This window comes from Salvia hispanica, chromosome 5 (assembly GCF_029641045.1).
Source record: "Salvia hispanica isolate PSC_SH4W2 chromosome 5, Shi_PSC_v1, whole genome shotgun sequence".
Lineage (NCBI taxonomy): Eukaryota > Viridiplantae > Streptophyta > Magnoliopsida > Lamiales > Lamiaceae > Salvia > Salvia hispanica.
The window spans coordinates 6,046,722-6,107,396 of NC_142696.1; the positions used below are offsets into that span (position 1 = coordinate 6,046,722).

The window sequence follows — 60,675 nt, forward strand, 5'->3', positions numbered from 1 at the left end:
CGGGGAGGAGTGCCGGAAGGCGTGGGAACGCATCAGGGCTGCAGTTGGCCGATTTTCGGGCTGTACGCCAACGCCCTCCGGATGCAGACTAGTGGGCAGACTGAGGAGGACTGCCGGAGGATAACGGAGAGTCTGTTTCCCAAGCTGGGGGTTTATAAGGAGTTCACCTACTGGAACTGCTATCTGGTGCTGAAGGACTCCGAGAAGTTCCGGGTGGGGGTCGCAGCTGGGTGGCCGAAGAAGCAGAAGCTGAACTATTCCGGCGATTACAGCGGCAGCAGCGGCGGTTCCCACGACCTCCCCCCGGATGCTGAGGAGTTTCCGTCCCCTCCATCGTTTGCTCGCCGCACTCGCCCGATTGGCCAAAAGCGGGCGCAACGGGCAGCGAGACGATCCTCCCCCCTATCGCCCTAGGAGGTCCAGTCGGCAACCCCCCCACCCGCGCTCACCTTCTTCTTGCGTCAAAAAACGCGGGAGCGGATGTACACGGTCTTCCAAGATTGGAAGGCCGCCACTGATCCCACGGAGAAGAGGTTTCTTCACTCGATGCCCGAGAGCATGCGGGTAGATTTGGATGCCGCAAGGGCATAGTTGGGGGGATCAGACGTGGAGGTCTCGGGTGGCGGCGGCGACGACGAGGAGTAGAGAGAGGCGTGACTCGTGTGTGGAAGCCATTTTATTTTGTATTGATTATGTAATTTTTTTTCTTTAATGTAATTTTTTTTAATCAATGTACCTTTTTTTTATTTAAATGATATTAATGAATTTTCCCGTATGTGTCTCGTAAATTTTAATTCTGTAATTTGTCATGAATTTAATTCCGTAAATTGAATTATTTTTATTGCGGCTAGACTGTGGCTAGCCTTAGGCTAGCCTATTTGCTTAAAATGATGATGTGGCAGGTGGAATTTATTGCTGATGACGTGGCAGGGAGAGAGAGTGACTACCTTGTGGCTGACCTAAAGCTATTGGAGATACTCTTATAAAGATCTCTCTTTCTGTCCTTAAACTTCATGATATTATTTGTCAATTTCAAAATTTATGGCAACAATCCAATTTTTTAAAAGTTCTACTCCCTCCGTCCCGCTTAAGATGACACGTTTTCCTTTTTAGTTTGTCTCAACTAAGATGACACATTTCCTTTTTTGGTAACTTTCTCTCTCCAATTAATACACTCAACCACTTTTTCTTACTCTTATTAAAATATTCATCTTTCTTTATCTCTCTACTTTAATACTTACACTCACCTTCTCTCTCTCCAATTAAACACTTTAACCAATAACTCCTAAAACCCCGTGCCGGCTAAGCAATGTGTCATCTTAGCCGGGACGGAGGGAGTAGTATATATTAGGTCCCTAATATGAAACGTTGGAATCCACATCAATAAGTGATTCATTTTTTTCGTTTTATTTGAAAAGTCAATTCTAAAAAAAAAAAAAGCCTGCTATACTAATTTAAAAGAAATAAAGAATAAAAAAGGTAAAAGAAGACCTAAAAATGTTGACTTGTTATAAAATCCCTCCGCATAATAAGTGACGCCGCAACCCTACTTCAAACAAAAACCCTAATTCGATCGCCTCCCTTCTTTTAAGTATTCTACTCTTCTCCCTTCTTCTTGCATCGCCGCTGCACACACTCACCCACAACAACACTTTTGGTTTCCTATGATTTTACAGTTTATGGTTGATTTGAAGGCCAATGGTTTCCTTTGATTTTATAGTGTTTGAATATTGATTTGAAGGGCAATGATGAATTGTGATAGGTCTCGTTCGTCGTAATGGCATATTGCTTATTGCTTGCCTTGCCGACCATACTGCTATATCACCACCCATAAACTGAGTCCTTCCATTTCTATTTTTCATTTTCGCCCAATTTTTGTTCAGATCTTCATGATTATTCGCATTGTCTGTGTTAATATTTCTGAAATAAATAGTTTTAGAAAGTTTGAAGGTGCCGATGATGAATTTTAGTGGAACTTATTAATGAGTATTCATTGATTACGAACACCCTACTGCCTTCCTTCTGAGGCTTGTTTCGCCCAATTCTAGTTTTTTGAATTTAGTTTTCATAAACTTTTCTCTTGTACTGATTGGTCAAGTGATGATTAAATGCATAGTTCAAATGACTAATTCGTGATTATAAAACTCTTTTAGTCTTTCGCTCCTATCTGATGACCTTTAATCAATTTCCTAATTCTATCTATTGGCCTGTGATTAAATTCTTATAAAGACAAGCATATGCCCGAACATCACATGTAGACATTCTAATCTTCTCAATGAGGCCACAATTTTACCAAATTTTCAATAATTTTAGAAGCATTTGAGTGGAAATTCAGGCAACCTACTTCTGTCTTAAACAATAATGAGAAGTAAGGTGTTGATCTGCTCGCATAAGGACCTTTTGCTCTTCAGACTTGCTGATTTATTCTTTGAAGCTGGTCTAGTAAGCTCAAGAACATTTCTTTTTTCATTAAACCCTCCCTTTCTTTGCTGGCTTCGCTATCTGGTTGTTGGATTTGATCTCAATATCTAATCAACTCGTTCCCTAGAAGCAATATTTGTTGTGTTGCCCTGTTTTCTTTACTCTTACTGCTTATTGGGTTGTGGTTGGAGATCAATGGGACAGCTATATTTCCTATTTTCAATTGAATTTTGGTAAAATTATAAATGGCGATGATGAGCACTTATACAGTTACACAGACCTGTAATGATTGCGGATATGATCGCGATTATTGAACATCTAAGGGACTGAGCCATTAGTTTATTTTTTTTTTCATTTTTCATTTTTCATTTTTGTGCTTTACTTGATTTTGTGTTTTGTCGCACTTATGTGCGTCATTTTTCACCATGTAAAGCTACAAAAATAAGTTCTCCTCGCTATCCGGTGATTCTTTTTATAGTTCATTTGGACGTTGGTGAACTACATTACTAAATTACTAGTAGTACTATGTAGTAGTACTAATACTTTTGTACAATGATTTAAATTGCAATCTTAATTGGATTATATCTCCGAATATTATTAAATGGCTAATCCATTAAATTAGAGAAGCACAATAACTACCAAATGAATTACATGAGTCTAGTATATGAAAATAAAGACAAATAAAACTATAGAATTATTGTAGACACCTTAGAATTTCACAAATGCATTTAGCTACCTATATCATATCTAAAGTACAAAATACAGTGAATATAAAATATGAAATCAAACAACTAAATTGTTGGATGATGGAATCTTGGTTGTGATCTCATTCTTTACTTTGTGGAATGAGTGGGAACTCTCTCTAAATTTGTCATTTTCACTGTATAGTGTTTTTCTCTAATGTAAAATACAGATAAATCTCAATGTTGTGTTTAGTGAACTCGACCGAGTGGAATTAAAGACAAATTACTATTGGTTTGGTAGAAATCTTTGGGCTACTGTTGCATCAAACCCAATCGGGTGGATCAAGGGCTTAAACTCATTCGATTGAGTAAGACTCTCTAGAGTTCGATCTTATCCATCCGACCTGGTGGAATTAAAATGCCACTCCTATGAGGTTGGGTAGGAGCCCTTTGTGAGGACCAAAACATCCTTGTCCATCTTCTTAGACAGTGGAATGTGGGTCATACTTTTACATACTCGTTTGATAAAAAAGATGAGATACGAGAAGATGTGTAAAATAAGATAAGAAATACGGGCTTCATGTCAAGATATGCAAAGATATGATACTTTTTTTTGTTATTGTTTGATAGAACAAAAATTATCTAAATGTATATTAAATAACATGGTTTAACTTGACAAATTGGTGGGTTACATAAACATGATTAAAGTTATAATTTTGGTAAGATTGGGTAGGGCTCTTGTCTTATATTGGGCTTTGAGTTAAGCTTAACTATGATATGAAACAATTAGAAATGTCCATATATATTTCTTTATCTTGGTATTACTAACTTACCAAACACGCCCATAATAAAATGTGAGTATAAAAAGGTTAGTGGAATGTGAGGCTTATAACCATTTATAGAATATTTTAATTGAGACTCATAAAGTGCGACACCCAAATATGATAAACTGAGATTCCTAAAGTGGCAAACCCAAATATGATAAACACAACTCCTATTCGGTCTGGTAGGAGCCCATTGAGTTGATGTAAGATAATACTCCCTCCGTCCCAAGATAAGTGACTTACTTCTTTTGGGCACGGGATTTAAGGAATGATATTTAAATAAGTTAAAGTGGAGAGAGTAAAGTATAAGAGAGAGAAAAGTAGAGGAGAGAAGAGAAAATAAAGTAGGTGGAGAATAAAGTAAGAAAGATGACTTTTTGCTAAAAATAGAAATAGGTCACTTATAGTGGGACACCCTAAAAAGGAATACGAGTCACTTATTTTGGGACGGAGTGAGTACTGCTATATTGTACCAAATTGAAAATGGTATTGTCTTTTGTTTTTGAAGCAATGATGTTTTGAAAGAAGAAAATGATGTTGGATTGAAAATTACATTAGTTTGCATATGTCTTTTTTATATCATTTTTTTCTATCATTTTACAAGAATTTGTTGTTTTTAAATCGCGTAGGTTGAATTATCATTGCAGCACAAATCCAACACTAAAATCTTGCGTTTTTATTCGGTCGACCCAATATGAACCAAAGCCTATTAACTTTGTGCGTATTCGTGTTATATCAAAATTTCTAGTCATACCATTAATGATACGATACAATTTAAGTTGACACCACACAATAATTACCTGAATCTAATATTATACGTAATGCGAATCTTAAAATTAGCGTAAGACTTGTTCTTGTTAAAACACAAAACAATTAAAATAACTAAAATTACATAAAATATAAAACAACAATGACCCTTCTTTCTGCAATGGTTGGTTTGGTCCTAGTGGGAGCCATATCAATTAAACTCAATTTGCTTTTAATTTTTAATATTATTGTTTTTTTTATTTTATTTTTAATTACTAAAATATCAAAATATATTATATGAAACACCACGGATTTTTAAAAACAACTACATAACTTAATAATAATAAAAAAAACTACATCATACTTAGCTAAAAAAAGACTACATTACTAAACTAAATTGCTAAATAAAAAAAAACCCTAAATTACTAAATATGTTGAACTCACAACCTCTATAATTTTTCAAAGCACATTTACCATTAGGATAAACATAGATTGTGTATTGAACTCAAACAAATTTTTACAAAGCAACAAAAAACTCTCTTTTAAGTGTAAAACTAATTGTCCCACATCGAAATCACAAAGAAATTTGGAGTTGAGAACCTATCTATAAAACTACCATTTATCCCACATCGAAGTCATAATGAAAGTTGAAATTGAAAACCTATCTATAAAAAGTTTACTCAAGCAATGCAAAACTTGCTCATTTAGTGTGAATGTTTATATTCTACAAATATATTCTTTCACTAATTCACTTATCCGTTTTTAGTTTGGATCATTGTGAAATTATAGTTTTTTATTTCAAGTTTAAAAAATAATTTTTTAATTTAAAAATCATTTTTTTAGAATTAAAAATGGTTTTTATAATTAAAAATTGATTTTTTTATAATTATTTTGAGATCGCATCCTCGATCGATCGGGCGCGAGATCGGGATGATAGAATTTTCGGTGACTGAATTTTCGGTCGCCCGGCTCGGACTCGGGCTCTTGTAGTGGATGCTGACGACACCCGAGCCTGATCTCGGGCAATCGGACATCCACTGTGGATGCTCTAAGAATATCGTAATATAAAATAATTAACTTTGTGATGTTTATTATGGATGAATGATAGATGTTATAACTTATTAATTTTTTTTCTAAAAATTTATATTAGTTTTTTTTTTTATCTTAAACTCGAACTATAAGTTTGTATTTCTAAAAGTTTATAGTTAATTTTCTTAAAGAAATAATAAAATAAAAATTCACAACCAGGACTGGATATCAGAGTCGAATATCTAGTTATCCGAAATCATTTTCGGATCGAATATCGGATACTAGATTTTGAGAAATTCGAAAAAGAGGTATCCGCCTATTTGATAGGCACTCCTTCGTAGGTTGAGGTTCTATTTATACCAAGTCACCTCTTGTTCTAGAATTTTTTATTAGAATTGTTTTAATTTAGTTCTAGATTATTCTATAATAAAACAGGAATTGTATCACATGTTCTTAATAATTTAGAAATTTTGGCCTTCTATTTATTAATATTTAAATAATAACCATTATTTTAATAGCCTTTTTTATTATCCCCATATGTGGCATTTCTTTTATACATTTAATTTGTAATTTAATTACGTAATAAATCGACTTTGAAACCATATGATCATTTATTCAAAAGATTTAGTTAGTATTTTGAGAAAAGTCGGCCCAGTAATATGGGCCCAATTCTCCTAACTAAAGTATATAGGGTTTATTTCGTCTCCCAACTCTGATTCTCTATCCCTCTCTGCCATGGAAGTACAAGCTCCACCGCCGACGTGCTGGAGCAATATCCTCAAGCAGCAACCCCCGCCGCAACCACAACAAAAGCAGCAACCAAATGAATTTATCGCTCAAAAATTGGTGGGGAGCTGCTCTTCAACAAAAGGAATCGCGGTGGCGGTTGTTGACGCCAACGCCATAATCCAGGGAGGAGAGAAGCTCCTCCACTCCGCCGACCGCTTCGTCTCCGTCGCCGAGGTCATCACCGAAATTCGCGATCCCGCCTCTCGCCACGCCCTGCACTTTCTGCCCTTCACTGTTGATACTCTGGAACCTTCACCTGATGCTCTTAAGAAAGGTGATTTTTTCTTCATGTATTGCAGTATTGTTGTCGTTCGTAGATCCTTTTTATTGTTTCCTCAATAATTGTTATTTATGTATAAATTTACAATGTTTTCTATCGTATTTGTGGTTAATTTGTGCGCATAATTTAGTTGAGCTTTTTAGATCCTGCAGATTAAATTATATCTGCTTCAGTTTTGTGTTAGTTTTTGGAGGTTCGATTATAAATCATAATTTTTGGAGGTTCGATTATAAAGCAAGTTTCAATTTTAAAAGGTTTCTTTACATTACAAAAAAGCACATAACTAGGAGATTGGAATATTGCTGCTGCTACTGCTGCTGTTAGTGGATTTGGTAATATTAAGCTCAATCACATGTATTAAAACTTATATGGGAGAAGCTTTTAATGTAAAGTAGTTTTCTTACACAATTTGTCATTTTACAGTGGCCAGCTTTGCTAGGGCTACGGGTGATTTGCAAACACTTTCGGATGTGGACTTGAAGCTCATAGCCTTGACCTACACATTGGAGGCCCAAATCCATGGGACTCAGCATCTCAGAGACAACCCGCCTGCCATTCACGCAGTTAATGTTAAAAGGCTTCCAGAAAAGGACTTGCCTGGATGGGGTTCTAATGTCCCTAATCTTGAGGAATGGGAAGCACTAGATCATGCTGAAGACAATGGATCACATGCTGATTCTAGAATTTTGCCCCTCAAAGATTTGAGCCTTGGTGTTATTCCAGAAGGTCAAATTGGTATGGAGGATGCTTCTAGTCACGATGGTAGGTCGTGTGCGGGAAACCAGGAGGATGGTGATGCTGGTTTTGAGAAACCAAAGAGATACTATCCGATGAAGAAGAGCGAGGTTAAAATTGATGGGAAAAAGATGGTGGCTGGTGGTATTGATGCATCGCTAGGTCAGTCTGAGGAAAACTCCGATGATTGGCGACCTGCCGTTAGTCGAAGTACCCATAGAAGATTTCTCAGGAGAAAAGCTAGACGTGACATGAGTGATGCTTCATCCGTACAACAAGACACACCCAGTAATCCAGATACTGAAAACATTGATGATGACGCATGTCCAGAGCTTGTTGTGGATGAAAATTATGAGCAAACGGTTAATGGTTTCTGTAAGGATGTTAACGGAAATGCAGATATCTCTGAAGGTATGAATAAGATGAAACTGGATGAAGAATGCTTGATGTCTTCTCAAAATGGCGAGAGGGTTAATCTTCCTTCTCAGAGAGATGAATTCGGTGGGGTAGAGGCAATAGATTATTCTGGTGACACACTGCAGGAGGACCTTGTTGAGAGCACTGAACAGCTCGGGAACTTAGAGATTACAAGTCAGACAAATGAAGATGCTGATACATGGCATACAGATGATATAAGTAGCGAACAGAGCTGGACTCTTAGATCCTTATCCGAGTCTAGTGTCGCTTGCATAACTGCTGATTATGCAATGCAAAATGTGCTTCTTCAGATGGGTTTAAGACTTCTGGCCCCTGGAGGAATGCAGATTCGCGAGCTTCACAGGTATGATTATGGATAGCTCTAGATTTGTCTGAATAGATTTAGAAAATAAGTATTCACGTAAATATATGGTAACAATTCTGAAGCTGGAGAAAACAGAATAAATGGGATCACTGAATATATTCCAAACATCACATTTTGGGATAGATGTATAATTCATTATATTTATGATATGAATGTCAACCTGATATTCTTTCTCTTTCTCTAGGTGGGTGCTTAAATGCCATGCTTGTTCTAAGGTGACCACAGAAATCGGTAAGATTTTCTGTCCCACATGTGGGAATGGTGGCACATTACGAAAGGTTGCTGTTACGGTTAGTGACAATGGTATTATATTGGCCACACGTCGACCACGCGTATCCTTACGTGGAACAAAGGTAACAGTAACTTCTTTTAACAACCATCCTGTCTGCACTTTGTTCTTAATACTGATAGTAGCAATATGACATTAGAAAGTTCTTTTCCAAGGCCCTCTAAATATCAAAGCCTTTGCAGGTTGGTGTTTCTGAATAAATATTTTTGTCTTGACAAAATAATAAGTAATGAATTTCTATAGGGGACTTGAAACAGATTTGGGTCCCTTTACTATTTGTTTCACCCCTTTTTTTTCTTCTGTTAATTGGGTTTAGGAACTCCACTTTTGATAAAAGCAAAGTACTATTTCAAATTGTGTCCTTTCTTGCTTTTGGAGCAATAGAAGGACCTAACTTGACATGTATGAGTTAACAAAGATTCAGTTTTGATAAAATAACAAACTAAAGTAGTGACCCAATTTAGAAAACTTAAAAAGTACAAAATATGGAATTTTTACTTTCGGTAATCTTATTCTCTATCTTTGAATAGTCTCTTCTATACAATGAAGGCTGCTCGTATCTGATATTTAGACTGATGAGAGTTTGGTTTCTTAAGATGTGCTATGTAATTTCTTGTTTGTTGGTTCTGCGCTTTGTTTATCAGCATACTGTGAGATTCTGAATTGATTATGTTTACAGATGTGATCCAAGCATTTGCAGAAATTTGACCAAACTTTTTTATGTGATATCCCTTTTCAGTATTCACTGCCTCTACCTCAAGGTGGTAGAGATGCAATTACAAAGAACCCTATATTACGTGAGGATCAGCTTCCGCAGAAATTTCTGTATCCAAAGACAAAGAAGAAGAATAAGCAGGTTCATTGTTTAATCTATTTCATCATTTACATTATAGTATTTCTTGTTTTTGATTGTAAGATGTTGGCTCAATCCATTACTTGAACGTGATGCTGTGCAGGATGATGATTTCTTTATACCAGATGACATTTTCCTCCACCACAATGATAAGAAAGCTCCACTCCAGCCTCCGGTTAGGAAAGCACTTGCTGTCTTCAGCGGCAAGAGGAATCCCAACGACATCCGTTATGCCCCTCGAAAATGCTAAGCACCATACTTCCATATCTACTTTAGCTTTAATGCATCAATTTTGTTGTGGCTAATGTACGAGACAAGATGAGTAGTGATTTTTTTCCCCTTTTCCCTTTTCTGTTGTGATGTAATCAAGTTTTGCTCCGATAGGTTTTTGGATACTTCAAATGAGTCATGGTTCATTGTGTTAATCGAACTATATTTATTTTTGAAGTTTCACAAAACCAAACTAAACATGATCATTTGTAGACATTGGATGGTTCATTGTGTTAATCGAACTATATCTATTTTTGAAGTTTCACAAAACCAAACTAAACATGATCATTTGTAGACATTGGATGGTTTGGTTCATTTATTTAAAGTATAGTATTTAGTATTAATTATCTCATCAAATAAGGTAAAAAAAGATGATTTAGTTCATTCATTGAAAGTCTAAAGTATGCTTATCGATTATCTCTTCAAATAAGGTAACGGACAATCTTAAAGAAGAATTACAATTTGACAAGATCGGATGAAATTGAAAAACAGACAATCATTGTTTGTCTTAACATGTTAGACTATAACCAAAGTATCAAAACTAAATCTCCTGTCTTACAATGGCCTCAACAATACAACGAATGAGAGCTTCTAACCACCATGATGTCGCCGTAACCTACGGTTACACCACCCGTGCATGATCCTGCGACAAGTGGGACCTACTACTGCATATCACACACAGGACACCGACCAGTGTCACGTAATGGTATCAATCAGCAAAGGTTAAACATTCAAGTATCAGGGTACTGTATCTTTTGACATGTACAGTATGAGGCCGGAGGAGCCTATCACGAGGCAAGCGTGAGCTCGGCCCAAGCTACGGATGACTTTATTTCCGCTGATATGGATGTGTCGATCCCGTTCTCCAACATCAAGCACAACTCGCTCACAGTCTTCCTCCGGTTCGATTTAGGATGAATGCACAGGCTCACCGCCTCGTATATCACTTTGAGGTCCTCATATCGGAAATGCTTCAGCTCGCGATCAACTACGTATGCCATCATATCCGGGAATTCCAAAAACTCTATCGCCTGCAGTTTAAAGTGATAGACCCTGTGTTCATATATACTTTGATGGTTACCGAGTAGAAAAGTTGGACATGATCACTCACCCAATCGAATAAGCAGCCTTTCTCGTTGCAATATGGAGGCCTTCCACTCACGATTTCGAGTAAGAGAACCCCAAACGCGTAGATGTTGCCCTGTACATCTACATGACGACCCTCTAAAGAGCTCGGGTGGATGCCAACCGCACCTTCATTGCTTATCGTGCCTGAGCTCTTCTCTGACCTGGAGATAATTGTTTTCCAGCATTCAAAATCAACGAGCTGCACAAGTTGAGAGAAATGCAATCACCACAACTTAACGATTTATACAGTACAATGCGGGTAGGTAAGTAGGCGGGCTTCGTAGCCTCACCTTAGGGGTGAAGTCATCAGTCAGATAGACAGAACTGGAATTCAACTCCAAGATAGTAAACGGAGGATCAAGCTGCGTGTGGAGATATTTCAGCCCCTGAGCAATGCCAATGATAATTTTCATTCGCCTTGTCCAAGAAAACTGGCTTCCTTCTCCATCTGCAGAAAGTTATGAAGTAGGTTCATTTAAGTTATTCTATTGCTGGACGACGTTTACCAATTTCAAGATAGAGAGAAGGAACGAACATACAGTAAAGGTGTTCGTGAAGTGTCCCGTTAGAGGCATACTCGAATACCAGCATCCTCGTAAATGGGCTGCTTACTCTGCAATAGCCAAGCAGTTTTCCAGTGTTTTGATGATTTAATCTTGCTAAATCAGCCACCTGGTCCACAAACACAGTTTGTAGTCGATCAATATCAAGATTATCGGATATGCCCGTTGAAGCGCCATGAAATCATTTTATTTTTCAAGAAAGACAATACCTCATTTTGAAAATAAAGCTCCAGATAGCCTGTCCATTGATCTTCTTTTATACAGAAAGATATTACTGCAATCTCAAGGCCACCTTTCATAGTTCCTTTGTATACCACACTATCTGGAGACGAACCGATGATGTTGCTGAAATCCTCACAGGCTAACTCAAGTTCTTCTCGGCTATATCTCACAACCTCCCTTGCTGCTTCAGAATCTGCACGATCAATTGAATTAATCTACAATGTTTTCATAATTATAAATTGAGTAAGAAACTCTCCACATTCAGACAGACCTGTATACATGGTCATGCAATCTTTTGTTGAAGACTTCTTCCACGGAATGATGATTGAAGGTCTTCTTCTCTTCCACATTTGCACAACAGTAAAAATAGCAACAACAAAGAGCAAACCAATCAAGAGCCCTGTCATTATTTCAAGAACCAAGATCCACACTGGTTTTGAGTTTTTCGATTGATGTCTTGACGACCTAACTTCAGTAGCATTGTACTTCGTGTTCATTCCTGCGTGGGTTTTATTTGGTGAAGCAGCATGTGCACCTGTAATGGAAGTTTAAAGTTCGATCGTTACTTAAATTCAAAGGCTTTCACATGATTAAAACAAGTCTCCATCCACAAAAAGGCAAAAACTCCCATTAAATACTCACATTTCAAAAGTCATTGTACATACATATCATCACGACTTTAATCGAACTGAATAAATTTGATAGTTTAAATCATGAAGCGGTGACATTTACCACATTGTGTAGCAGGGCGCTGTTTAGTATCTTTATCTTGAAGGCAATTTCCCAGAAAACTTGATCTATTATAAAAAACCAAGAACATTAAAAACGAAAAATAATGGCAAAGGAATACATACAATGAAAAATATATGGTAATGTACATCAAGTACCTAGGTAGGTAGTCCAAGCAATTGGGTACATTTCCAACCAAAAAGTTGTGTGCTAAGTCGATCACTTTCAATTGGGAGGCTCCGCAGAACCCCAGTTTGCTGGCATTCGAAGCATACCTAAAAGAAGCCAGTGAGAAACGACTTTATGATATCGTTCTTGGAACAAAACATGCACTCGTAGTCTAGTAAATGCAGTGCAGGCGCTAAGAAATTTGCCAACGAACATGTTACTTGATTTCCAATGCAAACATCTGCAGATATACTCCAATGTCAAGTAGTAGTTCTTAATGGAGAAACTGATAACCTAGCAAACGTATTGCTTGCTCTTGGTTCAACAAAAACCACTAATCAAATCATATAGATGAGTCATGTTACTGAGCAGATAATCATATGAAAAACAAGACCAGTGACTGATCGGGATGAAGCACAAGATAGCACTACATTTGAGTATAGATAACGCTCCGTACTTACATTCCATGCTTGATGGCCGAAAACTGAGAGCTATTTGCAGCAGGGATAGTTCCTATAAACTTGTTTCTATCAAGCCGAAGTTCCTCAAGGTACCTCAGCATACCAAGTTCATACGGCAATTTTCCAGTCAACACATTGGACTGAAGGTTTCTGCAACACAGAGAGGGGAAATACAGGAAAGCGTATAAACCAACAAAGATCATACAAAATCAATAATGCAACTTCATATCCAACTCTAATTCCCCACAGACATTTTTTGGATGCTGGTTAAGTTTCCAATCTCGTGCGGAATTGAACCTGTGAGCTGGTTTGACCCCAAATCCAATACCTTGAGGTTCGTCAACAAGCCAATCTCCTGAGGTATTATACCAATCAACAAATTCCCATGCAAAATTCTGTTTAAACCAGGAGGGAGACTTAATCAACATGTTGCCATGCCACAGTGATAAACTTACAGGAAAACTAGTAACAGGATGGAAAGCTCACAACTCTTGCAGGGCAGAGAGCTTGTAAAACTCTGGTGCCAAAAACCCTTTCACAGATGCCTCAGATATATTACTGCACAAATTCAATCATAAACCAATACCATTGAATTTCCATTTTACAGGCAATGTAGCATATCCAAGCATCATAGGTTTAACAGTATGCATATCGAAGTCGAAACCATACATCTTTACAACATGGTCTCCTGCTATCGAGCAATATACGCCGTCCCAATTACAAGGGTCTAAAACCAGAGGACTCCAATTTAACAACACCAGCAAAGGGTCTTCAAAAATAGCTCTCTTGAAAGCAGTTAGAGCTTCAACTATAGCAAAATCAAGAAATTTTGTCAGAGAAATCATGCATGTAAAGATTAAAACACTTAATATATTGCAAGATAAATTCCAATATCCCGACAAATTGTATGCAACACTTCTTGAAGAGTAATATTAAATCACAAATCTAGATCTGTGAAGTCTTGGAAGCTAGAAAGTTTACCCTCATATATGGGAACTGCGAAGCAATCTGCGAATAAGAGTCCTAATCCAAGCAAAAGAGCTTGAATTGATGGTAAAGATATCATCTTTCTACCAAGCATTGCACTCCAAAGTCAAGAACTTGACGAACCCATCTGTAAAAAATTTCAAGAAACCCAAAAAGAAAGCAAGAAATAAGGATAAGGAGAAGAAGAAACAGATTGGGTTTATAAAAGAAGAGAAAGAGGAATATGAAGAATGAGAAACAAACGCGGAACAAGAAAGACAAGATTCTATGGTTTTTTTGCGCTGAAAATGCGAGTAAAAGAAAGTAAGCTTGATAGAAAATCTTGAATCAAAATCAGTAACTACCAATGAAAGCAAAGGCTACTGGAAAATGAGAATGAAGTTCGACAAGTGAGGAAGACTTGGATTCAAAGAGAGATGTTTGGTAAGTGAGAGAGAAAGAAAATGGATGATTGAACGGAAAATCAAAATCGATTCCACACGGCTGGAGAATGTTTTAAGTGATTTTGGGGAAAAATATTAAAATGGTAGCATGAAATTGTGAGGATCAAGAACACCATTTGCTCTCACTCTCGTACCTCTTTTCTCTTATCGTCCATGCAACTTTTATAAGTGAAGATCCGTTAACTAAATTTGTCCCATTACAAAATTCAACTACAGTGGATATTTTGGTAATTTCATATAGTCAGATGAATTAAGCAGATAATTTAATTAGAAAAATAGTTAGTGACAGTGATTTTTTTCCTAAACAAAGCAGTGGTGGGTGAATATACTTTTAAGGTAGGAAAAAAAATACTAGTGTATTCAAACAGCAGTTAACAACATAATTAGTTGTTAATTAGGTGCAGAAAAACTTAGGAGCCCCTTTGCTAAGCTAGCTTCAATTTTCAGTCCTCACCAAAAAATAAGTATATTAACATTTTCGATTTCAATCAAATTTGTACAAAGATTTGAGGTAAAATTCGTATGTACCTAAAAGAAAATCACAACATGATACAATATTAATGAAATGAATACGCAATCGTGTTATTATTGAAGTGAAAGTCGACTAGAATATGACAATTAATTTTGAGTTTGGTTTAGCCCACATAATCATAGCTCTTGACTGAATCTTCTAACTTATCAGTTTTTCAGATGTTGAATGAAAAACTTCATTGATAAATTGCAATTTTCAGGTTTCAGTTTCTTGTCTCAGCACTTCCTGTAATTATTTGCCTTGTGATTTATCTCAACTCGTTTTCTTTCTAAAAGAAGTTTGTATGTTGCAAAATAACCCAATCAATGTAAGAACAATTTATATGATGCAATTGCATTATATGATATTCATAAACAAATACTTCCAGTCTCTACCTATATGAGTACAAAGCAAAGTATGTTTACAAAGCCAGCAAAAAGTAACCCAGAAAAAGAAAGAAAAAAAGAATCAGCTACTGAGGATTTTGTATTACATTACATTCAATGAAGTGAAGAAACAACCTTATATATAGATATAGATAATATTAGGAAAATTATATAACAATTTACAAAGAAATATTCTTTAAAATACTCAGCAAAAACTGTCAATGTGAAGCTACCCAAGTGCCACAGTTAACATACCTACATACTGTGCCAAACAAGTTTAGGCAGCGCTATGGTGATTTTTCTTGTTCTTGAGGTTGCGTACTTTCATTACGAGTTGTTGTCGTTCGCCTTCAACTTCTGCAAACTTGAGGCTTATTTCTGAATACCTCTCCTGCATCTCATTCAGTTCTGCCTCCATCAACCTGTTCCTCTCTTTCAATAGTTCCATCTCATTTGTTAATTCATTACGATGCCTTGAACATTCTTGTGCATCTTGTGGATTGTCGTTGTGGCTGCAAATGTCAAAGCATTTGGTTTAAAATGCAATCAGTTTTACCATCACCATTTGCATTCAAGCAGAGTAGTATATCATTAATATGATATGCATTGGTGCTGCTACATACCCATTGAGATTGGTTGAAACTTCATCACTCTTTGTTGCTTCTTCAATTGATCTGACATGTGGATCCTGCTCATCTGAAATCGTAGCTATCTGCAACTCAGGAGGATATGTTTAGACCCCTATGAAATAAATTATTGTAGGACATACAATTCAAACTGCAGAAATATTTTATCATGATGAAGAAGAGAGCTCAGAATATTTTATTAGTAGAATGATCTTTTTTCTCCTAAATTTCATCATGGTTACGGGCCCTCTATTCATAACTTCAGAATAGCTATACTATAAGGAGTTATGGATCTCTAACGTTTGCTATAAGCTTAATCCGATTAAAGCAAACACTGCAAAATTTACAAACCTTTTCAAGTCCATTCTCATATTGAATGGTGGTTTGGTTGAGTACTTCCATTCTTCGTTCTAACTCTTCGGTTTTATGATGAAGTTCCTTTTCCTTCTCAAGAAATGAATTATTTGATATTTCCAGAGCACTTTCCTTTAACTTGATCTGACCCTGAGATCATGAATTTGGAATCAAAATCTGACATATGATAACAACACAGAAATGTATGCCCATTATAATTGAACTACGACTACTTATTAAAGAAATTTAAGTAAAAGAATTGATGCTCCAAAGACCATTAACCTGCAACATTAGCATCACAAAAACTTAAGAAGCACCATTTGTTTTACTATAAGTGGTTGAGGATGTGTTACACTACAACATAAATAATACTACGATACTCAATAAGGATTTACCTCAAGTAACTTAATTCTCTCTTTAAGATCTGCAACTTCTATGGAGCCACAAATAACAGGCTTCAGAGTTTCCGAAGTTGCTTTGATTACATCCTTCATCGTCTTCTCCATACTTCTGAGGGCATCTTCATTCTTCTTCAATTCCTCTTTTAACTGAGAAACTTTTTTCCTCAACTTCTCATTTTCCAATTCATACTGTGATAGGGAATGCTTTATTTCGTCGTACTGTGAGTGAAGGGACTCTAGCTCTGACTGCAAAGTCCCAACAATCAATTCTTTTTCTTCCAGAAGACATCTCATTTTATTCAGTTCCTTCTGTGAGTCCTCAGCATCATTTTTCAACGATGCAATCCTGTTTTCTAGAACAATTCTTTCTTCATTCCCTTGCAACACAAGCGAGTCCATTACCTTGATGGAGTTCCTAATTTGTTCCAACTCATGCAAGAGTATCTCCTTACACCCTAAGTCCTCTGAAAATGTTTTATTCATACTCCCGCATGTGCTAATCTCTTCCTTGAGCTTTAAAACTTCGACTGAAAGGAGCCTCTGGGATTCTTCAGTCTGCTTTTTCTGATATTCAAGCTGCGATGTTTTATCATCGATTTCTGACTGCATCTTTTCTATTTGATTAGTCATAGATTTAACTTGATTGGTAAGCTGACACAAACTATCCTCATAACTACTCTTGACTGATTGATGCTCTTCAAAAGTTTTCTTGATGGCTTCTTCTAAATGAAATTTCTCTAGACGAAGCTTGTTTCCTTCGGCTAGAGCTTTGGCAGCCAGTTTTTCATTGGATTCAAACGTAGTCGCCATCTGCACCGAAAGCCTTCTAAATTCCTCCTGAATCCTTTTTGCTGTGCTAGCATTTTGCAACCGTGTCTTTCTCAATATATCTTCAGCTCTTATAGCTCTTTGCTCCTGCTCCACTTTTGAGCTCATAAGAGCTTCCAGATCAGCTTCAAATCCATGTAATTGATTTTCAAGGTCTTCTTCCAAGCTCTTGACATGAGTTTCTAGTTCATTGATTTTGACAAATGCATCTGCCGATTCTTTTGACTGCCTTCTGAGTTCATTCTCTAGGTTTTCTATCTGAGTTTCAAGTTCATGAGTAGTAGCATAAGAGGATGAACATTCATACTGCATTTTCAGTTGCTCCTGAAGCTCGCTCTGCTCTAGCTTATATGACATTTCATGGTTCTCTTGCTTCATGATTTCATAATCAAGTGCAAGCTGCTCCATTTGCATCTCTAGCTCATCTTTATCTCGCTTGTAGATTTCTATTTCACTACACATGTCCATGATTTGTTGTTCTAGAACATATGCTTGCTTGGTGTCATCATGCTCCTTCACGAGCTCCTCAAGAGCTTTCTGTTCTTCATCATCATTGTCATTGTGTAATCGATGTTTGCCTGCTCTGTAAGACTTTTCTTCCACGTCTTTAGTCGATGATCCACTTGAGAGGTTCAATGCATCTCCGTCTTTCTGCTCCAACATCTCCTCAAGGTCCTTCACTGCAAGCAATAGTTCAGAGTTTGATTCCTGCGTCTTTTGAAGTTGAACTCTGAGATTGGCATTTAGTTCTTTAGCATGTTTCAACTCTTGCCTCAGTTCTTCAACGATCGCATAAGGCTCCCCTCCCTCATCTAGAGAATTTGTTCTACTTCTTGCTTCGTCTATTCGTATCCTTGAAGCTTTGAGCATATCACACTCTCCCTTCAGAGCATCTCTTTCTTCTTTCAAGCAAGCAAGCTCTCTAAAAAGATCTTGCCCCCTTTTGCTCTCCTTCACAATCTGCTTACGAAGTGCCTGAAGTTCTAACTCAGAGATCTCTGCTTGTCTGGATAAAGCAGCAACTTCAGATTTGAGCTTCTCAACCACAATACCCGAGGATTCATCCGAATTCTGCCTTAGAAAGGTGTCTCTAGGTGTTCCAGATGAGTCGTCTGTACTAACTTCAAGTGCAGAATTGCCTGACCAATCCAATTGTGACCTTTCACGCTCTTCATGCACTGAAGGTTGTGTATCAGAGTTCGGCCTCAAAGATGGTAGAACTGAAGCAGGCTCTTGATGGGCACTGCCATTCTTGATCTGAGGTTGCCATGGTATCTCAACTCCACAACTGCCTTCAGAGCTTGAAATAGTGAGATCAGATCCACTGGATGTTCGACGGTTGGCATTGAATTTAGCGATGTGGGTAACAGTCTTGTTCAATGGCAGATCCTGCTCAGAGGAAAGGAAACAATATGACTATCATTTTGAATTTAATTTTATCAAGTAGGGTAGATTAGGAAAACAAGATGGTAATAGAAGATGAGAATTTACATCAGAACTGCTCTTTATGGTTCCATCTTCGTCACCATTGTTCAACTGCGACTTCAGGCTGTTTTCTTTATATAGTTTTACACTCTCAGTTTCTTCGATCTCTCTGCGAGACCAATAAACACTCTCAATTCAGTCGAGCTAAGTAACAATATAAAGAAAACATAATTACAGTAATCAGCAGCACCTCTCATCAATAGACTCTTGGATCCTCTGAATTGATAACTGAAACAAATAAGGAAACATCAATCAAGCTAAAACAAATGCTGATCCAGTCAAATGCAGTAAAAAAAAGTCAACATTTATAGCAAATTTACAAGTAGATATCATGGACTCAAAATGGGGCGAATTACATTCAATACAGCTTCGGTTTTTGAGTTCTTGAGGGGAAGAGCAACCAGGGAAACCTTATTTAACTCCACATAATTTGAGAAATCAATTGAGGCTTCTCCAAGAACTCCACCTTTAGACGCTCCCTATTGTACCATAAAAGAAATAACATTAGCTTTGGATCATCGCTTGGCAGCAAAGCAAAGCATAAATAAAATGTGTAACATTCCATACCGTCCCTACAACAAAGTAGTACATCCTCTCATGAATCTTCCCTGTTTTGGGCTCTCGACTGAACTTCACAGTCTCATACACTGGATTCTCCCAGAAACAACTCTCATCCCGAATTAATGCCTTGTCCGATTTAACTGTAGGCTTTCCAATATCCGCAGGAACAACAGATACCATCAGTGCATCCCCTCCAATTTGCGGCACCTAACATTTCAAAAGATTGATCATCACAAGTTCAATCACATTTCACGGCCTCAATTTTGCAAGTCTCCAGCCCAAGATTCTAAACAGAATGATGGAAAAAACCAACAGTCCTAACGTAGATTGCTCTTCTTCCTGCTTCATTGTATCAAAACCTTCACTATTTCGACACTAAACAGAACAAATATGTTCTTACACAGGTATTAGTTCAAAACCATTGCAAAATTCACAGAAAATACAAATACTACTAAACAACACCTTAAACATTTTCTGTATCAATTCACAACACCTCACCTCACATTACCATTATTCCAAAACAAAAACTCAACCACAGCAAGGAAAGATCCAATCTGATTTGCTTGATTCTCAATCTTCAATTACATTTCCACATACATTCAAAAAGCGCACATACTAATACAGATAAAGACAGACAATATGTGAGTGAATTTTACCTTAGCTGCATGAAACTGCAACTTAAACACTACTTTGACCTTGTTCTTATCGCTCCTCCACCGCGCCGACTTGAACATTTTGCCCTATATTACCCTCAAACCCAGCATTACACTCTGATCTCACTCGCCAGAAACTCACCGGAGCTCCGGCGAGCGCCGTTGGATAAACACCATCCAGTCAAAACAGCATCAATGCAATCCAAATTGCAATTCGAATTCGGAGCTAAGAAACGGCAACACAAAAATGGAAAGGGCGGTTGAGTGACAGAGCAAAATTCAAGTGCGCAAGGATGGAATTGAGACTTGCGGATCAATGCTGCTGAATCACACTCACTGGAATCAAAGTAAAAAAGCAGCTACGAAAACAAGAGAAAACAGCGAAGCGCAGATCTAAAGGCTGATTCTCTCACTTTGCTATATGGTCGTAGCTCCGCTTTTCTCTCTATATATTTCTGTATCTATCACTCTAACGTTACATTATTTCCCCAACAAAGTCAGACTGATAGCCTTATTAATGGAGTACTATTATCATGAAAAATTTGTTTACGGTTTGATGTCACGCAATTACTAAAAATTAATTACAGTAGCATATTTCGTGTATAGATTCGATTTTATACACTTATATAAATAGTGGTGAATTATAGTACTCCTATTTGATTTTTTTAAATGCAGACTGTTTATATTATGGGGGAAATCTCACTATTTATTTTATGGGAAAACTCAAAATAATATAATGCACACCATTTTTTGTGACCGATAGATATAGAAACAAAAATGTCTATTTTACAATATTTCAAATATGGAATCTTACTGGACAGAAGAGTGAATTGGAGTTATATGAGTGGGAAGCTTCTGTTGAAACATTGAGATACCTTGATCAGATATTAGGTGAAAGCTAGATTTAATATTTCTGGATTTGGCGATGTGATGTGAGGTGACGGAAATGCCCTTTTGAAAGTGATATTTTTGTAACGTTGAATTTGATGGAAAATCTTTTGATGCTATAATCTTTGAGTGACGACCAATTGATAGCTAACTCTAAGTAATCAATGCCTATAATTTTCCCTTCGTAATTACTAGTAGTACTCTCTCATCCTTTAAAATTTGACACCATTTGAATCAATACGAATTTTATGAAATATAATAAAAAATGGATTGAAAAAATTAGTGGCATGTGAATCCTACTTTTATATATTAGTTTTAAAATAAAATGTGAATGGATATGAGTTAGAGAAATATGAGGTTCACTATAAAAAAAAGATAAAAGTGAAAGATGACAAATTTTTAGAGACTGCTGAAAAAGAAAATAGATAAATTTTCAGGGACGGAGGGAGTAGTATTTTGATTGTGAATATCTTTTATATATTAATTTTAAAATAAAATGTGAGTGAAAATGAGTTAGTGAAATGTGAGGTTCACTATAAAAAATGGTAAAAGTGAAAGATGACAAATTTTTAGAGGCGGATGAAAAAGAAAATAGGTGACAAATTTTTAGTGACGAAGGGAGTAGTGTTTTGATCGTGAATATTGTAATGATATGAATTCCTCCCTCCGTCCAGACTAAGATGACATATTGCTTAACCGACACAGGATTTTAGGAGTTATTGATTAAAGTGTTCAATTGGAGAGAGAAAAGATGATTGTAAGTATTAAAGTAGAGAGATAAAGAAATATGAATATTTTAATAGGAGTACAATACTCATATTAAGCATTTCAATTATTTGTTTCAATTGCATAATGATCCCTGGCTATATTCAATATATGCTATATATCTGAATTAAATAAAAGACTAAGATTGAACCATCATAATTCATAATCATAATCATAATAATATTGAAGTTAGAGAGTCACATTTAGGATCGACATAGTTAAAACATCAATTTCCTTAGCCTTAGGAATGGATGAGTAGATCACGAAATCATTTTTTGGAAAAAATGTGGGTTGGATTCCGCAAATGCTGACACAGTAATTGAGATTAGTGGTGGGACATGTTGCTAAAATGCACAAATGTCAACTTAAGAGATCATTTTAACTTTTAATAAAGTAGATCGGTTTTAATATCTTTCGTAGTCAAAAATTCAATTGCAAATACAATTCTAGGTTATCATTGATAATGGTGATTAATAATTCATCAAGATACTGAGCAGTTATTATGTCACGCAATAAATTCTACAATAAATACAGTTAAAATGGGTCCACGGACAATCCATTTACGGAATATAAGCGGATCAATTATGGTACTCATTTCTGTAAAAAAAAGTACTTTAATTTAATATTCTATTTTAATTTTCGTCCCATATGTACCTTAGATTATATATTTCCCAATCTATTTATCGTCATTTTCTCGTATAAAGTGCAGGGGGCAACAAAACTAAAGTTAGGCACAAGAAATAATAAATTTCCAAGAGTAAGTAAAAAAATACTCCCTCAATTCCACTCTAAGTGGAGCATTTGTAATTTGACATAAAATTTTATGTAATGTTATTTTGTTAGTAAAGTGGAAATAATAAAGTAAGAGAGAAGGAAAAAGTAGAGAGAGTGATGTTTCACCGTATAATTTGAAAAAATTGATGTTCAAAGGTTAAAGTGGAAAAAGAATAGTATGAGCGAGAAAAAGTAAAAATAACTAACTTGAGACAAATAAAAATGGAATATGATACAATTTTCTTACGTAGCACTGCCTCCGTCCACAAAAATTAGCCTTGTTTTTCCATTTTGGTTTATCCACCAAAATCAGTCTTTATCTACTTTTGGTAAGTTACTATCTCTATTGAGGTTAAACTCATTTCACATTGAAAGCACCCCGATAATTTTTTTTCTCTATCTCTCTCATATTTTACCAATTTTGCTTGCAAGTTTATGAGCATAAGAGCATTGAGTGGTGCCCGTCCCCACCCCCTCAATTGCCAGTAATTTTCTAGCACCGCGGTGTTAACATATGCTTGCAAATTGTTAAGAATTTACTAGCACTCCCAGCGTGGTTCTAGCAAGTTTTGCAAGCACCGTTATACTCGCAAATTTTCTAGCATCAATTGTCAAAAGCTTTCCAGGGTCGCAGTGCTAGAAAATTTAGCGTGCATCACATATGCTCACAAATCTTTGCCCTTTGGTATCAATTATCATCATGACTTAGGCATAATATAATACTAGCTCGCTATTTTCTCATTGAATACTTGCTAATTCATGTGCTCGCAGAATGATGGTCGATTAAATATTTTTCAGTAGTGATTAAGAAGATAAAATAAATTACCACAAATTACTGGTTGCATTTCTTTAATCAGAACTTATTATATTCCTTTGCTCGAGTTAATAATAATAAATCTGGCGTGTTTACCTGATGATAAGTTAGCGTAAGTCATATAGATGACGTTTAATTAATTGACTAAAAAATATGCGATGCGAGCAATTTTCAAACTAATGGCTCAAAATCAAATCATCGTGCTGCGTGAGTCGCGTGACCAATCGTATATACTTGGCATAATTCCAATTACAGATCTTCTATTAAATAAAAATATACTATATATTACGAAAATTGGACCTCCGCTCAATCTATATTACTTTTTAAAAGAACAAAAAATCTTTAAATTAAATTTACCGATTATGGTAAACACTTTTAAAACTAGCTAGTTGGTCGATTTAGTTATAGGGGTGCGTTATATTGCTAACTATTTAAGTTGCGCTAACTCATCAATGCAGTGTATTAAAAATGTCAACACATTATATTGAAGTTCAACAAAATCATGTATTGACATTTTAATGTCATCGTGTATATAGTGACTTTGCCAAGTCTTAGCATCACACAATCTATTGTTTTCACTTACTTTAAATCACTTATTAACTAAACTTACCATACCAAGAAGAAGAACAAATAAACACAGTACGTTGTGTACAATTTCAAATGATTTAGTAATTTGCTAGCAAATACTACTTTTCACGCAAATACAAGTGTATAATTTAAATTGAACTTATAAATACAAGTATACAACTCACGCACTAATATTATTTATTATTGGAAGAGAATCGTTTTATCAAATACTACTAAATACTAGTACTATTCTCTTTCACTATAAGCAAGATGCTTCTTCTAAGCACTCGTTTTTTAAAAAGAATAATATTTAATAGTTAAAGTTGAGAGAGTGTAAAGTAATGAATACTCAATATAAAATGTATTGACAAAATGATAATTAGTAATAGTATTCTTTAAGTCTTAAAAGAAATAAAAGAAAAACATTATGTGGAGAGAGAGAGATAGAGGTAGAGATGCATCTTCAAGACTCGGGAGTAGCACTAGGGTTAGGAGTGTGAGAGACAAGGCCAACAAGGAAATCAAATATATCAGTTTCCATTACAGCTGCAGCCACATCTTCCTTGTGCATTGTCCTTGTCTTCCTTTGCAGCGTCATCGCCCACGCCCTTCTCGTCAACTCTTCGATGAACAACTCACACGCCTTGGAGAACACGATGGGGGCTTCCCCCGATATCATTTTCACATCCTCACCCGATTTCTTCATGATCTTCTTGATTCTTGCTAGTGGCAGCGAATGAGGTCCCGTCTTCCCCCCACTCAGAAGATTAGAGTACGCCCCCGGTTGCCTCATTTTCTAGGGTTTCTTCTTTTTACTCTCAGCTACACCGTTTTGTTGGAGTCCCGAACTAGGGTTTTTTAGAGATACATCGATGATATTGAGAGTTTGAAGGGTGAGTGAATATATGTATATCTATGAGATATATAATTTGATTTGTGGTGTGCAAGAAATGATTGGAAGTGTATATATACAAGTATGAAATTTAAGTGGTGGGGGTGGCCGGCCAGCCTACTTGGGGCCGGCTAAAGATATTTGGTTGGCTAATATATTAAAAATAGAATATATAGAGAAGAATTTAAAAGATTTTATTGAAATTGATTAAAATGTGAAATGGCTTTAATTAGGTTGGGCGTAGGGGACTAGTTAAATACAACTATGCTTGAAATTTTGAAATTAAATGTTTGGCTTTGTCATCACATATATTTATCTTTGTATACATTAATTAGGTTAGGAAAATACTACTATATTTAACATAAAAGATGCGTATTTTAAGTAGATGGTAACTAATTATTTTCTGACTAATGTATTTAGATCATATTTGTGTCAAGATTAATCTTATTTATTAAATTGACATATTCAATGTATTTATATCTCTTTCTTATGAACATTGAATAGTATATCCTGTGGAAATTTACGACTTTTTAACTTTGAAACATTTGACCACCATTTTCTACATTATTCGCATTGTTAGAACAATGAGAGAGGACAAATTAAATATATAATGTACTAGTATATACATATAACGTTTTCTATAAATTAATAAACTGGCAGAGCTTGATCAAACCTACCCATTGCAAAGTGACTTTTGATTTTTTAAATTTATACTTGAATCACATTAAAGACAAACTATAACTTTTGTGTGTATGTCATAGCCTACGTAAGTCAATTTTTATCTGAAAAAAGCATACCTAATTGATTATTCACTCGGATTGTTTAATTTTTTTTAGTATGCTATTCTAGACCATGTGTCGAACTGTTCATCAATTACTTTTGAGAGAACAATTAAATCGTACTCCTAGGTTTTATAGTTGAAATTATGCTTTTTCTTCACGTCTACTTGCGCATATCTAACAGATGTAATTGGAAAAGTCCAACTTCAAGTAACTTAATTCATAATTTAGGCTAATAAATAGACTTAGATAATAATTAAATTGAAATTATTGGAGTAAATTATTTATCAAAGTTTATTAGACAACATTAATAATAATGACCCCATTACCCTATATATATGTGATTGCTTGCAACTTGAGAAAATTAATAGTTGGAATACATTCTGTATCTATGTCTCTTCTTCTTGGGCAGGCTCAGCCGGGGCGTCGGGTTGGATCTCGGCGGGCGGGTCGCCGAAATCAAGACCTAGGGCGAGAGCATTTTTCTTGAGAGAACTAGTCTTGGTGAGATGATTGTAGCTGCCCGTCTCCTTGAAGAGCTGAGCAAAGTGAGTCTTGCAGTAGGGGATTCCATCGAGGGCCGCGTAAGACGACATGGTTAGGGTGCAACCTCCATGAGTACACTTAAAGCATTGCCGGTGATAAAATTCTCCCTCCACCGTCACCTGCACTTCTCTCTATATATATCACTTTTTCATTTTCTAATTTAAATTAAAATTTGGTTATGAAACATACCTTCTCCAGTGGGTACACAGTTTTTTTACAGGCTGCACACTTTTCTAACGTGCCAGAAAACATGGTTGACACTTTACTAGGAGTCCTATTCTGTGCATGTCAACAAACTTATTATAACTCTCATAAATCCAATTTTTTAAACAAAAAAAATATGTCTCCCCCCCCTTTATTTTTGTAATGGTGTTTACCAGTTCTGGATGTTTGCCACCTGATCAGAAATGAAAGAAATTAATATAATGTAAGAATCACTAATCCTGACAAATTAAGTATCAAAACAAATATGGAAAAATTAAGGTTTGGAAACTGACTTAAGCTGGATTGAAACTTCTTAGTAGTGAAGCTGCCTGTCTCCCTGAAGAGTTGTTCAAAATGAGGCTTGCAGTAGAGTTTCCCATCCACTGTTGAGTAGCTGCTTATCTATCATTATTATTCAAATAATGTTATTTTTCTTAAAACATCACATGCATAAAAATGAAATACTATATTTCCAAAAGGAAAAAACATTTTCTTATCAGTTTAGAAATTGTTGGGCTTCAAACAATATGGCATCGGATAATTAGAATATGTACGAACGATATATAAATGCAACCCTACTCCATTAGTAAGAGGCCGTTTCCCTCACAAAAAAATACTATATACATACAGCGAGACGTCCATTGCAAGTGTCGCATTTGAAACAATTCTTGTGATAGGGAATTCCATCAGCGGAAAACATTTCCGCAACATGCACAACTTTATCGCAAGTATGGCATTTCTGCGTCGTGCCATAGGAAGACGACGACATTTCTTCCTTTTTGTTGTTATTCTTACTTTTACTTTTTTTTCTTCTTCAAATCAACTAAATCACTGCCCTTTTTACAAAATGAGCATTTTAAGCAATTTTTTAAGGAGAGTTACAGGCTGAAATTTAAAGTAGGCAAGTAATGGTGCTGCTGAATTGGAAGACCTATTTTTCTGTGGCAAAATATGAAACAATCTAAATTAACTGGTGATTATAAGGGATTTTAGGTTTTTTTTTAACCTCATATATTTCATCTAATTAATGAAAACTTGCATAGTTGATTACAAAAAAAGTGACGAATTTATAAACCAAGTTAGGACGATTTTAGGATCATGGTTAGTTCGGAGAGGTTGCAATCCAATTGGCACCGGAATTTTTGTGACGGATTAGAGCCGGAATATTGTTGCAAGATAAAAAGAAATATTATTTGATTTTTTTTTTGAAGAAAGAAATATTATTTGATCAAATTTATTGATTTGCGGCGAATTTATCCAGCACAAAATTTTAAAAATAATCATTTAATCTAACTCTGTTCAGTCCAAAACAATTAAAAACAATTTTTGAGTACCGGATGATACTTGCACCCGATTTTTTAAGAAATTATGTTAACTCAATCAGATACCCAATGAGTATCAATTAACCGCTATTCGATAAAATTGGAAAGGGGATAATGATATAGATATTTACATTTATTTTATTCAAGAAGTGAGATGATAATCTTAATATTTTATTTTATAATGTATTGTTACAATGAGAGGTTTATTTTATAATGTATTGTTACAATGAGAGGAATTGGTTTGATCTATATATCTTTCCATAATTAGTATGATTTGGTTTAATCTATTTTAGTATATTTTTTTATCCGCATATTATAAATATGTGTGAAATATTTAATCAGATTTAAAAATGAAGAAATAAAATATTTTTCATATTATCATCCCTCAGTGGTCCTTAAAAATCACGGCAAGTATCAGGTATTGTAATTTGTAAATATGATGGAACTGGGTATCGAGTATATCTAGTGTGTCTAAGTGGCTATACACGTGACACATGCAATTACTTGGATGATTTGAATTAATCAATTCGCATATAACACATGGATTGCATATCATGGACACAAGGAATTCATACAATGAAATCTTTAATACATGAATTTTATGATTACCATAGACTTACGGTTTAGATTCATTAATTATTGGTGGAATTGAATTCCAACAGTCCGGATCCCGAATAATAAAACTTTTTGTGGACTCTTCTTAATGGTGTTATAAAAATGATTTTTTCTCTCTCACTCAATAAAATGCAAAAACATTCATAGTACCACCGGATATTACTGTAATTGTTGTTGTTCAAGATATCATGATTCATTTAGGTGATAAAAAAATCGCAAATATTTGATAAATTAAAACAATGCATAATCAATATCACATATCCACGAATAGGAATCTCATTTCATTCCGATGCAAATTTTAAGAAATACTCTCTTCGTCCATAAAAAATAAAGCATAATTACCATTTTTGGCCGTCCATAAAAATAGAGCACATTCATTTATGGAAAATTTTCAACAAATAATAACCCTACACATCATTCCACTAACACTGCTTCTCACTTACTTTTTCTCCTTTTCTCTTACTTTACCAATTCTACATTAAAACCCATGCCATACACAAATTGCTCTATTTTTTATGAACGAAGGGAGTATTAAGAAAAGTAAGGTGGAAGAAATCAGTGGAATATAGGTCCCACTTGTCTATAGTATTAGTTTTAAATGATATATATGAGATAGTGGAATATGAGACATTTTTACTATATATAGTACTCCCTCCATCTTCAAAGAATATGCACTTTGGGTTCAGCACGGATTTTAATGTAAAATTGGTAAAGTAAGAGAATATGTAGATAGAAAAAGTAATTAAAGTATTGTTAGTGGAAAATAGGTCACATCTCATTAAAGAGAAAAGACTTTCCAAAATTAGAAAGTGCATATGCTTGTGGGACGGACTAAAAAAAAGAGTGCATGTTCTTGCTGTATAGCGTATTGAATATTGCAGGCCGAGAAAATTTACTCTTGAGCATTTTTTATGATTGTCATATGGCAACTGATTTTTTGTGTATAAATGAATGGCTAGAAATAATGATGCTGTTACTTTAAGAATTGTTATCATTTTAACGCACCTTTGGAAGTCAAAGCATATCTATACAATCTGGAATGTACTTATGATATTTAACATAGTAGTACCCAAAATTCACCTCCATCATTAGTACGAGTGAAACTTTTTGTTAATTTGGATAATTTTAAAAAATATTTCATACTTCCTTTAGTCTAATATATTAGATATCACACTTTTGACTTGAACAAATTATAAGAAATATAATAAAAAAAATAGATTGAAAAAATTTAGTAGTGAAAAAAAATTGAAAAAATTTAATAAATTGTGGATCCTATGTTATATTTAATTTTATAATAAAATACTCCTTCCGTCCCAGTTTTGGAGTCACATTTTGCCATAAAAGTCTGTCTCAGTTTTAGAGTCACATTTAGAATTTTCCATATTTGGTCATACAATTTTATTCCATTGTTCATCAAAATTACATTAAAATAAACCAAAACAAAAATAAAAACCAAAAAGTCAAAAAGAGACCCACCTTTAACCAACTCACTTCATTTATTACAAACTCCACCATCTCACTTCATTTATTACACACTCCACCATCTCACTTAATTAATTACATACTCCACCAATTCCTTATAACCTATGCCATAACCAATGTTTTAAAAATCGGACCGGTCGGCGAACCGGCGTCGTTACTGGTTCACTGGTTCAACCGGTTCACTGGTCGAACCATTGGTTGAATCGAAATATATAATAAACACATATATTAAATATTATTAAGAAATTTAATATTTTTATGCATTAAAATAGATGATGTTTATTAATTTAAGAAAATTTATTTCGTAAAATAATATTATAATTAAATACGAATTAGGTATTTAGTTTAGATAAAAATATTCATTGATGTCAATAGCTAGGGTATATAAATTAAGTATGTAATATAAAAATTTTATTTATAGTAAATAATGAATCTTATATGGTACTAATAATAATATAGATGGTAAGTAGAGCATCATTAAAATATAGAGGATGATAATTATTTATATTATAATTAACAATTATATTAAAGAATATAAAATTAAAATGAATTATTAGTTTTTGTAGATAAAAATTTAATGGTTAATGTATAAAAATATTTGATGTTCAAATTGTTCAATGAGCTCATGTGGTGGAGTGGTAGAGGTCTTCTTATGTAGAAGAGAGGTCATGAGTTCAACTCCTACCAACAACAAATTTTAAAAAATTTTAAACAAAACAATATTGAACCGGTTTCCGGTTTACCGGTTCTGCCGGTTCACAGCGTTTCAATGCATTGGTGGTTTAAAGGAGTGAACCGAACCGGACTACCTACCGGTTCACGGTCCGACCGGTCAAACCGGCCGGTCCGGTCCGGTTTTAAAACATTGGCCATAACTAAATGTGACTCCAAATGTGGCACGGGAGGAGTATGAGTTTCCCGAGTTAGCAGTATGCGAGATCCAATATCAAAGACAGTAAAAGTTAGAGTAAATGTCAAATTTGGTCCTGAACATATGAAAATTTTATCATTTTGGTCCTCCGTCAACATTTCCGTTAATATTTAACGGTCAACCATTTTAATCACAATTTTGACCAAATTAAGCAATTTTTAATTATTTAATAACTCTTAATTATAACTTTAATTATGTCAAGGATGGGTCATCTTCCATTGCTTATAGCATCGTAATCCAAAATTAAGATCAAATCTACACCTTTAGATTTTAAAATGAGTGGATGAGATTGAACCTTAAGAATTTCAATAAATAGTAGACAAAATATCAACAAAAGAGTAATATCGTCATTATGTTATCATATGATAATTTTCGTGAGCGTTTTTTTTATATCAACATAGTGTATTACAAATATCAACAATATGACATAAGAATATCAACACTAGTACAAGAAAATATCAATACATATTTATTGAGATTTTTACATGGTTTTATTGAGATTTTATATGCATTATATTCAAATTTTTTGATGTATTTGTTGATAAAAATCTGGATCAACATTTACGAAAACTAAAATAAAAAAATATCAAATTTCATCATCCGAACGTCGTCGGAACATATGCAATTGAAATCTCATTGGAATCCTTATAAAATTATCTTTAATTTGATATATTTTTTGCGAAAAAATAATTTGAATCGAGAGAGTTGCGTAAATTTAAAGTTTTAAGATGATTTTAATGAGAGAGAATTGACATTAATACCCCTTATTTTTATTTAATAATTTTCTTAATTAAAAATATAATCCATATGACATTATTTCAACCACTAGATCTCTTACTCTAATGGCTAAGATTTGGTTTTAATTTGGGATTGCTAATTAGTTAGCAATTGATCGCTCCCCTGTTAAGGATATACTATCTTTTTAAATAAAAAATAAGACTTTGAAAACAGAAAATAAAGAGGTGCAGACGCTTTTGAAGAGAAAAAGCGATTCATTCTCGCCCTCTCTCACTTCGACGGCGCCGACGAGCGGCGACCGACGGCTAGTTTCTCGGCAGATGGAGGAGGGGAAGAGGAAGAGCACCTGATCCGGCGAGAGTGGTGGCCGACGTGACCTTCGATTCCGGTACGAGTCTTGCAATTGCAAGAAATTTGGGTTCAGAGGGTGTGGGTGGTCAGTGGTGACTCTGGGGACGGAACAATGGGTTCTAAGGGTTATGAATTTGGGGTTGGAGATGACAAGACAGATTATGAGGATTGTGAATCTGGGAGGGAGGGGGGATTGAGGAGGCTATGGCTTGTGGGAAGGGGAAATCGAAGGTCACGTCGGCCACCACTCTCGCTGGATCAGGTGCTCTTCCCCTTTCCCTCTCCCTTCTCCTTCTCCATCTCCATCTGCCGAGAAACTAGCCGTCGCCGCTCGCTGGCGCCGTCGAAGTGAGAGAGGCGAGAGTGAATCGGCGTTTTCTCTTCAAAAACTTCCGCAGACACTTCCTCTTTATTTTCCCTTTTCAAAGTTTTTTATTTAAAAAGAGAGTATATCCTAAACATAATTAAAGTTATAATTAAGAGTTATTAAATAATTAAAAATTGCTTAATTTGGTTAAAATTGTGATTAAAAAGGTTGACTGTTAAATATTAACGGAAATGTTGACGAATGACCAAACTGATTAAATTTTCATATGTTCAAAACCAATAAATCTAAAAGATAAGGTTTAGGATCAAAATAATAAAACGGACTTAGCATATGTTCGGCTTCGGGCAATACCACTGTACTTGCCACAATTAAGAATCTCATAATTTTATGAATCCTTATCACAGGAGCATCACCTTATCTCATCAACAATGGATAGTTTCACGCTCAGCACTACCGCCAATTCCACCTCTCTCTCTTCTATTCAATTCTTTTCACAACCCGTTTATCATGCCAAGAAATCCGGTATACTGAATTTCCCTGGCAGAAAACCCAAAAAGTTTTGGGTTTCTGCCTCAAGAGATGAACCGCAGCTTGATGACTGGGATAGAATGGAGCTTAAATTTGGTAGAATGATTGGGGAAGACCCCAAAATCACTTTAGCCAAGGTGCCTTCCTTGGATATCTCCTTTTATACTTGCTGAAAGATTGAAACTTTAGAAATATTCGATGTATATTTATTATACTGGGGTTTCTGATTAATGGAGGGAATCATCATTGATGAGTTAAATGAGTGTGATAATCACTTGTAAATTGCGTTTGCAGTGTTTGTAGCGCACAATTTTGGATTTTAATGTGGCTTCCTTTGTTAATTGGAGAAAGATGGTATAACAGATAGATAGTCTTATCATGCTGATTTTTTTTTTCCTTTAATGTTTATTTTTTTGTTGATTACCGTGGTTGGGATGGAAAGGGATAAAACATGATTTACATTCTTGTAAATGCCACACCCAATGAAGTGGTAGCTGTTTGTTTGCGTGTATATTGATTGGGGTGAATGTTTTACTTTGTAGGAGATGCATTATGCATCTACAAGGGGCATGCAATAGTTCTAGATTTCTGCGTCGAACTAGCCTTTGGAATCGGTTATTAGGACTTCTCCGGTTAATCATAGTTTTATGATGCATGTGTTATACTACTGATTTATGAAGAACAACAACATATGCTTTGTTGTTTTCACAACCTTTGTGTTTTCTTTATTAGTCTTGAAATAAATGTTGAACTATAATTTTTCAGATAATGGGTAGAAAATCGAATCCAGATGTGTCTTATTTGGAGATTGAGAAGTTATTAGATAAGAAGAAGGGGAGAGCACTGGATGAAGGAGTAGAGGAGATCCCATTCGATTTGCCTGGTCAAAAGAAGTCAGTGAAATCCGTGCAAGGGTTAAATTTGGTCCGGCCTGTGTTAAAGAAAGGATCCAAGTTCGAAGAAACTGCTAAACCTGTGGAAACAAGTGCTAAAAGTCCTATCAGCCGTCCTATGAAAAAGGCTTCAGAGGCTTCACAAGAGACTAAAAGCAGCGTTCCTGATGTTATCTTGCGAAAACCAAGATCATTTAATGAGGATGATGGTGCGAGTGGATCCACAAGGTTCGGAATGAGACCAAACTTATCACTGAGAATGGGAAATGAGCCGCAGAAAGAGAGGTTTAGTGATATTACATTGTTAAGGAAACCTGCACCATTGACATCTGGATCTGCAGTTGGAGAAGAAGACAGCCGCCCAAATTCTTTGGATAGTAAAACTGGATTGGAGGAAAATTCATCTACCGAAGGAAGCAGTTCTGCCCCTCTTCTGAAGAAGCCAGAGCTGATGAAGCTCAATTCAAAAGCTGAAGCCAATCATGATTCACCAAATGAGCATACTGAACTTAGCTCCAATGATGTTATGACCGAGAATAGGACGGATGTTTCCGACTCAGAGAATCGTCAAGCAACTACAAACACCGTCAATCAAAACTGGTTCCATGAAACCAATCAAGATGAATCTGCTTCAGATGAGGGGTTGGGGAAAGGTAATTTTTTTAGACTTTAGTTAAACTTTCTGTATTACAAAATCATATCTTAGTTGTGTATGGAAGTAGAATACTTCAATGTGCTATTAAATGTCTTTGTGCTTTTTCAAGAATTGCAGGCTGATATGCGGTCTGGTGGGCAAACATCCACTTCGGATGAACTTCCTTTAACTACACATGCAGTGTCTATAGATACTATGCTTATAGGCAAACCAGAAAGGTAATGCAGTCTTTCTGATCCTCTGTTGCATCTTTAAAAATTGCTTGAGATACAGTTTTCCATTAAGTTTATCTTCTTACTCCTTAGCTGTACTCTCTTTAATTACTGTGATACTATGCTATAGATTAGATCCCGCTGTTAAACCAGCAGATCAGAAAATTAGAAATGAGGCAGTTCCTATAAACCCTGACAGCTTGGGTAATCCATCCGATCTGGAGAACTTCATTGCATCATCACCCATTAAGGTTGGCAACCATCTTTGGTGTACACAGAATTCCTGATTGTTACATTTGGAATCTGATTGTTTCCTACTGCCCTACTAATCTAGGATCGGGAGGAGGATGACTGGACTAGAGTAGAACAGCTGGTTAAGACTGGAGAAAGAGAAGAAGTGGAATTGATCAGCGCCAGTACTAGAGGATTTGTTGTGGGTTAACTTTTTATTCTAGTTTGAACAGTATTTATAATGTCGATACTCGTAGTTCAGCTGTAAATATTTTAGTTTCTTGTTTTGCTTACAGGTATCATTTGGCTCCTTGATTGGTTTTCTACCATATCGTAATCTTGCTGCTAGGTGGAAATTCTTAGCTTTTGAGTCCTGGTTGAGAAGAAAAGGTTTAGATCCATCCCTTTACAGGCAGAACCTGGGCATAATTGGAAAGTATGAAGCTAGTAGCGTGATGGATTCGCCTGAGTCTGTGAAAAGTTCAGAAATTGATAGCAAGACTGATGAGGCATTGACACAAGATATGAAACTGGAGGATCTTCTTATGCTCTATGACCAAGAGAAACTAAAATTCTTATCATCCTTTGTTGGTCAGGTTTGGATGACGAGATTTCATGCCAAATAGCCTCTCCTTTCATTTTTATTACAGTACATTTTACCTAATGTCCCTGGGGCCTGGACTTGCAGAGGATCTACGTGGGAGTAGTATTGGCTGACAGAAATTCTCGGAGGCTAATATTTTCCATAAAACCAAAAGAGAAAGAAGAATTAGTTGAAAAGAAGAGAGAACTCATGGTAAGATGCTGAAAAAGGTCCCAACAATTTTTAGTTCCTATGCAAGTCTGCTTGATTCATTGTCCTACTTAATGTCCTGAACCTTATGCATTCCTTCATTTCAGGCACGTCTGAGTGTTGGAGATATAGTCAAGTGCTGCATTAAAAAGATTACATACTTCGGTGTCTTTGTTGAGGTAAATGAAGTGTTCTATTTACATTAGGCTGACAGGTTAGGATTCTGTCCATTTGGTTGGTTTTAACTAATATTTCCATCAAACATATTCAAATTAGTATTTATACTTTCCGGATGAAGCAAATTACTGTTATAACCTGATTGAATTGGCTCAGAGTTTTGGTTTTAGTTTGTTAAAAGAAACTTGACAGTTTTGGTTGGACTTCACTTTTCGTTGTGCGATTTTGGACTTGTTTTAGAATTATAGAAAATTGAATGTAATATTGAACTTAAATGACATACCAATATTTAGTTTAACAATCCCAACCAAAATAAATTCTCCAGATATGACTAATCAGAATTCAAATAAGACCTGATAAGACTTTATTAAGTATGCTGTGTATTCGATTATAAACTGGAAGCAAAACATTGACTAATCAAATTACCATCATAGCTTAGGCCAAGTTCAGTGTTTTTTTTTCTGTTTTGAGTTGGTTCGATATACATCCATGATCTTCTATAGAAGGTCAACATATCTTATGGTTTTTGAGCTTTGAGTGTGTAATTTTAACTTTGCAGTTTCGAAATAATTAGCGGTTGAAATAGCTAAAGGGTCTATTATGCGTTATGGATATCTATAATTGATGGATAATTATAATTGATGAATATCTTTACCTAGGTTGAAGGGGTTTCTGCGCTTATTCACCAGACAGAAGTTTCTTGGGATGCCACGTTGGACCCTGCATCATACTTCAAAGTTGGCCAGGTATGCAGTGTAAAAGACTAAGTATTGATCCTTCATGTCCATTTTAATAGAAATATGACCTTTCTTGTGCCCATACTTTGTTCGATTGCAGATTGTCGATGCCAAAGTCCATCAATTGGACTTTTCGCTTGAACGTATATTTTTGTCATTAAAGGAAATAATGGTAACTACTGTACCTTGTTAACGGCACTTTGCTGTTAAAAGCTGTTACTAATAAGAATGACCTTATCTTTTCTCGTGGAAGCCGGATCCCCTGATGGAGACCTTGGAGGCCGTGGTTGGTGATCAGAATACTTTGGATGGTAGACTAGAAGTAGCTGAGGCAAATTCTGAGGTTATATCTAATTTTTTGTAACACTGCCAATATCTAACTGCCTGATGCATCTTCACCTAGTGAAATTCATTATTCTGAAACTATGTAGTGGGTCGAGGTTGAGTCGCTGATGAAAGAACTGAGGCAGATTGACGGAATCCAGTCCGTGTCAAAAGGACGGTACTTTTTGAGCCCGGGTTTGGCACCTACTTTTCAGGTGAACTTAATCAAACTGATCATTAAAGCAATTAAATTTCTTGTTTTCTGCCTAATAGATTTGGAATGATTGATTCTTTCTTATGTTTCCTACGATGCAAATCTTTGTTGTGCTAAACTGCAAGATGCAAAATTATGCACCTTATTGTGATTGTTAAATTAAAATTTTTCACACTTGAAGGATTGACCTGTTATGTTGGAGATGGTTTGATATGTGAGCTTATTATGCAGGTTTATATGGCCTCTATGTTTGAAAGGCAGTACAAATTGCTTGCTCGAGCTGGAAATCAAGTACAAGAGGTTAAGCCTTGACAATTTTTTATTGTTTGAACTTATTCTTTCAATTGGTATTTTTGTATATCTTCTTATTATATGAAAGTGGAAACTTAGATAAATGCTTTTGAAACATATGCATATAGCAGATTTTGCAGTTACTAAATCTTGTTTCAGTATCTTTAATTCGATGTTTTTCGTTGATTACTTGATCTTGCTATAATGTGAGGATAATAGAGGAAACATGACTTGCAAACAGGTAATTGTGGAAACTTCTTTGAGCAAAGAGGAGCTGAAAGCTGTTATCCTGACCTGCACCAACAGGGTGGCCTGAACGAACAAAGACGATGGTGTCGCCTCTGCTTCAGATTCTGCTCATCACTTCTCGAAATATTGAGAGGCTAAATGTGAAGATGTAGTAACCATAGGTTTGGCAATGTGGTTGTAGTTTGTTAGGCTTTTCCCCCTCTTGTAAATCTCACATATATTAATTTTGCCTGAAATACAGTTGATTTTAGTCAATCTTCTCCATCCATATAATGTGTGCAAAAACTTGTTCATTTCTAAAATGCTTATATTTCTACACGATTAGTCGACGTATATAATTAAGAAGGTGTCACTAATAATGCCTTTGAGCAAATAAATGATTATTGTATCATGTGTGATCAACTACTAACTAGTAATTTACAATAATAATTAATACTCCCTCCGTCTGCCATTAGGAATCACATTTATGGACGGCACGGGTTTTAAGAAATGTTAAGAAAAGTTAGTGGAATAGGGTCCCACTTGTATATATTACTTCATCCGTCCCAGATAATTTGAGACACTTTGACTTGACACGGGTTTTAAGAAATCTAATGGAAAGTGAATTGAAAAAGTTGGTGGGACGTGGGTTCTACTTTTAAAATATTAGTTTTATAATAAAATGTTAGTAGGAATGAGTTAGTGGAATATAAGGCCCACTACCAAAAATGGTAAAAGTAAAATGAGACAATTATGTGGGACGACCCGAAATGGAATACTGGGTCAAATTATCTGGGACGGAGGGAGTATTTTTAATGAAATGTGAGTGAAATGAGTTAGTGGAAGGTTGGACCCTATTACCATTTATAGTAAAGGTGAACCGGGAAAGTGGAAAAATGAGACTCCTATTCGAGGACGGAGGGAATAACTAATATCAATTTTGTATATTAAAAATATCAACACAAAGACATAAATTTATCAATCTTCTTGTGTTGTTAAACTTATATATTTGTGTTGATAATTAAAATTACATGCTATATTGATATAATTAAGTCTTTGTGTTGATAATTTGAATACACTGAATTGAAAGTTATTAGTTATTACTGTAAATTAGTTAGTACACTAATGCAACCCATGTATTAGATACTCAATTATTTGATTAATTTTTATTAAAATGATACAAGTAAATCTGTGCATGTGTGCGTTTCTAACCATATACTCTTGTGTTAGTTGTGTAAGGATTAGATCCGTTAGGATTCACTACAACCGAGATCTCTTTATATACAAGTAGTGAGGAGATTAGCTTTCGCTATACGAATCGATTACAAGAACGAAAAACAATATAAGTTAAATTTAAGAAAGAAATAACCAGATCTTAAGTACTTTCTCGATACGAGTTTTAAAAAATATACTAAAATATGGGTTGAAAAAGTAAGTGAAATATAGATCCTACTTTATAGTATCTTAAGTTTATAGTAAATTATAGGATTCACTACAACCGAGTTTTAATTTTTTTTTTGTTTATGTTTTAAGACTGCAAAATTTGATGGACTTTAGCCAATCGAGTTCTTATATTCATAACCATCGTTGCACCTGCGCTTAAAGCACGCAAATGTTACACGTTCTATAATAGGTAAAATAAGATAATTTTTTGATCCATTTTCCACCAATGCAACATATCAAATGGTTTTAGAATATTCTACCAAATCTAAACTTAAATAATGTTTAAATTCATTTGTTGACTTTGTACAAGCATAATTTTTTTCATCTATATTTTATCTAGATTTGTATAACTAGAGTCTAGAGAAGGAATCACTTTTGTTACTTTTAATATTAGATGATGCCATAGTAATTGATATTGTATCCTCTAATTGTTTACTCCATTCATTCCATTGAAGATGACCCGTTTTTCTTTTTGGCTTCTTCTCCCAATTAAAATAATTCATTATTAAAATGAAAACATTTTTATCTCTATTGTATTTCATTTGATCTCTCTACTTAACACAAAATAAAGTTGCATAAACTCTTGTGCCGCCAAAAAAAGAATTATTTTCATTAGAATACCTCATGACAGATGGAGTATTAGATATTGGATTTCGAATGCAAGACATAAGTAATAAGGAGTATTAATCATGGTAAACTTCACAACCATTCTCTCTTTACATCTCTGATTCGTCCCATAAAAATATGGGCAATGAGTATGAGAATTAAGACAAAATTGGTAAAATAAGAGAGAAGAGGAGAATGGTAGTTAAAATAGTGTTATTAGATAGTGAGACCTACATTATTAAATATTTAAATTGATAATAATTTTCCAAAAATGAAATGCACATATTTTTGTGGGACGGACAAAAAAGAAAAATGCATATATTTTTATGGAACGGATGGAGTATGTGCAGTCAAAAGTGAATGTTGCATTAACATGAATGTGGTTGGGAATTTGTGTGTGTAAGACTATAAACAATTTATTACATAGATTATAAGTGATTAATTACTTAATTATATTAGAAAAATTAATATATAAAGTGGCCTCTGCTTGGACTGATCCCGTGCTAGGCTCCGGATGGGCCTAGACTTGGGGTGTGCCTGGGTTTACACTTACTTCAAACAAAGAGTTAGCCAAGCCCGATTCATTTCATCGATGGATCAGGTCTCATGGACCGCCCCAACCCAACCCAATCGATAAGCCTAATGTGAACCCTTGTTGAGGGGAGCCCAGCCCAGCCCAGCCTCTCCCTTGCTAGGGCTTTGAGTAGGGAAAAGAGGGGCTCAATCTCAAACCTCCCCACGATCCAATCCTTTCAAAATGGCGGGAAAACCCTCTTCCCATCGAAATTCGCGTATTTAAAGGAAAGAGGCAGATAACATTTTCACACTTGCGTCCAATTTCAAAATGGCACCCAAACGGAAACCGACAACCCCCGAAGAAGCCGCCCCCGTTGTCCGGAGGTCCGCCCGCCTCTCCAGCGCCGCCGTCGTTGCCGACCCCGAGCCACCCAAGAAGAAGCAAGCCAAACCTAAAGCCGAAACCAAAACCAAGGCTGAAGCCAAAGGCAAAGCCAAAGCCGAAACCAAAACCGAAGCCAAAGCCGAAACCAAGGGGAAGGCCTCCGAGGAAGCAGGTGGAGAGGCGGTGGAGAAAGCGAAGACTATCGTGATAGAGCACTGCAAACAGTGCAACCATTTCAAGAAGAGGGCGATTCAAGTGAAGGAGGAGCTTGAGAAGGAGGTCGCCGGAGTCAACGTGGTGGTCAACCGGGAGAAGCCGAGGAGGGGCTGCTTCGAGATTCGCGAGGAAGGTGGAGAGGTCTTCGTGAGCTTGCTGGACATGAAGAGGCCCTTTCCGCCGCTCAAGGCACTCGACATGGACAAGCTCATCTCCCACATTCTTCACAAGATCCGATGATTCTGGTTAGCTCTACTTTTTGGGAATTTTGCTATCTAAATCTAAATTCTATTCTCTGCTTCCAATTACTGGGATTGGATTGGATGAATTCTAATTTGATTATAATGCAGCAACTGATTCCACATTTCTAGCATCCACTAATATTAGGACTGCTTCTTTTTACCTAAATTGGTTGTAATCCTTTCATCTTTTGCACTTAAGACAAATTATTATCTTTAAATTGGATTTGTGCTTTTCAATCTTTGTTGCCTTCCTTTTGCATAAACATGGAAAAACAAATTACTAACTCTTGATGATCAAAATCCAAAATTATACTAGGTGCCATTTGAAAGCTTTTGATCAAGAGCTTTCCATGGGTGTTATAGGAGTAACTCCTTTACTTGCAGTGTGCTTTGAATTGGGAGCAATCTTTATTGAATTTGTATGGGTACATTTGTCTAGTGGTCTAACATGGTGTTTCTATATTATACTAGTACTATCTTTTTGTAGTGTGCTTCATTCCTAATGAATTGGAAGTACCACTCTCTTTGTTTGCACTTAAGGAAAATCACAATGAAATTTGAGTTTGTGTTTTTCAATCTCCCATGACTTCCTTTGGTGCGATGATAGATAACAAATTAGGAATAGTTTCTCTACAAGATTTTTTCATGTTATATTCTCATCACTTCCATTGGAAACCGCTTGTTGTTTTGGTATAGTTTTCTTCATGACTGGGAAATAGCCCTCTCATCTTTTTGCAATAAAAGTAGAAGTTGTGCTATTCAATCTATGTTGATTTCCTTCTGTATGGAGACAGATAACAAATAAGGAATTGTTTTATTACAACAAATTTCATGCTATTTTCTTATCACTTTTGATGATCAAATCCATTACTATGCCATTACAAAGCTTCATCGAGAGCTTTCCATGGGTATCTTTGTCCAATGCTACAAAAAGGTGGTATTCGGTTTCTCAGACAAAATAATACAAGATACAATCTAGGATTAGGATTGAGTTGTGAGATTATTTTAGTCATAGGGGGTTAGATATGACTAATTATTTCATGATTATCCATCTAGGATTGAGTTGTGGGGATGAATCACATGAACCAAACATACTACAAATTTAATCCCGGATACAATCTTGCAAACTGAACACCCTCTAGAGTTTTTGTATTTTTTTCTCTTCCTTATTTGCGGTGTGCTTATTTCTTAATGTACTGAAATTACTCATCTCACCTTGGCTTTTACGACTAAGGGAGATTATGTCTAGGAATTGTTTTTTGAGTAATTTTCGTGATCTTTTTTATCACTTGAAGATTGAAATCCAACACTAGAGAGTTTCTATAGGTACGTACCTTTGGGTTATTTATCGAACTTTAAAAATTGAGTTATTGACAATGAAAATTAGACTTATGTCAAATTAAAAAAAATTATAAACTCAAGTAGTTTTTTACCATATAGTACTAAATGAAATTGGTTGGAAACCAAAATTTAAATATGGCATATGGTCCATATATATATATACACAATTAATCCCAATTCCAATAATTTCAAACATAAATGGATTTCAAAATTTATGTTTGAGGCATGATATATAGAATTATAAAATGACAGACGTATAGTGATTTCTCTACGAAGTTTATTTTCATAGGATTTTATGTCTCTAACTTTCTATGTAGAAACGTTACACGTTTGATAGAAATACTTCTATATTTCAAAACCAACGAAATTAACATCTCATTGCATATTGATTGTAAATGACTACTCACGTTTTTGCCCCCGTTTAAGAGGTCTTTGTCTCCAAGACTTGTGCATGTTGTATGGGTCTTTCTTCCAGTATTTTTATATTTGAATATGATGAAACAGATGAGAGCCCTGGTAGTAAGTCCAACTAAAACAAAGTAGAAATGACAACTCGAAGTAGAGCATAGTTGATAATGTATGCTTAGTGAAATATGCAAAAAATAATGTATAAATGATAATCATTGAGACTTTATCTTTTCATATTCAAGAATACAGACTTATCTATCTTAATTGAATCGTTTCACTGATATATACTTATATCACAACACAGTCATCCAAAGGTTTAAGGTTATATGGGTGGAAAAGAAACTGGCTAAAGATCATTTAGTCACATAGCCACCATAATGGCAACAATGCAGAAGATGCAAGAGAAAATAACCAGATTGACATAGTGTCAAATTAAAGAAGTACACCTAGTAGCTTATCAACCTTGGCTTGGTTATTACAACTCGATCAGTGCCATTGACAGAGATAAAACAACACTGGTAGAGTTGGCGAACAATTTTGCAACACCTATCGCCTATCTGTCTAGAGAAGCCTCATGCACTCTTCCGTAAAACTGCAGTTGAAAGGCATCCATTCAAATACAAAAGTAGCTCCTCAATGTTGTACTCCGTATATAATTAATGCCCCTTGCATCTCTTCGGTTTTAAGAAATCTCTTCATTTCTCGTACTCTTTTGGTGCGTATGATTTGTAATTTTTCACAGTTCACTATACTTGAGATGTTAGAAACTAATAAAAACTCAGACTATCCACAATGCAAGGATGTGTGATGTGTCATGCCCCATCCCCTGTTTGTCCCTCGGCCAAGTAATAGAACAAGAACTGTCGCCTTTTCGGCCAATGGGAAGCCACCATGAAGCCCATTCGCGGGCGTTTTACCCAATTTTAAAATAATAGTAGTACTTAATTATAAAATTTCATTTTTATTTATTGAAATTTATGTTTAAAATAAAAAATTATAAATTCAAAACCTAATTCCATATTCTTTTATTTTTTATTTTCATAATTGTTTTAATTTATCACATTCTTTTTTCTTTTTTTATTCTAATAGCATGTTTATATTTTGTTATCATGTGGGTTTAATTTTAATATATTGTTTATATTTATAATTAATATGAACTTAAAATTCGAGATGTGGATGGCCTCAACTTTAGTTGACATTCAAGATGTTGTATTTTTGTTTAGTATCCCCTACGTCCCATATTACTTGTCATTTTTTTCCTGCATAAGATTTAAAAGTTGTATTTAGTGGATCAAATGAAGATAAAATAAAGTAGGATGGAATAAAGTGTGAAAAAGAAGAAAAAGTAAAGTAAGTATAATAGAATAAGTGAGATTAAATATTTGGTTTTTACCACAAAAGGAAATGATTCAAGTAACTTGGGATAGTCCGGAATGAAATACGACTCTAACAACTTGCAGATGATAGTTCAATTTTTTAGGATATACTTACATACTCCTATAACTTGGAGTAGTACTTATTAGCTCGTATATAAGAAATTAAAAGACTAGATTATGATTTTCTAAAAAGACAAACTGAATATTTTTATTTCTAGTAAAATTTGCTTCTGAATTGGATCGGTATTGACTCTTCAAAGTGATTTTTTATCCTTAATATTTGTTGGTGCGCGTTATATACACCATTTCCGTGTTTGCAAAATGAACGAAATGAGCAAATAGAAGAAGACGCTAATGTGGTTTTATTCCACGTTTTAAAAGCAAATTAAATGTGCAAAATCACAATGCAACGTTTGAAAAGTTAGGTTAACTGCAAAATATACTTGGAAGGTAGGAGTTTCTTATTGCTTTTAGCAATTTGACTTAAGTTTTCCCGAAGTCGACAATGATTACTCCGAGTTCTATATCAAAAAGAATAATTTCACAATTTTGTTACTTCCTTCCCAAATAAATAAATAAATATGAGAATTACTTTAAAATTCTAAAAATATGATGTATTGAAGAGTTGTGACCAGACGAAATTCTAGTCAAAAAACAAATAGTTTGGTGAAAGAGACCTTTATCTGAAAATTATTATTGTGTTCAAACAAGAAAGTGACGTCGTTGCATGGGAGTATTCCACTTCACCATCCACCTTCAATTATGTATTTAATAACCGGCCATCATATAATTAATTGGCCAGATAATATTTGTACAGACATTATTATTATTTCTCCATTTTCAATTGCTAGTTTTAAATTGTTTTCAACCTGTTTATGTTTGGAGTGTGCGTATGCTTCCATAACTGCACGCGTGATTAATTTCTTGATGCTATGATTTAATTAATTACTAATACTATATACTATCATTTTCACTATTTTATTTTTCTAAATGAATTGAATAGACTACTTGAAAATTGACGATCACAAAACTGACGTGATGTGGCAAATTTTCAAAACTCAAATTTGTAATCTTCAATTCACGATCACTTGATCAAAATTTAATTTGGCTTAAAAGCAAAAAGCATGCCAAACGCTTGCAAGGGTCTTTCAAATTTGTCAATTAACCTTCAATTAACTATACTAGTTAATAATAAATTATTCATAAATAGTGCTGCGAACGGCCATCTACTATTTAAGTTATTTATAAATATTGCTTCGGACGGCCATACTATAGCTACTAGTTAATACTAATAAATTATTTATACTTATCATTTGAATCAAAATTAGGTGACTTGACAAACATGTGTCAATGAAATTAACTGTGCAAGTTAAAGTACAAATAAGATAATTAGGTTTATAATGTCAGACTTATTTGTTGCTGTTGTGTGCACGCGAAAGAGTAATATAGCAGCAATGTTTCCATTGTATTATTAGATGATGATAAACTTTTCTAATAATAGCATTAGAGCTTAAGGATCGATTCATAATTGATTTTGTTTTAATAGTTGTTTGTGAATTAATTTTAGAAATTAATTAAAATTATGTATTTGGGTGATTGATGCACTTTTTATTAGCATTAAATGAACCTGCAAGTATACAGAGTATATATAGTATTCCATAACTAAAGGTTAGTACTGGATATCGAATACGGGGAAGACAAACACAAAGTGTCTATTCTCTACTAAGATTCAATTACTATCTGGAAAAACAAGTAGGTTTTGGAAAACTTTTGAAAACTAGAAATAATAAAAAGCATAAAACAACTAAGAGCAAATAAAACACGGAGATAAGCGATAGAGATAAGGGAATCCCAGGGATGTGCGTTCACAGTTATGGTTATACAAATTCCAACTACAATACCCTAGCACAGTTTATACTTTGAAAGGACGAGTCACCTAGGTTATGCTCATGCGATACAAACGTTGATTACAAAGTTAGGGTTGTCAATCCTAACACGTAACTCCAAAAAGCTCCTAAGACCCTTGAAAAATCCTCACTCTCAATTAACAGTGCCGTTTTAAGGGAAGCTAACTATAACGTCTACTAAGTGAATCTAACTCGCTAGAACTCTGTCACAGTTATGAAGCAAGTTATATTAAATCATACAAGATTGTGTCACTCAATCATGCAGCATAAGAACTACTTAGGGAAGAAACAAAGTAAAAACAAAACGGATATTAAATAGAAAAAGGAATTTGTATAACCAAAGTTGTTACTAACACATCCCTGGAATCCTATGAGTTTAGTTACACATAATTGAATAAGCTAAAAACATAGATTGAAGGGAAGACAATTTGAACATAAAACTAAAGCAAATAAAACCCGTAGGTTGAATCCTTGTCGTCCTTGATGTTCTTGAAATCCTTCTCCAACTCCTTGCACAAGTGAAGTACTCTAGTTCTTGATCTCTATGAAGTATTTTGCAAGTAGAAGTTCTCCCTCTTGATTAAGCTTGAGGTCTTATTTATAGGGAAAAGCCAATCCTTGTTGTAGAAGGAAAAGATTTCCAAAATATGGTAAATCTGGGCGCAAATCTAGGGCTTCTAGGATTCGCCACCTTTCTCCGGCGGGCCGCCGCACCTTGGCCGGTGGTCGCCGCGTTGGACTCCAGAGAGTCTGTTCCCTCGGCGGCGGACCGCCGCACGAATTCCGGCGGTCGCCGGACGAGACTTCTCTTCCAAGCGTATTTTTTCGAGGCAGACCGCTGCATTGATCTGTCCGCCGGGCGCCGGCGGTCGCCGCACACATCCGCGGCGGTCGCCGGTCGCCGTCTGACTCCAGATTTCCAGACTTTGCGTTTTGGCTCCCTTTTTCGGCTCAATTATGCACGTTTCTCACAAAACACGTCAAAATACCAAAATAGACAAAATATGCAAATAATGGACGTGTAGAGCGACTTTGACATAAAAAAACGGACCAAATAATGACCTTAAAATAGTGCAAAATCCGAGCATATCAATGATCTAAATGTCCATTCATTTAGGGGCGGAGCCATAAATTCAATTCAGCAGAAGCAAAAATATATATAAAGAAATTTTAGAAGTTTGAGGTGGAATCTATACATATTTAAAAGGCGAGTTTTGGCCTTTTTTGAAATATTTATATGTTTTGTCCTTATTATGAAATATTTATAAGTTATGGACCAATTTGAACATTTTAAGTAACTCTCATGAATATTTATTAGATATTTTAATGAGCATTTAACTAATTCTTAAAGCACTACAATGACTCATTGGTGGTTACAAATATTTAAATAGAATAAGGAGCATTTAATAAATTTTGTAACCTATATTGTCTTGATTTTATAATTTATGATGTTTTTATTCCATGATCTCTCATGTACTAATTTTATACCTATAAAAGGCATAGAGTTGTGGATGAAATATACACTAACTAAACATTCTTCATTCTCTCTCAAGCTCTCAACATTTTATTGCACATTTTAGGAACATTGTTTTGCTTGATTTTGGAGTCCCATCAAGTTTATAGGAGCCTAGCAGGTTTGAGATGTTATATACGCTAGCAGGAAATCGTTTCATCTTTGGGGAAAATACGTCGACCCGAGAGCACTAACCGTGATGTAATTTTGTCTTGCGGAAAGAGGGTTTTTCTTGAATAATTTTCATTGTAATTTCCATTTCATTTATTGTTATTTTTTTTCTTTGATTACAGTACCGCGTGTATATGGTTCCAGAATTTTATCCCAATATTTTTTACAGTTCTTAGAGAGGGAAGAATTGTAGCATCCTTAACTCAAACATACATAGTATTTATCTTCATCTTTACACAATTTATTATCTTTAGTAGAGAAATATGAAGGATTGTTCTAAACATATATTTCAAAAATGTCAACACTTAGTATAGTCTCTTTATCATTGTCCAAATAATTATATGTCTTAATTCCATTTTAAATATGTTTAATTTAATGTCTTTAGATGTAAAATGAGTTGAGTATATGTTTATTGAATTTTTATTATATAGTAGTATATTTTTCCATTTTAAATCTTATATAATTATATTTATTCTTATTTTAATTAATCGATTAATAATTTAAAATCGTATGACAAAAAAATATTTCGTCGTGCATCGCACGTGGGTTAACACTAGTATTTATAAAGGAAATTAATTTTTTTTAACTGATTAATTTAATATAAATGGAAAATATTGAGGAGGGGCAATTGCCACTTACGCTCCCCTAGTAGATTCGCCCTTGCAACCACCTGCAAAGCAGTGAGGAGGGGACGTGAGAGGCTCAGCACTGGTCCGGAGCAGGCCGTTCGTAATATCATTCCCTTTATTTTTCGAACCGGCGACGGTCACCTTGGAGGTGAATGGTGGTGGTGATGTAACCAGTGTCGTCAGCTATGCATTGTTCGTTGGATCCATATTCATCGATTTTATATCAGAAATAAAATGAATGAAAAAAAAGTTTCGAATTGGTATAATCAAATCCATCACAATTTATTAATGAGGCGGAACAGCAAAGAAATAACACAAATTCAAGGTATAGTAACATCCTATTGAATGCCGTAAAACATAAGACATATACCTCCAATTTTAATGTCAACAATTAATAATTGTGTGGAAACAATTAATTTATTTGTGGGAAGACCACCTTGCATATTATATTTGGACATTCAATGCCCATAATTATTTAATATCAACATTTCTAAATCATGTGCATCACTACTCTGTCGGCACATGAGACTTTACTATTAGCAATCAATTTTAATGTATATTTTTACAATTATTAAATCTCATACGAACAAAAATGAATGATTCCCCTGGTTACAAGTCAAACTACCCCAAAATTTCAGCAAAATGTCTTTCAAGATTTGGCGCTCGATTATCCACGAAATGCTACTTCATACCATGGATTCACATTAAATCTATACTAATTAATAATTTTCATTTAGTATTTTTACGGTTTTACCCAAAATAATTTGTGTTACAAATGCTTCCATTAACACTTTAAAAAAACATCTTCAAAACTATGGGACGAAAATGAAAGTGTTTAAGAAATGCATGAATAAAGATAATCTGCCATCAATTTAGCGACAATTTCTTTTGCATCTTAAATTACGATTATTTTTAAAAAATTTCCGACGCAATTAATTGTGTCTCTATTTTTTGCCCTTAATAGATAAGTTTTTTATAATGACTGATATCATCGTAAAATTTATATGTGAATGTAATAATAAGATTAGAAAGAACCATATCTTGCTTAATTTAAATTAACTGCAATGTACACAAAAGTAGAAATTAAGGTAAGTACTTGGCTCAATTTGTCAACCATCCACGAACAAAATTTCAATTTTGGACTCATGAAAAGTGAGAAAGTGTTGTAACGTGTGGGAATTGATATATTTTGTATGATTATCTTTTTCTTGACTTCTAACACTAAACCAATTATACATACAACTTCCATACATATAAATCATAATTAAACAACTCAAATAGATTAAAGTAAAGTATTCAAGAAAAGTCATAACTACAACATGGTCAATAGTAATGGCTACACATTGGAAGCCTCTAAAACAAGAACCCATTTCACACACTCATGGGGCCAATTTAGTCATTCAACTTAAAATCAAATGACCTATTTAAGCTTCTTGATTCCATAACTATACATTTTCTCACATCTCTCTCAATTTTCCCTTCCTCAATATTTTCCTATATTATGAAAAACCATTCTTCCAAAACCCCAATTCTGCTGATCATTCTGATCTTCTTAGCCATCGGTCGCCTGTCCGATTGTCGCAAAGTTCCGGCAAAATCAACGGTTGAAGATTCTTCATTGTCAACATTAGCTTCCAAGTTTTCATGGCATTTGCCGGCAGCAAGTCCGAAGAAATCGAGAAGTAAAGAAGATGAATCGATTTATGGCGTCTCGAATCGAAAAACACCGGGAGGGCCCAATCCTCTCCACAACTGATCTAATTAAGTCATTTTCTTGCAGCAGGATTTTATGTTCAGATAAGAATCTTCTTTCAGAGAGTAGTGTGTGTTTTTAGCATTTTGTGTAGAATTGCGTAGATGATGTAGATATTATATTGCATATTTTATGGTTTTGTAAACTATAGGAGAAATTAAAATTGTGTTGGATTATTATAGCAAGTATACAAGTTATTTAATTTGTTTGGATTATTGCTACCATTCTTATTGTAATATAATGAGTATCTATCATTCTCTTTCGTGTTATTTATTGATTAAAGCTCTCATAAATTGAAAGAATGTTTTTACTACTACTATATAAGAGAAAATAAGGGTCTTAATTAAATTTGTTGTTGAGAAGCGGTCAACTTATCTTCTTTTATCATATTATGATATTATCAAAATTAATAACTGACGTCACCAACTTTATGCGATTTTTTTAATTACTATATTTTAATTACAATAAATCAAATTAACTGCGTACCTCGTAAAATTTGAATGCATAATAATTCTTTACTTTGATACATCCTCCATCGAATAAAGAAATAATGAATGTCATTTTCTTTGCTGGCAGCTTATTAATATTGGTAAACAGTAGCATTACGAGTTTTGATGATAAGAATTAAAGACAAAAGAAAATGATAGCAAATTCGAGTATTTGGATGTTTTTATTTTATAATTAATGATAGTTGTACAATAATATCAATAATTGGTGGGAATAGTTTAGTAAAACTAACACATCCAAGTACAATTTAGCTACCAATCATGTTGGTAGTAGTTGCATTCACCGACTTATCATGAAATTAGAGAATTGAATCTGATTCAAAACAGGCCTTAAAAGTGGATTAAAATAATTAAGTGTAACTAATTTTTAATTCTGGTTCAGTGTTTCTTGTTAAGTCAACTGGTGGACATTATGACGATCCAGAGATGTGGAATCTAGTTGGAGATGAAAGTAACGATAATAAACTAGTAGTATATGTATATAGCTTTGACTTGCATTAGGTTTTGGCTACTAATAATTTATAAGTAATAAGTTAATTATACACTCCTTAATTATTTATCTATGTATCTATTAATCTATCTATTGTCAAAACTAATGGAATTGAGCTCATAGGACAAACGTTGTCTAACATAAAGTATACTACGAGTATAATAAATTAACAACGCTAGGAAAATCTATACCTATATAAAAGGCGAGTTTTGATCGTAATTTGATATATTTAAAAGTTATGGGGTGAATTTGAATTATTATAAAATATGTAACTCTCATGAATATTTATTTAAATATTTTAATGCTTTGACTAATCTTTAAATAGGATAATGAGCATTTAACAAATTTTGTAACCTCTATTCTCTTAATTTTTAATTTATGATGTTTTAATTTCATGATTTCTCATATTCTAATTTTGTGCCTATAAAAAGTATAGAGTTGTAGATGAATTACACATTCACCATTCTCTCTCAAGCTCTCAACATTTTATTGTATATTTTAGAGTATTGCTCAACTTTTGGAACTCCATCAAGTTCATCGGTGCCAGCGGGTTTGAGAAGTTATACACGTTAGGAGGAAGACGTTTCATCTTTGGGGATAATACGTCAATTCGAAAGTACTAACCGTGATGTACTTTGTCGTGCGGAAAGAGGGTTTTTCTCAACTAGACTTATAGTTCGGTTTATTTTATAATTTTCGTTGTAATTTCCATTTCATTTTTTTTATTGCAATAGTTAGAGTACTGCGTGTATATGGTTCGAGAATTCTATGCTAATATTTTTTACAATTCTTAGAGATGGAAGAATTGTAACATCCTTAACTCAAACAAGCATAATGTTTATCTTCATCTTTACACAATCTATTATTTTATATATTTATATTCCAACTTGTGCTGTAATTATATTATATGGTGTCTCAAAAATAATATTTTATGACTTATGATGAATTAATAAGTGGTGCATAATATGTATATTTGCAATGAGATAATTAAACCTTTCAAAATAGAGTTGATCAAACAATTAGTTGTTCAAACAAAATAAAATAGTCTACAACCAAATTTTGGTTTACTAATAATACTATTGTTGAAATTAGGATTTGGCACTTAATTGTTCCGGGATACAACTGATTTTCTATAGAGAATCTAATTATCTTATATATAGGTGATCAACTAAGTAAAATATATACTTATTAAATATATTTTACAAAAAGAAAATTTGCAGCATTGAGAATTGTAAAGTAGCATAAAAAATAATATAGATTTTTCATATTCCAACAAGCCACGTTTAAAAGTACAATAAATAAAGGTAAACGTTCCAACATTCAAAAGGGCTATCATTATTCATTAATATAATAGTGTTAATTCAACCAATTAATGTAATATTTTTTGTATAGTTTATCATTTGAATTTTTTTATGTTCATAGTTTTGACATTTTGAATATTATGAGTTATCGATTTATTATTTTGTTAAAAGTGTGATATACATTATTTTTAGTTGAGAAATATGAAGGATTGTTTTAAACATATTTTTTAAATGTGTCTAACACTTGATATAGTCTCTTCATCGTTGTCCAAATAATTGTGTCTACCTTGATTCCATTTCAAATATGTTTAATTTTATGTTTTTAAGTGTAAAATGCATCGAGGAGCATATATTTATTGAACTTTTATTATATGTATATTTTTCTATTTTTAAATTTTATATAGTTATATTTTCATATTTTAATTAATCAATTAACAATTTAAAAATATGTGATAAAAAAAATATTTTGTCGTGCATCGCACGTGGGTTAACACTAGTTACACCTAAACTGCGAGTAGGAAAAACAATTAAAGAAAACTTTAAATCCTTGTAAAAAATAATTTACACAAAATACATAATTAAAGCGAATGACAAAACACTATAAATTACCATTTTCGATAAAAATCAAGATTAAAGGCAAATAGGCTTTTGCATGCTTTTGGTTTTTTTTTTTCAATAAGAATTTTCACTTATTTAGGTGACTTTCTGTACGCTCGTTTTAAAAGTATGAATTCATTGATCTTTTGAAATTTCCATGTGTGCCCATATTTCAAAACCAATTTGGTTCTAATTCCAAGGGCTAAAGAGTCATTATATATGTAGCAATATTGAAAACGAGGTGTATGTATCAACTGGTACGACGTGTCCCCTTCAGTCAATAGGGTTAAGGGTCAACTAATTTGGATGAGTTGGTGTGGGATGTGTCATGTGTGTGAGTTTAATTAAAAGAAATATATGTAGCAATTGATATTTTAAAAGAAGAGTTAAGACGATAAAACCGAAAAGCCTGAATTAATGAGAGATATCCCCCAAAAAATGACGCTATTAATATATCCTTCTACGAAGGCCCATCCAATTGTAGCAAACTAACAATCTATATATCTATCTATACATATATAAAAAACGAGTTTTGAGAAATTTTGAATAATTAATTTATACAAGGGATGTAAATGCAATAAAAAACTATTAAACTGTCATCCACTTTGAATTCATTTAATTTTTAATATAATTATAACTTTCATTACGCATCGGAAAGAGGCCGATCTAATCTTATAAAAACTCCAAGTTGAAACACACCCAATCAAATTTTTTGATCTATTTATAAAATAAGATATATTATCAAAACACATCATACTATAGAAGTTTTGAGCACACAGAAAAACCACACGTTGGAAAAAAAAAAGTTCACACCACACCATATGCTAACTAAACACAAGCCAACTTACATAGTCTATCTTCACTGCTGATGATGATGATGTCTCCTAAGCCCATCCTTCCTCTCTTCTCTTATTCTTACTCTTCTTTCATGTCATTTTCTCCTTCATCTCTCATAGAATATCCTGTCAACAACCTCCTCTACCTCCTCAAAGTATCTTTCTCTCAAGTTTATGCAACATATCAATGTCCATGCAATGCTTCTGAATCCCACAAAATAACCAAATGCAGCAAACACATATTCCCACTTAATCTCCTCATCTTTTGATTCTGAATCGTCTGATGGAGATGGAGCAGGTGGACGACGGTTATTGAAACTTCCGGTGAGTGGTAAACCAGATAACTCCGAGTTTCTAACATATGAATCTTCCGTAAACGTTTGAAACTGGCGGCCAGTTGGGATCGGTCCAGTGAGATGATTGTAAGACACATTCAAGAATGAAAGGAAACTAAGTTTTGTGAGCTCATCTGGTATTCTCCCGGTGAGCTTGTTTGAAGAGAGGTCGAGCGACCCAAGATCTGCCAAGGCACCCGATGATCTTGGGATTGCATAACTGAGAGAGTTGTGGGATAAGTTGAGAAGATAGAGTGAGGTGAGATTACCAATTGCATCTGGTATTTCTCCCTTAAAACGATTGGAAGACAAATCAATGCATGTAAAGTCAGGCCAAATCTTCACAAGCTTTACTGCAATTCCTTTGACGGTTAAATTCACCTCATTTTGGTAGTAACTACCGTCTCCTAAAATGTTAGAGTTGGAGCGGTTGAGCCTGACATGTGTAGGACTCAAACTCGAGAAATTTAGCACATTCAGACGACCATTGAATTCATTTGAAGATATATCCAGAATTTGAAGATTCGGCCAACTCTTACTACATCTCAAGCCTCCTTGGAATCTGTTGGAGCGCAAGACAAAGATGCGCAAGGTTAATGACAACATGCACGAGAAAATATCCTTGAGGTTGTTGTTACCACATTCATCACCAGTAAGTTCTTACAATTTCCTAGAGACTTGGGAATCTTCCCACCTAAGTTGTTGTTACTAACATCATAGGTTTGTAGGATACACTCACGAGAAAATTGATCCAGAATAACACCACTGATTTTGTTTCCCCTGAGATTGACCACTCGGCTCACAAGATTTTTGTTTATAAGGCAAGGAGGTATGCTACCGCTCAAGTTATTGAATGACAAGTCGAGAACTCTGAGTGAAGATGCATTGCAGATGGAGGTTGGAATCTTTCCAGTTAGTCTATTGTTTACAAGCAAGACAATCGAATTACTGAAATTTGGAGAGATGTGAGGCTTTTTCAACCCTGCCAGGAGATTAAAAGAAAGGTCCAAATAGTCCTTTTTGTTCCCCCAAATCCATCTAGGAATATCCCCTCGCAAATGATTGTTTGAGAGGTCCAAACTTAACATATTCAATGCATTTCCAAGATCTGGGAAATCATTCAAATTGCAAGATGACATGTGTGACACATTTAAATGGGGATACCCTTGCGAACTTGAACTCATGTTGGTTGTGTCAGCTTACAGGATGTTGTTAGAAAGATTAAGTGATGAAAGTCTTATAAAACTTCGAATCTTATTCAGGTCAAAAGTGTCACTGAACAAGTTGTCAGAAAGTTCAAGACTTGATAGGTTTCGAAACTGAATGAAGAAGTTAGGAATATGACCTCCAATCCTATTATCACTTAAATCTAGCCGAGAAAGGTTGGACTGGTTTATAATGGGAACTTCTTCACTGATTTGTCCATTGAATTGGTTGTTCAATAGATCAAGAGTATGAATTGAAGGCAGGACAAAAAGATAGTGAGGAATGGTGCCGTTCAATGAATTTCGGCTTATATCTAAAAAAGAGAGTTTTGTAAGACCTTGAAATTGCAAGTGAGAAAGTGAGCCCCTTAGATTATTATCACTGAGATCTATCCATTCAAGATTCTTACATTTATGAAATGAAGGAATTGAACTAGTGAGAAAGTTTCTTGAAAACCTGAGTTGAACTAGCTTAGATAGGTTGGCCAAGGTGGATGGAAATGTCCCCATGAAACCAGAGTTTGACAAATCAAGGTATGCCAAATTTGGGAGACGATGGAATTGGTTAGGAATCTAAGTTGTGGTGAAGTCATTGAAGGAGAGGTCAAGCTTCGACAAGTATGACAACCGGAAAAGGGCTGATGACTCACCAATTCTGCCGGTGATTCGCTCGGTGGGGAGGAGCAAGCTGATTACATGTCCGAGTCATCACATTCCACGCCATACCATTCGCAGCAATCACCTGTCCCATTCCATTTGACCAAACCTATGCCATTATGTTTCCACCAATTCGGCATACCTCTCTGATAGGGAGCATAGAAAACTAATTCGCTCGACAGCTCAAGTAACATATTTTTTTGATAATCGAGGCATCGGCCATCTACAAATATTATAAAGAAGATGGAGAAGAAAAGGAGGCGGAGAAGCGAAGAAGCTGCCATTGCAAATTAAAGAAGAGGATACATATTACGGTTGATACTCTTGCTTTAAATATTTCAAAAATTATATTTATTGGAATATATTTGCTCACTTGCTTTTCTACACGTTTTAATAATTACTTGTATTGAATTCTCTTTTTTAATGACTAAAATATAGGGCGCAAGATAAACGTAACTTCCTTAACCTTTTGGACACAATAATGAGGAAATTTTTTTAAGTGTAGGTAATGTATTTAGATATACTATGATTTAACGTTTTTATTTAAATAAAAATATTCCTTAACCGATGGTGTCGGCTTATTGAAAGGAGTTGAATATTTTTTTACAAAGCATATAAACTTTTTATTAGTGGCATTTCATATGAAAAATTTTCAACTTGTAGATCACATATTTTCTCTCAATCCAATCTTACACGCAATTTTGAAGTCCATAAGCCACACTTTGCTTTTTTACAATAGCCATTTAAATCAAATGGAGTACTTTACTTTGATTTAGGTAATTTTATAGTAAGATATAAAGTATTAAATTGTGAAGTTTTAGTTTTAGTTAATTTGATCTCACGTCGAATTTTGGGTGAACTCGTTGGTGGCATGGCAATCATAATTTCAGACATAGACAAATTGCTAAATAAATTATTCGTTAAATTCTAGTTTATCCCACATTTTTCAAAAACTAAACTATAAATCATAAAGTTTGCAATCTACCGATATCTCATCCACCTCATTTCTGAAAAAATACACGATAATGTGATCGCCAAGTTTAAACACGTGAAAATATTATGGATATGTTGGACATGTTACATGTATTTTTAAGAGTGATGCACGATGAGATATGTTTTGCTTGCGCGAACAAAAGAAAAAAGTTAAATCGTGAACAATGATCAAAATTTGGTACGTTCCATATTTTTTTGAACTTCAATTACAAATCCCCAATTTTGTTCATCTAATTTGTGTCCTTTCAGGGAAATATGCGATGATATGAAAGTCGGTTTAAACGCATGGAAATATTATGACTATATATGGTAAGAATGTTAATTCCTTCCTTATATAGTTTTGGAAAGAAATATTTTGACAAAATAGATGAAGTTGTCGATGAGATATTGTTTCGATGGATACAATAAGAAGAGAGTTGATGAATCAAGGTGTTAGTGTTGGTAGTTAGCTTCTCTTAGGTGTGTAATAAGTAATTCACAAGTGCTGTGTTTGTGTTATTTGGCTAAAAATCAATTCAATTATGTGTATGTTGTAATGTTGATGTAGATATTTTATTTTTAAAAATAAAACGATGAGTATCAAATTGTAAATTATCTAAATTATGAGATATTTTTGGATAAACGCTTTAAATAATAGGACAAAATCGACTATTTATTCTAAAAATATTAACCTCAAAATCAACTTGTTTATTGTCGAGTCGAGCTTGATATTTTGAAAATGAATTGCTATTTCTATGATCACTTATTTTGATATTGCATATACTTGCGATTAGAAATTTAGAAGTATCACATGGAGTATATAAATTCAAAACTCCTATATAGAAAACATATATTTGTAGCAATTTAGTCTGAGAAGCCAAAAGTTGTCAAATGGCCTGCTTTTAAATTTTTAATCAAATTGTTTATGGCCAATTAAAACTTGTAATCGTGTTTGTGGAAATTCCTGGATTAGGACTCACAGTCCACTTAGAATTGTAACCCAAATATCACTTCCATGATTGTGGAATTTACAAATAGATGTCTTTATTTATTCAAGTGGTGGTCATAAAAAAGATATTCAAGTAAACTATTTAAACTCACATTCACCTATCATCATTTGTACACACAAAAAAAATAGAAGAATTATCAATATCTTCTTTGACAATGCATTCAAACTTCTTGTTGCTCATTTGTATACTAACTTCGTCCTTCATTTTCACTACTCATTCATATAATAACAAATGACTCCGTCATTAGGAAATCTTGTTGCTTCAACACAAGGATGAGCTGATCTTCAATTCTTCTCTTTCAACAAAACTGGTGCAATGGAATGAAAGTGATGAGTGCTGCAAGTGGCCTGGTGTGGAATGTGATGCTGCTGGCTACGTCGTTAGTTTGCAGCTCGATAATGAGTTCATTTCTGGTGGAATTGGGGATCTCTTCAAATTTAAATATCTGCATATGCTTAACTTCGCCTACAATTACTTCAATGATGCCATTCCCAAAGGTATTGGCAATCTGACCTATCTGACAAACTTGAATTTGTCAAATGCCGGTTTTGTTGGGCAGGTTCCTATTGAAATTTTTTCCTTGACCAGATTAGTTAGTCTCGGTATCTCCTATGAGTTTGGCAGTACTCTTAGCCTTGACCACCCAAATTTGGAGATGCTTGTCCAAAATCTAACGGGGCTTAGAGAGCTCTATCTTGATGGTGTCAATGTGACATCCTCTTACGAAAGGACAAAATGAAGCCACATTATATCTTCATATTTACCCAATCTCACAACTTTAAGCTTGATTGATTGTTTTTTATCTGGCCCTTTGTCTAACTCGTTTCTATAACTCCATTCTCTTTCTATTCTTCAACTTAGTTATGCATCATCAATCCAATCTATTACCATAGTGAACACCCCTAAAGGGATTCTATCATAAAAAACCTGAATAAAACAATCGTGATTTAGGATTTATAATGATACTATGGACCTGTATATCTTCATAGAGGAAAGGCGAAATACAAAAATAAAAGCAAGTAGACATGAATAAGAACAAAATAGCAAAAGTATAAGAGAAACTAAGAAGATACAAACAGAAAAAGGAAAATAAATTCTGAATTACTATCGACTATCGTTGATCGTATTCTCCGACCTATACACTCACACAAGTCACAAGATTAACAAAAATTACAAACAAATAGTAGCAGTAGTAGTAATAATAAACAAAACAAGCTTCAATTTGTCTTTAATCTCAATAACTAAAATAAATTTAGAGTAAATAACTTCTGGTGTGGAAATTTTTAATGTGGCAGTTGCAATGATTATTTTTCTTTAATTACATTTTATTCATTTCATTTAGTAGTAAAAGCAATACACTTTTGGGAAACGACATTGTCAATTAGTAATATAAATGAGCAGGATTCCCATCCGTGCTCTTAGCTAAGAGCACGGAAGTGGGCCCGGACCCACTTTTACTCCTTGTCCTAGCTAAGAGCACAACACCCACATCCGTGCTCTTAGCTAAGGACAAGCTCAAGGGCCCCACCATTCTATTATTCAATTTAAATACTTCAATTACTAAAAACATTTCTACCTTATAAAAATACATTAAAAAAATAAAAATTACATAATTAAAATCCTAAAAAATAAAAATTACATAATTAAAATCTTAAAAAATAAAAATACATAATTAAAATCCTAGAAAATAAAAAAATACATAATTAAAATCCTACAAATTAAAAATTACACACGTGGAAGACTAGTCTTCTATCCCCAATTGCCTCTTGAGACCCCGGATCATTTGCCCATGTGTTGCAAGTTGCTCCGGAGTCATCTTAGACGTATCATTCAAATAGAGTTGACCCAAGAGGGTCCACAAAGTGTTTCGGGGGTGGAGGAGGCACAAAGGGAGCGGGAGGAGGGGCAGATGGAGTCGAGGCGCGACGGCGGGTGGTCGTCGCCTTCTTCTTTCCTTGCGGCCGGCGGGAACTGCTCGGGCCAGCGTCGGAGCTACCCAAGTTAGTTCCGGCACGCTGGGTAGCCACATCATCGTGATGGAGCTGGCAGCGGAAGCGGGTGCATAAAACAAATCACATAATTATCAGATCTATTTAGCAAATTATTTAGACAAAAGCTATTCGCGCAAATTTCACATGTATCATGCTCATAACTTGAATCAATCATGTTTTAGAATATAGAAACCTAAAACATGCTTTTCTACGGAGCAGGAAAAATACCTTGTTTAATTCTCCAAAGAATTGAAGATGGCTAGCGACTTCTCCACGTGATGCTTTGAGTACTAGACCACAAATCTTCTCTCTGGTTCCCGAACTGTACTCTAATATCAGTGTGGGCTGATCTTACTAGAATACTAGGACTTAAATAAAGAAGACAGAAGAAATCCTTTTTGAAACAGGAGAGGAATTCGAAAATTCCTACAGCTTGTGAGAGCTGAAATTTTCGAAAATTTTAGCAAATAAAATTGTGTTATTTCTGTCTCCTTTATTCTCCTATTTATATTAAGTTCCTTTTGGGCCCAGACAGGGATCTATGGAAGGCTTTGGATATGGGCTCATCCAATTTACTTTTACTAATTAAATTGAACCCACAATTTAATATAAGTTATAATTGGAATATTACGAGCAGCCACTACAGAAGTAATATTGAACTCTCCCCATCCAAATCCGAAATTACAAGTAATCCGGGTTTCCGTTTATCTTTCATTTCCCGCGCTTAAGATTAAAATGTCCATTAATTAATTAATGTCTGCT

The 60,675-nt window shown here is 34.6% G+C and overlaps 8 protein-coding genes, 6 non-coding genes and 1 pseudogene across 14 annotated transcripts; 10 read left to right on the forward strand and 5 right to left on the reverse strand.

Annotated features, from left to right (window-relative positions):
• The first annotated feature begins 1,740 nt into the window (after positions 1-1,740).
• LOC125191429 (small nucleolar RNA Z43) lies at positions 1,741-1,843 on the forward strand. The gene has a single exon (XR_007171113.1). It is a non-coding gene; the product is annotated as a small nucleolar RNA Z43 (small nucleolar RNA).
• A 108-nt stretch (positions 1,844-1,951) lies between these two features.
• Positions 1,952-2,030, forward strand: LOC125191448 (small nucleolar RNA U83). Its single transcript, XR_007171131.1, has one exon. It is a non-coding gene; the product is annotated as a small nucleolar RNA U83 (small nucleolar RNA).
• Positions 2,031-2,088: 58 nt separating this feature from the next.
• LOC125191424 (small nucleolar RNA snR60/Z15/Z230/Z193/J17) lies at positions 2,089-2,179 on the forward strand. Its single transcript, XR_007171108.1, has one exon. It is a non-coding gene; the product is annotated as a small nucleolar RNA snR60/Z15/Z230/Z193/J17 (small nucleolar RNA).
• A 154-nt stretch (positions 2,180-2,333) lies between these two features.
• LOC125191452 (small nucleolar RNA snoR77) lies at positions 2,334-2,459 on the forward strand. The gene has a single exon (XR_007171135.1). It is a non-coding gene; the product is annotated as a small nucleolar RNA snoR77 (small nucleolar RNA).
• Positions 2,460-2,665: 206 nt separating this feature from the next.
• LOC125191496 (small nucleolar RNA SNORD25) lies at positions 2,666-2,757 on the forward strand. The gene has a single exon (XR_007171170.1). It is a non-coding gene; the product is annotated as a small nucleolar RNA SNORD25 (small nucleolar RNA).
• A 37-nt stretch (positions 2,758-2,794) lies between these two features.
• LOC125191467 (small nucleolar RNA snoR136) lies at positions 2,795-2,927 on the forward strand. Its single transcript, XR_007171149.1, has one exon. It is a non-coding gene; the product is annotated as a small nucleolar RNA snoR136 (small nucleolar RNA).
• Positions 2,928-6,416: 3,489 nt separating this feature from the next.
• On the forward strand, positions 6,417-9,877 carry LOC125188675 (RNA-binding NOB1-like protein). Its single transcript, XM_048085671.2, has 5 exons — positions 6,417-6,767; positions 7,197-8,289; positions 8,495-8,663; positions 9,339-9,455; positions 9,556-9,877. Exons 1-5 carry the CDS (start codon positions 6,440-6,442, stop codon positions 9,700-9,702), a joined length of 1,854 nt encoding a protein of 617 aa, XP_047941628.1. The 5' UTR covers positions 6,417-6,439; the 3' UTR covers positions 9,703-9,877.
• A 321-nt stretch (positions 9,878-10,198) lies between these two features.
• Positions 10,199-14,217, reverse strand: LOC125187764 (putative LRR receptor-like serine/threonine-protein kinase At1g63430). The gene is made up of 13 exons (XM_048084395.2): positions 13,975-14,217; positions 13,663-13,801; positions 13,480-13,551; positions 13,245-13,388; positions 12,994-13,143; positions 12,523-12,639; positions 12,368-12,432; positions 11,907-12,170; positions 11,623-11,828; positions 11,390-11,522; positions 11,141-11,298; positions 10,834-11,049; positions 10,199-10,753 (listed from the first exon to the last, which is right to left on the reverse strand). The coding sequence occupies exons 1-13, from the start codon at positions 14,072-14,074 to the stop codon at positions 10,511-10,513; spliced, it is 2,007 nt and encodes a 668-aa protein (XP_047940352.1). The 5' UTR covers positions 14,075-14,217; the 3' UTR covers positions 10,199-10,510.
• Positions 14,218-15,263: 1,046 nt separating this feature from the next.
• Positions 15,264-20,708, reverse strand: LOC125191277 (uncharacterized). Its single transcript, XM_048088791.2, has 9 exons — positions 20,232-20,708; positions 19,582-19,782; positions 19,371-19,493; positions 19,205-19,242; positions 19,021-19,123; positions 16,696-18,918; positions 16,298-16,450; positions 15,944-16,032; positions 15,264-15,832 (listed from the first exon to the last, which is right to left on the reverse strand). Exons 1-9 carry the CDS (start codon positions 20,307-20,309, stop codon positions 15,598-15,600), a joined length of 3,243 nt encoding a protein of 1,080 aa, XP_047944748.1. The 5' UTR covers positions 20,310-20,708; the 3' UTR covers positions 15,264-15,597.
• Positions 20,709-24,499: 3,791 nt separating this feature from the next.
• On the reverse strand, positions 24,500-24,829 carry LOC125189947 (nuclear transcription factor Y subunit C-2-like). The gene has a single exon (XM_048087162.1). The coding sequence runs from the start codon at positions 24,827-24,829 to the stop codon at positions 24,500-24,502; it is 330 nt and encodes a 109-aa protein (XP_047943119.1).
• Positions 24,830-26,014: 1,185 nt separating this feature from the next.
• LOC125191300 (LIM domain-containing protein WLIM2b-like) lies at positions 26,015-27,265 on the reverse strand. The gene is made up of 5 exons (XM_048088817.2): positions 27,086-27,265; positions 26,751-26,859; positions 26,631-26,650; positions 26,443-26,532; positions 26,015-26,372 (listed from the first exon to the last, which is right to left on the reverse strand). The coding sequence occupies exons 1-5, from the start codon at positions 27,224-27,226 to the stop codon at positions 26,097-26,099; spliced, it is 636 nt and encodes a 211-aa protein (XP_047944774.1). The 5' UTR covers positions 27,227-27,265; the 3' UTR covers positions 26,015-26,096.
• A 5,308-nt stretch (positions 27,266-32,573) lies between these two features.
• On the forward strand, positions 32,574-37,783 carry LOC125190157 (Nucleic acid-binding, OB-fold-like protein). The gene is made up of 14 exons (XM_048087366.2): positions 32,574-32,889; positions 33,518-34,298; positions 34,410-34,518; positions 34,643-34,763; positions 34,847-34,945; positions 35,040-35,339; positions 35,432-35,539; positions 35,644-35,715; positions 36,373-36,459; positions 36,551-36,622; positions 36,704-36,793; positions 36,882-36,989; positions 37,220-37,288; positions 37,521-37,783. The coding sequence occupies exons 1-14, from the start codon at positions 32,653-32,655 to the stop codon at positions 37,593-37,595; spliced, it is 2,328 nt and encodes a 775-aa protein (XP_047943323.1). The 5' UTR covers positions 32,574-32,652; the 3' UTR covers positions 37,596-37,783.
• A 2,586-nt stretch (positions 37,784-40,369) lies between these two features.
• LOC125190441 (uncharacterized) lies at positions 40,370-41,154 on the forward strand. Its single transcript, XM_048087756.2, has one exon. It carries the CDS (start codon positions 40,401-40,403, stop codon positions 40,911-40,913), a length of 513 nt encoding a protein of 170 aa, XP_047943713.1. The 5' UTR covers positions 40,370-40,400; the 3' UTR covers positions 40,914-41,154.
• Positions 41,155-53,766: 12,612 nt separating this feature from the next.
• Positions 53,767-56,034, reverse strand: LOC148924262 (receptor like protein 27-like; annotated as a pseudogene).
• Positions 56,035-57,097: 1,063 nt separating this feature from the next.
• On the forward strand, positions 57,098-58,661 carry LOC148924263 (receptor-like protein Cf-9). Its single transcript, XM_089059034.1, has 3 exons — positions 57,098-57,111; positions 57,183-57,204; positions 58,170-58,661. Exons 1-3 carry the CDS (start codon positions 57,098-57,100, stop codon positions 58,659-58,661), a joined length of 528 nt encoding a protein of 175 aa, XP_088915160.1.
• The last annotated feature ends 2,014 nt before the right edge of the window (positions 58,662-60,675 follow it).

Bases quoted from the DNA above. Each gene is read 5' to 3' on its own strand.
- LOC125188675 (XM_048085671.2), top strand. From the start codon at position 6,440: ATGGAAGTACAAGCTCCACCGCCGACGTGCTGGAGCAATATCCTCAAG. The intron at 6,768-7,196 runs GTGATTTTTTCT...GTCATTTTACAG, and splicing joins ACCTGATGCTCTTAAGAAAG to TGGCCAGCTTTGCTAGGGCT. The intron at 8,290-8,494 runs GTATGATTATGG...CTCTTTCTCTAG, and splicing joins CAGATTCGCGAGCTTCACAG to GTGGGTGCTTAAATGCCATG.
- LOC125187764 (XM_048084395.2), bottom strand. From the start codon at position 14,074: ATGCTTGGTAGAAAGATGATATCTTTACCATCAATTCAAGCTCTTTTG. The intron at 11,523-11,622 runs GTATTGTCTTTC...TTTGTGGACCAG, and splicing joins AGCTTTATTTTCAAAATGAG to GTGGCTGATTTAGCAAGATT. The intron at 10,754-10,833 runs GTGAGTGATCAT...TTTAAACTGCAG, and splicing joins AAGGCTGCTTATTCGATTGG to GCGATAGAGTTTTTGGAATT.
- LOC125191277 (XM_048088791.2), bottom strand. From the start codon at position 20,309: ATGTTCAAGTCGGCGCGGTGGAGGAGCGATAAGAACAAGGTCAAAGTA. The intron at 18,919-19,020 runs GTAAATTCTCAT...TCCTCTGAGCAG, and splicing joins CCATAAAGAGCAGTTCTGAT to GATCTGCCATTGAACAAGAC. The intron at 15,833-15,943 runs GTATGTAGCAGC...TGACATTTGCAG, and splicing joins GTTTCAACCAATCTCAATGG to CCACAACGACAATCCACAAG.
- LOC125189947 (XM_048087162.1), bottom strand. From the start codon at position 24,829: ATGAGGCAACCGGGGGCGTACTCTAATCTTCTGAGTGGGGGGAAGACG.
- LOC125191300 (XM_048088817.2), bottom strand. From the start codon at position 27,226: ATGTCGTCGTCTTCCTATGGCACGACGCAGAAATGCCATACTTGCGAT. The intron at 26,651-26,750 runs GTCAGTTTCCAA...ATTTCTGATCAG, and splicing joins GAAGTTTCAATCCAGCTTAA to GTGGCAAACATCCAGAACTG. The intron at 26,533-26,630 runs GTAAACACCATT...TGACATGCACAG, and splicing joins GTGGCAAACATCCAGAACTG to AATAGGACTCCTAGTAAAGT.
- LOC125190157 (XM_048087366.2), top strand. From the start codon at position 32,653: ATGGATAGTTTCACGCTCAGCACTACCGCCAATTCCACCTCTCTCTCT. The intron at 35,340-35,431 runs GTTTGGATGACG...CTGGACTTGCAG, and splicing joins TATCATCCTTTGTTGGTCAG to AGGATCTACGTGGGAGTAGT. The intron at 36,623-36,703 runs GTAACTACTGTA...TTCTCGTGGAAG, and splicing joins TGTCATTAAAGGAAATAATG to CCGGATCCCCTGATGGAGAC.
- LOC125190441 (XM_048087756.2), top strand. From the start codon at position 40,401: ATGGCACCCAAACGGAAACCGACAACCCCCGAAGAAGCCGCCCCCGTT.
- LOC148924263 (XM_089059034.1), top strand. The intron at 57,205-58,169 runs GTCGGTTTAAAC...CTCCGTCATTAG, and splicing joins AAATATGCGATGATATGAAA to GAAATCTTGTTGCTTCAACA.